Source organism: Tamandua tetradactyla, chromosome 3, assembly GCF_023851605.1.
Source record: "Tamandua tetradactyla isolate mTamTet1 chromosome 3, mTamTet1.pri, whole genome shotgun sequence".
Classification (NCBI taxonomy): Eukaryota; Metazoa; Chordata; class Mammalia; order Pilosa; family Myrmecophagidae; genus Tamandua; species Tamandua tetradactyla.
Genome location: NC_135329.1, coordinates 24300465 through 24372553, shown reverse-complemented (window position 1 = coordinate 24372553; position 72089 = coordinate 24300465). Strand labels below are relative to the sequence as shown.

At 45.7% G+C, this 72089-nt stretch overlaps 1 protein-coding gene across 5 annotated transcripts; it reads right to left on the bottom strand.

The window, feature by feature from the left end:
* Positions 1-18088: 18088 nt before the first annotated feature.
* Positions 18089-59454, bottom strand: SLC25A37 (solute carrier family 25 member 37). 5 transcript variants are annotated; one of them, XM_077152815.1, is made up of 5 exons: positions 58728-59454; positions 23799-24027; positions 23654-23659; positions 21765-21833; positions 18089-19296 (listed from the first exon to the last, which is right to left on the bottom strand). In XM_077152815.1, the coding sequence occupies exons 1-5, from the start codon at positions 58935-58937 to the stop codon at positions 18776-18778; spliced, it is 1035 nt and encodes a 344-aa protein (XP_077008930.1). In that variant the 5' UTR covers positions 58938-59454; the 3' UTR covers positions 18089-18775. The 5 variants fall into 5 exon arrangements, with proteins under 5 accessions (XP_077008930.1, XP_077008927.1, XP_077008926.1 ...); XM_077152812.1 differs by lacking the exon at positions 23654-23659 and having other exon boundaries at positions 18089-19156; positions 19257-19296; positions 21765-21821; XM_077152811.1 differs by lacking the exon at positions 23654-23659 and having other exon boundaries at positions 21765-21821; positions 58728-59453.
* Positions 59455-72089: the final 12635 nt, after the last annotated feature.

Sequence of the window (72089 nt, the reverse complement as noted above, 5' to 3'; positions counted from 1 at the left end):
CACTCTAATCAATAGATAGAATATTTAGCTGGAAGATCAATAAAGAAACAGAAAACTTGAATAATATGATAAATGAATAAGACCTAACAGCAAACACCCCAAAACAGCAGCATACACATTCTTCTCAAATGCTCATAGATGATTTTCCAGGACAGACCATATGTTGGGCCACAAAAAAAAGACTCAATAAATTTAAAAAAAATGAAAGTAAACAAAGCACTTTCTCTGACCATGATGGAATTAAGATTGAAACTAATAATAGGCAAAAAAATTGGAAAATTCCCAAATATATTCAAGTTAAACAACACACTCTCAAGCAATCAATGGGATAAAGAAGAAATTACAAGAGAAATCAATAAATATCTCAAGACTAATGAAAATGAGAATGCAACATATCAAAAACTTTTGGGACACAGTGAAGGAAGTGCTGAAAGAGAAATTTATAGCCCTACCTACCTGTATTAAAAAGAAGAGGGTGCATGTGTGGTTCAGTGGTAAAATGCTCACCTTCCATGTGGGAGACCCGGATTCAATTTCCGGGCCATGCAACGCTCCCCCATCCCCACAAAAAAAAAGAGAAGGAGAAGGAGAAGGAGGAGGAGAAGGAGGAGGAGAAGGAAGAGCAAGAGCTAAAATCAAAGACCTAACAGCATACCTGGAGGAACTGGAAAAAGAACAGCAAACTAACCCCAAAGCAAGCAGACGGGAAGAAACAATAAAGATTGGAGCAGAAATAAATGGAATTAAGAATGAAAAGTAATAGAAAGAATGAACACAAATTGGTTCTTTGAGAAGATCAATAAAATTGGCAAATCTTTAGGAAAACTGGCAAAGAATAAAAGAGAGAATATGCAAATAAGTAAAATAAGATATGAGAGGGGGGATATTACTACTGATCCCCCAGAAATAAAAAGGATCATAAGAGGACACTATGAACAATGGTATGCCAAAAAATTTGAATACTTAGATGAATTGAACAAATACCTAGAAACACATGAACAACCTACACTGACTTTAGAAGAAATGAAGACCTCAACAGCCCAATTGCAATAAAAGAGATCAGATCACTCATCAAAAGACTCCCATTAAAGAACAGCCCAGGACCAGATGGCTTCAGAGGGGATTGTTCTTAATCACTCTAAGAAGAATTAATCACAATCCTGTTCAAATTTTCCAAAAAAAGAAAAAAAATGAAGAGAAGGGAACAGTACCTAACTCATTCTATGAAGCCAACATCACCCTAATACCAAAGCAAGATAAAGAAACTACAAGAAAATTACAGACCAATTTCTCTAAAGAATATAGATGCAAAAATCCTCACAAATACTTTCAAATCAAATCCAGTATCACATTAAAAGAATTATACCCTCTCTCTCTAAGCCAACTCTGCAGGTGAACTCACTGTCCTCCCCTCTACGTGGTACATGACTGTCAGGGGTGTAAATCTCCCTGACAAAGTGGGACAGAACTCCCAGGAATGAGCCAGAGCCTGGCATCATGGGAATGAGAAAGCCTTCTTGACCAAAAGGGGGAAGAGAGAAATTAGACAAAATAAAGTTCCAGAGGCTGAGAGATTTCAAGCAGAGTTGAGAGGTTATCCTGAAAGTTATTATGAGACATTATATAGATATTCCTTTTTAGTTTATGGTATTTTGAATGGCTAGAGTGAAGTACCTGAAACTATTCAGTCATGTTCCAGTAGCCTTGATTCTTGATTCTTGAAGATAATTATCATATCTATGATGATAAAGCTTTTACAATGTGACTGTGTGATTGTGAAAACCTTGTGTCTGATGCTCCTTATATCCAGGGTATCGACAGATGAGTAAAAATACAAGGATAATAAATAAATAATAAGCACATGAAAAGCTGCTCAATATCATTAGCCACTAAGGAAATGCAAATCAAAGCCACAGTGAAGTGCAGCATCACACCCACTAGGATGATTATTATTTTTAAAAAAATGAAAATAACGCATCCTGGGGAGGATGTAGAGAAACAAGAATCCTTGTCCATTGTTGGTGGGGTACAAAATGGTGCAGCCACTTGTGGAAAATAGTTTGGTGGCACTTCAGAAAATTAAATATAGCATTACCATATATGACCCAGAATCCCATTTTTTGTAAATACCCAAAAGAATTGAAAACAGGGACTCAAAGAGATATTTGCACACTGACTTTCCTAGAGGCATTATTCAGAATTGCCAAAACAGGGAAGCAACCCAAGTGTCCATTCATAAATGTTTGGATAAACAAAGTGGCATACACATAAAATGGGCATATTTCTGATACATGCTACAACATGGATGAACCTTGAAGATATCACATTGAGTGAAATATCAGACATAAAAGACAAATATTGTACGATTTCAATTACGTGAAATACATAAAATAATCAAATTCATAGAGATAATAGATTATAGGTTGCCAGGGACTGGGGGTTGTTGGGGTGGGGTGGGAGAATAGTGAAGTATTGCTTAGTGAGTACAGAGTGTCTATTTTTATTTGGTGTGATGAAAAAGTTTTAGTAATGGATGGTGGTGATGATACAAAATTGGGAATGTAATTGATATGACTAAATTGTACACTTAGAAGTGGGGTGAAGGAATAGGGGCCAAGATGGAGGCTTAGCAATGTGCGCATTTTAGTTCGTCCTCCAGAACAACTACTAAATAACCAGAAACAGTACAGAACAGCTCCCGGAGCCACATCAGTGACCAGACACTGTCTGGACCAGCATACCCCAGTCTGGACCAGCTGGACCGGCTGCAAGCCTCCCCAAAACCGTGAGTTTCCCCAAGCTGCCGCCGCCAGCACCCGGTGCCCCTCCCCCACAGGCAGCTTCCCAGAGGGAAAGGAAAGAGACTCTAAACCTGGTCAAGGCAGAGGTCTCTCATTGGGCTCATGGAAAAAGAGGAAAGGGGAGGAAACGGAGGTTTTAGTGGCTGTGTTTCTACAGAGACTTGGCAGCCTCTGGATTCAGCGGTGGGACTTCTCGGGCCGCAACTGCCCCAGGCATAGGAAGAAATGGGCTGCTTTCAGAGCTGTCTCCCATCTGTGCCTTCCCCAGGAGAGGGGTGAAGCCCAACTCAGGTGGAATCCCTCCCACAAGGAATTCAGACCCCAGGGCTTGGCAATTTGAAGCCATTAAAACCAGCCTACAACCTCACCTCCATCTCCACCACGCCCCCAGCAGGGAGAGTCTTCCAAAGTTAAAAGTGCCACAACATCTTTTGCTGGTGCGACCCGCAGGCAGACGCGCCACATACTGGGCAGGATAAGAAAAACAGAGCCCAGAGACTTCACAGGAAAGTCTTTTAACCTGCTGGGTCTCACCCTCAGGGAAAACTGATGCAGGTGACTCCTTCCCCCTGATATGAGGCCAGTTTAGTCCGGGAAAACCCGGATCAAGTCTATAATACCTACGTAGACCCTCCTAAGGGTGGGGAGGGAAAAGACACCAAACAAGCAGGACAAGAAACAAGAAAACAAGAACTGAAAAATTATCCTCTGTTAAACAAAACATAAGCTAGAGGTCCAGAAAAAGCTGAACTGAAGGTCAAAGAACAGATGGACAACAAGTTCATCTAACAAGAAAACCCTAGGTAAAAGAAGTGAAAGTAATCACCAGAATAAACTAATTAAGGTAATTAAATGTCTAGACACCAGCAAAAAATAACAAATCACACCAGGAAAATTAAAGATATGACCCAGTCAAAGGAACAAACCAATAGTTCAAATGAGATACAGGAGCTGAGACAACTAATTCAGAATATACGAACAGACATGGAAAACCTCATCAAAAACCAAATCACTGAATTGAGGGAGGATATGAAGAAGGCAAGGAATGAACAAAAAGAAGAAATGCAAAGTCTGAAAAAACAAATCACGGAACTTATGGGGATGAAAGATACAGTAGAAGAGATGAAATAACAATGGAAACCTACAATGGTAGATTTCAAGAGACAGAGGTTAGGATTAGTGAACTGGAGGGAAATCTGATTAAATGCCCAGACGCCAGCAAAAAATAACGGATCACACCAGGAAAATTGAAGATATGGCCCAGTCAAAGGAACAAAGCAATAGCTCAAATGAGATACAGGAGCTGAGACAACTAATTCTGAATATGCGAACAGAAATGGAAACCCTCTTCAAAAACCAAATCAATAAATTGAGGGAGGACATAAAGAAGACATGGGCTGAACATAAAGAAGAAATAGAAAGTCTGAAAAAACAAATCACAGAACTTATGGGATTGAAGGACAAAGTAGAAAAGATGGAAAAAACAATGGAAACCTACAATGGTAGATTTAAAGAGACAGAGGCTAGAATTAATGAACTGGAGGATGGAACATCTGAATTCCAAAAAGAAACAGAAACTATAGGGGAAAGAATGGAAAAATTTGAGCAGGGGATCAGGGAATTGAATGATAATATGAAGCGCACAAATATACATGTTGTGGGTGTCCCAGAAGGAGAAGAGAAGGGAAAAGGAGGAGAAAAACTAATGGAAGAAATTTTCACTGAAAATTTCCCAACTCTTATGAAAGACCTAAAATTACAGATCCAAGAAGTGCGGCACACCCCAAAGAGAATAGATCCAAATAGGCGTTCTCCAAGACACTTACTAGTTAGAATGTCAGAGGTCAAAGAGAAAGAGAGGATCTTGAAAGCAGCAAGAGAAAAACAATCCATCACATACAAGGGAAACCCAATAAGACTATGTGTAGATTTCTCAGCAGAAACCACGGAGGCGAGAAGACAGTGGGATGATATATTTAAATTACTAAAAGAGAAAAACTGCCAACCAAGAATTCTATACCCAGCAAAATAGTCCTTCAAAAATGAGGGAGAAATTAAAACATTTTCAGACAAAAAATCACTGAGAGAATTTGTGACCAAGAGACCAGCTCTGCAAGAAATACTAAAAGGAGCACTAGAGACAGATATGAAAAGACAGAAGAGAGAGGTGTGGAGAAGAGTGTAGAAAGAAGGAAAATTAGATATGACATATAAAATACAAAAGGCAAAATGGTAGAGGAAAGTACTACCCAAACAATAATAACACTAGATGTTAATGAATTGAACTCCCCAAGCAAAAGACATAGACTGGCAGAATGGATTAAAAAACAGGATCCTTCTATATGCTGTCTTCAGGAAACACATCTTAGACCCAAAGATAAACATAGGTTGAAAGTGAAAGGTTGGGAAAATATACTTCATGTAAATAACAACCAGAAAAGAGCAGGAGTATCTATACTAATATCCAACAAATAAGGCTTCAAATGTAAAACAGTTAAAAGAGACAAAGAAGGATACTATGTACTAATAAAAGGAATAATTCAACATGAAGACATAACAATCATAAATATTTATGCACTGAACCAGAATGCCCCAAAATACATGAGGCAAACACTGCAAACACTGAAAAGGGAAATAGACACATCTACCATGATAGTTGGGGACTTCAATTCCCCACTCTCATCAATGGACAGAACATCTAGACAGAGGATCAATAAAGAAACTGAGAATTTGAATATTACAATAAATGAGCTAGACTTAAAAGACATTTATAGGACATTACACCCCACAACAACAGGATACACATTTTTCTCAAGTGCTCATGGATCATTCTCAAAGATAGACCATATGCTGGGTCACAAAGCAAGTCTCAACAAATTTAAAAAGATTGAAATCATACAAAACACTTTTTCAGATCATAAGGGAATGAAGTTGGAAATCAATAATAGGCAAAGTGCCAGAAAATTCACAAATATGTGGAGGCTCAACAACACACTCTTAAACAACCAGTGGGTCAAGGAAGAAATCACAAGAGAAATCAGTAAATATCTTGAGGCAAATGAAAATGAAAACACAACATATCAAAACTTATGGGATGCAGCAAAGGCAGTGCTAAGAGGGAAATTTTTTGCCCTATGCCTATATCAAAAAAGAAGAAAGGGCAAAAATACAGGAATTAACTGTCCACTTGGAAGAACTGGAGAAAGAACAGCAAGCTAACCCCAAAGCAAGCAAAGGAAAGAAATAACAAAGATTAGAGCAGAAATAAATGAAATTGAGAACATGAAAACAATTGAGAAAATCAATAAAACCAGAAGTTGGTTCTATGAGAAAATGAATAAGATTGATGGGCCCTTAGCAAGATTGACAAAAAGAAGAAGAGAGAGGATGCAAATAAATAAGATCAGAAATGGAAGAGGAGACATAACCACTGACCCCACAGAAATAAAGGAAGTAATAACAGGATACTATGAACAACTTATGCCAATAAATACAACAATGTAGATGAAATGGACAAGTTCCTAGAAAGGCATGAACAACCAACTTTGACTCAAGAACACATAGATGACCTCAACAAACCAATCACAAGTAAAGAAATTGAATCAGTCATTCAAAAGCTTTCCAAAAAGAAAAGTCCAGGACCAGACAGCGTCACATGTGAATTCTACCAAACATTACAGAAAGAATTAGTACCAATCCTGCTCAAACTCTTCAAAAAAATTGAAGTGGAGGGAAAGCTACCTAATTCATTCTATGAAGCCAACATCACCCTCATACCAAAACCAGGCAAAGATATTACAAAAAAAGAAAACTACAGATCAATCTCTCTAATGAATATAGATGCAAAAATCCTCAACAAAATTCTAGCAAATCGAATCCAGCAACACATTAAAAGAATTATACATCAAGACCAAGTAGGATTCATCCCAGGTATGCAAGGATGGTTCAACATAAGAAAATCAATTAATGTAATACACCATATCAACAAATCAAAGCAGAAAAATCACATGATCATCTCAACTGATGCAGAGAAGGCATTTGACAAGATTCAACATCCTTTCCTGTTGAAAACACTTCAAAGGATAGGAATACAAGGAAATTTCCTTAAAATGATAAAGGGAATATATGAAAAACCCACAGCTAATATCGTCCTCAATGGGGAAAAACTGAAAACTTTCCCCCTAAAATCAGGAACAAGACAAGGATGTCCACTATCACCACTGTTATTCAACATTGTATTGGAAGTTCTAGCCAAAGCAATTAGACAAGAAAAAGAAATACAAGGCATCAAAATTGGACTGGAAGAAGTAAAACTATCACTGTTTGCAGATGATATGATACTATATGTTGAAAACCCTGAAAAATCCACAGCAAAACTACTAGAGCTAATAAATGAGTACAGCAAAGTGGTAGGTTACAAGGTCAACATTAAAAAATCTGTAGTGTTTCTATACACTAGTAATGAACAATCTGAGGGGGAAATCAAGAAACGAATCCCATTTACAATTGCAAGTAAAAGAATAAAATACTTAGGAATAAATTTAACTAAAGAGACAAAAGACCTATACAAAGAAAACTACAAGAAACTGTTAAAAGAAATCACAGAAGACCTAAATAGATGGAAGGGCATACCGTGTTCATGGATTGGAATACTAAATATAGTTAAGATGTCAATTCTACCTAAATTGATTTACAGATTCAACACAATACCAATCAAAATCCCAACAACTTACTTTTCAGAAATAGAAAAACCAATGAGCAAATTTATCTGGAAGGGCAGGGTGCCCCGAATTGCTAAAAGTATCTTGAGGAAAAAAAACGAAGCTGGAGGTCTCACGCTGCCTGACTTTAAGGCATATTATGAAGCCATAGTGGTCAAAACAGCATGGTACTGGCATAAAGATAGATATATTGACCAATGGAATAGAATAGAGTGTTCAGATATAGACCCTCTCATCTATGGACATTTGATCTTTAATAAGGCAGTCAAGCCAACTCACCTGGGACAGAACAGTCTCTTCAATAAATGGTGCCTAGAGAACTGGATATCCATATGCAAATGAATGAAAGAGGACCCGTATCTCACACCCTATACAAAAGTTAACTCAAAATGGATCAAAGATCTAAACATCAGGTCTAAGACCATAAACCAGTTAGAGGAAAATGTAGGGAAATATCTTATAAATCTTATAATTGGAGGCGGTTTTATAGACCTTACACTTAAAGCAAGAGCACTGAAGAAAGAAAGAAAGAAATGGGAACTCCTCAAAATTAAACACTTTTGTGCATCAAAAAACTTCATCAAGAAAGTAAAAAGACAGCCTACACAATGGGAGACAATATTTGGAAACGACATATCAGATAAAGGTCTAGTATCTTTATACTAGATACTAGTATATCTAGTATATCTTTATAAATATACTATTATTATACACCATAGGCATTCCTAGATTATACCATCTCAATCCTTAACATCTATCTTTCTTTCTGATTTCAATATGTCCCCAGCCCTCCTCCCTCTAAGATTCTCACATTTTTATAAAGAGATTGTTCAACTCAACAACAAAAAGACAGCCATTCCATATACAAAATGGGAAAAAGACTTGAACAGACACTTCTCAGAAGAGGAAATGCAAATGGCCAAAAGGCACAAGAAGAGATGCTCAATGTCCCTGGCCATTAGAGAAATGCAAATCAAAACCATAATGAGATATCATCTCACACCCACCAGAATGACCATTATCAACAAAACAGAAAATGACAAGTGCTGGGGAGGATGTGGAGAAAGAGGCACACTTATCCACTGTTGGTGGGAATGTCAAATGGTGCAACCACTGTGGAAGGCAGTTTGGCGGTTCCTCAAAAAGCTGAATATAGAATTGCCATATGACCCAGCAATACCATTGCTAGGTATCTACTCAGAGGACATGAGGGCAAAGACACAAACGGACATTTGCACACCAATGTTTATAGCAGCATTATTTACAATTGCAAGGAGATGGAAACAGCCAAAATGTCCATCAACAGACGAGTGGCTAAACAAACTGTGGTATATACATACAATGAATATAATGCAGCTTTAAGACAGAATAAACTTATGGAGTATGTAACAACATGGACTGACCTTGAGAACATTATGCTGAGTGAGACTAGCCAAAAACTAAAGGACAAATACTGTATGGTCTCACTGATGTGAACTGACATTAGTGAATAAACTTGGAATATTTTGTTCATAACAGAGACCATCAGGAGATAGAAATAGGGTAAGATATTGGGTGGCTGGAGCTGAAGGGATACAGACTGTGCAACAGGACTGGATACAAAAACTCAGAAATGGACAGCACAATACTACCTAAGTGTAGTATAGTTGTGTTGAAACAATGAAGCTGCATGTGAGAATGATAGAGGGAGGAGGGCTCGGGACATATTGAAATCGGAAAGAAAGATAGATGTTAAGGATTGAGATGGTATAATCTAGGAATGCCTATGGTGTATAATAATAGTGAAATATACAAGGTACAATTTTAAAAATGTTTTTGCATGAGGAAGAACAAAGGAATTTCGTTATTGCAGGGTACTGAAGGTGGATGGTAATTAATATTTTAAAATGTCACCTTCTGTGTGAGACTAAAGCAAAAAATGTTTATTTGTTACAAAATATAACTTATGTAGATAGTTCGATTGAACACCATAAGTACTTGGAATCTCAGGTAGGACATGAGATTTTGTTGGTTTGTCCAGAGTGATGCCCCAATGAATCCCAGAGTGATTCGATCAGTGAGTGGAAAAGTATCTGCAAAGCCCCCTTCGGGGAGTGGTGAGAACGGGAAGAAATTCAACTTCCCCAAGTTGAATTCTTGATATTCTCACAAACTGTGTGGACAACCAAAGCTATAGGCAGAGCCCCCAGTCTTGGGGTTTGTTCATATGAAACTTCACCCCACAAAGGATAGATCAAGTCTACTTAAAATTTAGGCCTAAGAGTCACCCCCAAGAGAGCCTCTTTTGTTGCTCAGATGTGGCCCCTCTCTCCAGCCAACACAACAAGCAATCTCACCACCCTACCCCTCTCTACGTGGGACATGACTCCCAGGGGTGTGGACCTTCCTGGCAATGTGGGACAGAGATCTTGGAATGAGCAGAGACTCAGCATCAAGGGATTGAGCAAAACCCTAGAATGAGCTGAGATTAGCATTGGGGGATTGAGAGAGCCTTCTCAACGAAAAGGGGGAAGAGGGAAATGAGACAAAGTGTCAATGGCTGAGAGATTCCAAACAGAGTCAAGAGGTTATCCTGGAGGTTATTCTTATGCATCAAGTAGATATCATCTTGTTATTCAAGATGTAATGGAGAAGCTGGAGGGAACTGCCTGAAAATGTAGAGCTGTGTTCCAGTAGCCATGTGTCTTGAGGATGATTGAATAATGATACAGCTGTAACAATGTGTACTGGTTTGAAAGGAAGTATGCCCCCTAAGAAAAGCCATGTTTTGATATAAATCCCATTTCATAAAGGTAGAATAATCTCTATTCAATACTGTATGTTTGAAACTGTAATGAGATCATCTCCCTAGGTGATGTGATTTAGTCAAGAATGGTTGTTAAACTGGATTAAGGGACAACATGTCTCTACCCATTTGGGTGGGTCTTGATTAGATTCTGAAGTCCTATAAAAGAGGAAATATTTTGGAGAATGAGAGATTCAGAGAGAGCAGAGAGTGCTGCAGCACCACGAAGCAGAGAGTCCACCAGCCAGTGACCTTTGGAGATGAAGAAGGAAAACGCCTCCTGGGGAGCTTCATGAAACCGGATGCCAGGAGAGAAAGCTAACAGATGATGCCGTATTCTCCATATGCCCTTCCAGCCGAGAGAGGGGCCCTGACTGTGTTCGCCATGTGCCTTCTCACTTGAGAGAGAAACCCTGAACATCATCGGCCTTCTTGAACCAAGGTATCTTTCCCTGGATGCCTTTGATTGGACATTTCTATAGACTTGTTGTAACTGGGACATTTTCTCGGCCTTAGAACTGTAAACTAGCAACTTATTAAATTCCCCTTGTTAAAAGCCATTCCGTTTCTGGTATATTGCATTCCAGCAGCTAGCAAACTAGAACACAATGTGACTGTGTGATTGTGAAAACCTTATGTCTGATGTGCCTTTTATCTACCTTGTCAACAGACGAGTAGAACATATGGAATAAAAATAAATCATAGGGGGAACAAATGTTAAAATAAATTTAGCTTGAAATGCTAGTGATCAATGAAAGCAAGGGGTAAGGGGTATGATAGGTATAATCTTTTTTTTTTTCTTTCCTGTGTTCGTTTTATTTCTTTTTCTATTGTCTTTTTGTTTCTTTTTCTGAATTAATGTAAAGGTTCTAAGAAATGATGAATATGCGACTAGGTGATGATATTGTGAATTACTGATTATGTATGTTGTTTTATTTTGTTTCTTTTTTTTTTTAATTCATAATAAAAAAAAAAAGTACTTGCCAAGTCCCCTTGTGGGAACAGTGAGAAAGGGGGAAAATTCAACTTCCCTATTGGGAGAATTCCTGATATTCTCACAAACAGTGGGGACAACCAAATCAATAGGCCAAGCCTTCAGTCTTGGGGTTTGTTCATATGACATTTATCCCCGCAAAGGATAGACTTAAAATTAGTCCAAAGAGTCATCCACAGAGAACCTCTTTTGTTGCTCAGATGTGGCCTATCTCTCTCCCAGCCAATACGGCAAGCAAGCTCACCGCCCTCCCCCTCTCTACATGGGACATGACTCCCAGAGGTGTAAATCTCCTTGGCAACATGGAATGGAAATCCTAGAATGAGCTGGGACTCAGCATCAAGGGACTGAATAAACCTTCTTGACCAAAACGGGGAAGAGAGAAATGAGACAAAATAAAGTGTCAGTGGCTCAGAGATTTCAAACAGAGTGGAGAGATTATCCTGGAGGTTATTCTTAGGCATTGCATAGATACCTCCTTTTTAGTTTAAAGTATACTAGCTATAGGGAAGTGCTGAAACTGTAGAGCTGTGTTCCAGTAGCCATATTTCTTGAAGATGATTGTATAATTTAAAGCTTTCATAATGTGACTGTGTGATTGTGAAAATAAGTAAATAGGGAAGAAGAGACAAATCTCTACAACTTTGGCTCAATCTATATTAAAAACAGTAGACTAAATGAAACCATAAACTTGTACAAATTGAAGATTATTATAATCTCCATAGGACATCAGAGCTATATGGAACTTCAGGATCATCTGATAACAGCATTTCCCAATTAGTGATGATCAAGTTCCCAGGGATTCATAAAAGTATACTAAGATACCTGAAAATTATAAGTGAAATTTCAACAGACATTATCACTTTCTAAATATGAATACATAACTATTCTAATGTTCTACTTTAAAATAAAATATTCTGAAGAGTCTTTGAGCCAACAAGATGGAAAGCAATTGAGTAAGTTAATGACATGTGAGTCATGTCACTGTGTGATTTTGACCATTATATAATTTTAAATTGTTTTTATTATCAGTCATATGCATTGGCATGTGGTTTAATTTGTATGCATAAAGATGGGAAGACCAGGGAACTTTGATTATGTTAATGAACCCAAAAATAGAAATTTTACAGATGTGATTAAAGATACTCTTTTCCTATTATGAAAGTTAATTCATGCCTCATTCCCACTCACCAAATTTTGATTATATAAAGTGTACCAATATGTCCTAAAGATTAAAATGTTGTGATATAATCTAAAAAAAAAAAGTGGGGTGAAAATGGGAAAATCTGCATTGTATATATATATATATATATATATATATATATATATTACCACAATAAAAAAAATCTTCTATTAAAAAGCATTGGGGAGTTCAGATTTTAAATAGTATCTGGCTGGGAACCCCTGATGTCTTCCTTCCCACTAAAATACCAGAATATTCCTGTATCCAGATTTTCTATAAATTTCTCAACCTATTAATAAATATCTAATTTGTTTTCAGTTTTTCATTTTTATGAACAAGTCTGGGCTGTGCATTTTCAGTACTTGTCCAATTATCTCCTAGGGTAGCTATTGGGTATTAGGTTAGTAGCGGTGCCGGGTGGAAAAGCAGCTGAATTTGGTGACAGTGGGATTTAGAAGGATACCAGAAAAGGCAAGACTAAGAGGAGGGGAAAACAAACTACAGACAAAGAGGACAAAAGCAAGGAGAAGTCACCTAGAAATTTTTAAAAGGGGCTTTAGATCCTTTTACATCACACCTAAGCATGTAGAACAGATGACTCCTCCTCCTTTCTGAAAACCTCACCTGTTTTCTTCATAATTCTCTGACCTTTCCAGTCTTTCCTGGTTCCCGTCTCTGTCCTCACTATTAAATATAATCACTCCCCAAGGATCCTTTTCTCCCTTGGGGCTCTCATATGTGCCCAGGGTTTAAATCCTTCGTTCCGGATCCAGCCTTTCTCCAGACTTCCCATATTGTATTTCCTTCTGGGTGTCTCCACTTAGAGTCTTCACAGGCATTGCTAACTCAGCAGGATCAGAAGTTTACTAAATTCAGTTAATGACCATTGTTGCTGATATGCAGAATGGAGGAAATACTGGGCTGGGGGTAGGGTTGGGGAAAGGGAGAAAGCAAGAATGAATAAACTGCCGTCTCTGTCTTCATGAGGCATGCGTTCTGGGCAGACGTCAGCAGAAATGCCAAGTATGGTAGGCTACAGCAGGCTGTAGAGAGCTGACAATCACAGCTGACATGGGAATCAGGTGCTTTGCGATGGGGTTGGCAGAGATGTCTGTCCCATTAAGGCTACTCCTGTGGTCTCTCCTGGCAGGAGCGGCTGATTGACGAGAGGGGGGTGGGAACTCAAACAGGAGATTTAAGTCTGGAAGGAGACCACGGCCCAGGAGGAGAGGCAATACTTCCCTTTTATGGCCTTTCTAGGGCTGAAATAGAAGTGTGGACATGTTTGAGAGGGTTCCTGAGTTTTGGAGGATGGTTTCTACCATGAAGAAGCAGGCCAGGAGCGAAGAAAGGCAGCACTAGAAGGGACCCCAGGTTGTAGACAGAAGCTCTATCAGCCTCTCTCTTCTCTTAGCAGACCTTTCCTGAACGCCTCCCACCCACCAAGCACTTTGCTACGTACTGGAAAGAACAAGCCCTGATTTGTAGGGTTTGCCCATTTCTGTGGTGTCAATATTCCCACCGATGCTGATTTCAGACTGTCAACAGGACACCACTGATTGCGGGGTTGGGAAGAGATGTGCACTCAGCCCTAGGAATTACACCTGCGCGTCAAAGGCTGGCGATAAAGCAGTAAGATAAACAAGGCAACTGTCTCTTGGAGCTTAGTCTAATAGACATGATTGTTTTACTTCCTTGGTGCCCTTTGGTATCTTCTTGGAGTGTCTACATTTCACAAAGGAAGGTCCATGTTTTCCCACGTATTCTTCTATGAGGCTGTAAGACCTGCAAGGCAGGGACCGTGTCTTACATTTCTACTCTCTTCCCCAGAGCACTGAGCATAGGGCTGCTTTTGTAGATACTCCAGATTTGTTGGCTGATGGGTTTAGCCAGGCAGGGATGGGAATGCTTGCTGAATGGCTATATCCGCCCGGGAAACAGGCCCTCCCATCCCGGCCGCCCACCACATTGAAGAGGTAAGTGGCCACAATACTCAAGCTGATTTTGAGTAGCATGAGCCGGTCTTCACAAAATTAAAACAGGGATTCTCTCCACCCTCTAACTGGTGCCTCCTTCCCACCTCCGGGAACCCTTGCCCACTCCTGGGTTTCCAGGTCTGCCATCAATCCTAACTCCCCATTCTAAGGGCTTCGCCATTCTGTGGAAAGGAAGGGCTCTGCCCCTGGGGCCTTGGGACTCCAGAATCATCTGTCAAGGGTTGTCCTTTGCTTTTCAAAAGGGCCTGATTCTCAACCTCACTCCCCTCCAGAAAAGGTTAAATTCTCTGGCTTATCTGTGACCTTTTAAGATGAAAGTAGGGATTCTGGTCAACCTCAGGCTGCCCTATGTACAGAGGGACCCGAGTTGACCACAACAAAGGGACCCGTGAGTGTGCGGGAGAGCGAGAGAGAAGAGTGAGCATATGGCACACCAGGGAGCCCTCGAAGCCTGTCACACTCATGCCCCCACCATGAGAGAGGAGCTGCCACCTGCCTGCAAGGTGAGAGAAGTCATCCGGGAGGCCCCCAGCCCCTGCCCTGGCACCATGCTGTGAAAGACTCTGGGGCTGATGACTGGGGAGGCACTCTGCTTCCAAGTGGATAAAAGAATTGAAAGGATATTCCAGCAGACTGGGATAGACATAGGGCGGTGAATTAGGTTCCTTCTGTCCATTTACACTGCTCCAATTTCAATATTCCCAGCACAGAGTCCACAGCACTTCAAAGATCAATGTTTATTTTCTCTAGCTCCAGTGTTACAACTGTAGCAGCATGTCAGAAACAAACGCCACACACATAAACACATATTTTCTCTCCTTCCTCAAAGAGGTGGCAACAATCCAAAGGCAGAAACAATATTTACTATAGGCATTTAGGAAATCACACTTGCTCACCCTTATGTAACATATATTATGCATCTTGCAGATAGGGAGCATTTGTATTTCACAGATACATTCATTCTTCTTTTTTTTGTTTTAATTTTAAAAATTTTTTTAAAAATACCAAAAAACACCAAACAAACGCAAACATTCTTAACTTCTGATCATTCCGTTCTACATATATGATCAGTAATTCACAATATCATCACATAGTTGCATATTCATCACCATGATCATTTCTTGGTCATCATGATCATTTCTTGGACATTCATTCTTAAATAAAGTTAAATAAAACCTTATTGTCATAACAACAATTTTGTTGGAGATGCAGCCCAAGAACTCTGGAGCACAGCACTTGGAATCAGACACCAGCATTTCGAAGGAATGAAAAAAAAAAAAAGGAAAAATAGATACCACTCCTAGGATATAGATGTAGGTCAGTAAATAGCTAAATTAAATTCAAAGTTAAGAAAAAACTGAAGATTTATCTCATACGAAAAAAAAATCAAAATTTTATTCTAAAATGAAAGTAAAACTCTAATCTTTAGTGGTTGACCTCAAATTGTGGTCTGAGAAAAGCTAACACACACATGCCCTCTGTTAAATATGCACTGTACACATGTGGCATTGCCTGGCTACACCTGTCTCTCATAAAGATCTAATGTCCAAGTATGTGCCGTGATTAGATTAAGGTGGGCACTGTCAGGGAAGGGGAGAGGGAAACCATTTTCCTAGTCAGCACCTCACAGTCTCAAAGTCACAATCAAGTGGACTGCAGTCTGTATGGGGCAAGAATACAAACTTTGTAGCTAAGGGCAAAAGTAAAAAATTAATTCCCACCCACATAATTCGTGACCACTTGTTTTGGGCTCCACAACTTTTCGCAGCATTTTCAGATACATTACTCATTCAACCTCAGAACAAACCAATGAGGCAGGCAGGACAGGTGGCGCTACCCATATTTCACAGACGACCTGTCCATCATCACGCAGGGAGAGGAAAGCCAAGGCCAGACTTTCCAACTCCCAGCCCGCCTACCTCTGAAGTCCAGCTCCTGCCTTTCCTTCTTGCATCTCCCTATTTCCCAAAGTAGCTCTCCCAGAGAAATGCACGTCTCATTTTCTAAATACCATCTAAACCAAAATCCTTTGAGAAATAAGGAATGTTCTGCAGCAATGTGACATGTCTTCAAGTGGATTAAAAAATGTAATGGAACAATTTTTTAAAAAAAGAGAGATTTGATCTAGCCTTTTCCTCCATTGCCTAGAACTTAATATTAATTCAAGACATGTTTAGAGGACAGATGTAAGCCACGTTCAACAGCAGCATGGTCTCCGGGGGGTTTTTTGCATCCCCTGGCATGGGACAGAAGCTTGCTACAACTGATTACTTCGGGGGGGGAGGGGCCCTGTGTGGGACGGGTCAGCAGCAGCACCAAGGCCCCGTTTCTGGAGCACGTGTGGAGGCACCCACCGTGACACTTGCCCATCCTTGGTCGAAAGAGGAAGCTAATGTATAGAAAACTCCTCATAGCTATTGGATCAAAAGTTAAAACAAAATTTACCCTGGAGGCACCGCGTGCATGGTCCCAAGATGGACATTCTCCAAGCACTAGACTGAGTTCTTCCCAGGAAGTACCACCATCCACGGGAGCCCTGGCCTGAGCCCCAGGGGGATGCAGTGTCTTGCTGGTGGCTGCACTGGAAGGTGGTGGCCAGTCCGAGCTGTCCTGCTTGGGGTCACCAAAACGAAAATACGCAAATCCTTCCGTCTCATTTCTCAAGATGAGCTCTGGGGAGGGCTCATAAAAGGACACTGTGAAGCCATTCAGTTTTCCCTTGAACAGGGGTCTGGCAGCAAATCAAGTGCCATAGCTAGAGGGAACAGGCTTGTACTTTTCCCTCTGCAACGACCTAACTCAGAGTATACCATTTTAGAAATCAAGGAGGTGAGGCCTTATGTTCTTAGCTGGTGTGGACCAAGGAAGGCTGAAGAACGGCCCTGAAGAGACATCCTCTGACGTCTGCCTGAGGGTCTAAGCCAGGCGGCAGCAGCCAGGCCAGCCTAAAGGCCCTGGCTCTGTCACTGTGTGGGCCAGCGGCTCTGCCATGGGGGAATATAATGGCAGGACAGGGCGGGGAGAAGACAAATGCCACAGATACGCTCTGGGCATAATTCCTAAACTGCACAGGGAAACAAAGGAAGGTACTCAGTCAAAATGCACATGACAAGGGTAGCGGAAGTGCCTTGGTTGAAAAGTTGAAACAGAAATAAATCCTAGCAACAAAAACAGGATTTATCCAAATTACCCAGACCACAAGAAGCCAATGTTCACACTTCAAGGTCTGAGTAAGTGCCGACCCAGGGAGGCAGGCATGCATATCACTCAAAACAAAGGGAAGGAGATGGTCTGTCTCAGTGGGTTTAAAACGGGTAATAATTCCGCTGGAGTCCACTGTTCTAAAGTGTTGGAGAGATTGTGCCATCCAGTGTGTGTGTGTGTGTGTGTGTGTGTGTGTGTGTGTATACAGCACGGTAGAATGTTCCAGGTCTAGATCTTTGGTCCTGGAATTTTTAGGAAAGACAAAGAGAAAAGGCACATGAAGGTGACTGACTGAATAAAAGAAAAAGGGACATCAAGAATTCGCTAGAAGTGAAGTATTGGTATTTTGATAGTTTTTTCAACGTACCTTTTTTTTTCCCCATGAAAAGAGAAATTCAAAATATAAACTTTAATGTTTATTATTTTACATTCAAGTGAAACTTCTATCTGGGAGCTAAACACAATTTTAGGTCACATTCAGCGATTTAATCAGGTTACTTTGGTGCCTTTTTGGACTTAACCTGGTGGAAGAATTCGGGCCTTTATATCTTAAAAACAGCTTTATAGTCCCAGCTGCAATACTACTTATACACGCGCACAGGCACACACACAAATTCAAAAACTTCTACATAGAAAAATAAAGGATAAACATTATCCATCTATTTTATACTGTGTACTGGAACTTTTTATATACATACATTTTTTCTTTAATGTTTTCAATCACTGCACCTTTTCTTCCCTCCCGTGTTATCTAAGCTTTGGGGAGGGGGAGCTTGGGGGGAAGGATGGCTGCTGCAGTGAAGCAGAAAAGCTACATTCCTTTTAGGGGAAGAAAAGAAAACGTGGTTTCTCCCTCCCCTTGTGAAATCTCACCCCCCCCCCCACCAGGGCTTTAGGTCTCCCTGCCAATGCCCTCCTGGTGAGTGGCTGTTGTGTCTTCCCCTCTTTCTAAGGCGTCGGGGAGCCCAAGGCCCACAGTGAACACCCGGCAGAAAGCAATCTGGGTGTGAGGACACGGGATTGGAACCAGGCAGGGGAAGCCTTTCAAAAAACCAGAGATTCTGGAAATCACTTCCCACCGCCTGCTCCTTTAGTACGGAGTTCGGTTCTCCAGCTTGTGCTTCGTGAGGAAGTACTTGAAAAACTCATAGACGGACCAGGAGATGGCAGTGGATGGCATCTGGTAGATGACCCGGGCCTGCACCCCTTTGAAGTAGCCGGGCAGGCCGTTGAGCTGGTACACTGTCCGGAAAGCATTGGCCATGCCCGACAGGCGGCCGCTGATGTTGGCCAGGGACAGCGCCACGTTCTCCTGAGTGTTGAGCAGGGTCTTACAGACGTCCAGGGGGGTGGTGGCTGCTGCGGCGATGGCCCCAGCCAGGCCGCCGGAGATGATGTGGGACTGCGGGTTGTAGCTCCTGTGCGGGTTGACCCACTCCTGCAGGAATTCGTAGGTGATGAAGTGGATGGACTGGAAAGGAATGTTCATGGTCAGCTGCGTGGTGTAACTCCGGTAGAAGGCTCCCAAGCCCTCCGTCCTCCACACTGTCCGGATGCAGCTGAGGGCTGACCGGTAGGGCGAGTTAAACATCTGCATGCGCTGCTTCACAACTGGTGGTGGTGTTGTCAGGCCGCGGGGCAGTCCGAAGAGCAGGGAGCGGTCAGGTGGGTTGGGTATGGCCCCACCCCAGGTCAGGGTGCAAAGAGGAGCCAAGCCATAAAGAGAAACGAGCAAGTTAGACACGCCAAAACGTCACAAAGAGCTAGCACACAGCACACACACACACACACACACACACACACACACACACACACACACACACACACACACACACACACACACACACACGCTGCCCCATCCAGGCCAGCTCCAGGCAACCCCATTTCTTTAAAGATGCGTCTTCAAACCCCAGTGCCAGCGAGTGACTTCTCTTGAGTTTTACCTGCTTGAGTTTTGGTTCCGGTGGCCCCTAAACCACACAGGTGCTTCCAACCAGACGCGCTCGGTCAGATCCTGGCCGGCCCTGGCAGTAACCTTTGGCACCCACCACGAATCGAAGCTCCTCAGGCCCCTCTGCCCTCCTCCATCCCTAATACATCTACTGGACTCTTTCCCCGTCACTTAGTTTGAGTGGTCTGTACCCCTGACAGTGTTGCTTTTTTTCTTTTGGCTTCTTTGTCACACAGTCCTTTCGGAAGAGACACGAGAATTATGTCTGCCCAAGAGTTCAATGACAACCCCAATGAAGACACTGGCTTTAATACAAAACCAACTGGTGGTTCAAAGGACACGAGGAAGTGCGACTAACTGTGGCCCTTGAGGTTTAAGGTTTGAATGATTTCACTACCCACCCCCCTCCCCCAACCACCAGGTTGTCAAATACAGACACTGCGCTTTCCTTTCCTTTTAAAGAAATAAAGACCTTATCAATAACAGTGACAGCAAGGAGGGGGCAGGGAGTTGGGCCTCACTTTCTTCTCCTTTAAACAAAAACTAAACAAAACCCATGGCCTGGTCACTGACCAGGTCCCTGTATGAAATGCCTAAAAAACAAAAAGCCCAAGTTTTGTAACACGTCAGCACTAACAGTGTGACTTCTTTTTTTTGGTGGTGGTGGGGGATTATGTTTTTCTCTGAACTATACTTCACAGTGGCTTTTCCCGCCCCACTTCCCCCTCTCTGCCTACCTAGGAACACCTCTAACTGGTTTATTCTCTTAGGATAATCTTTCCTGGCCCCGAAGTACACTCTATCTTGAACACCTAATTCCACGACAAGCCGTGAGGACAGGTTAAGTTTACTTAAGCCTGTCACATCTCTTTAGAAAGATGATGGGTTCTTTCTGAGTTTTCCTTTTTTCAAAAGAAAAAGGGAAAAGAGTTATCAGTCCCTCCGGCACGTCTCAGTCCCTCCGGCACGTCTCAGCCCGCGCGCAAGAAAACCAGAGTGAAATGGCCACCTTCCTCCCGCCCCGTGCCATGGTAAACCCTCAGCACCACACAGGTAAGGACGCCTCCCCACTCCTCAACCTGACTTGCCACATCCCTGAAGGTCAGAACAAGTCCCTCAACTGCGAGGACGCGGGGAGGCAGCAGAGGGCAAAATATATATATCTAACCTTAAAAGACAAAAAAACTACACACTTAGAACATGAGACTCAAAACGTCGAAAACTGTTGAAACCTTTTATCTCCAAGTCTCCCTTCTGGCAAGGGACCATGTGCAGACGCAGGGGGAAGATGGAAGGAGCTCTGTATATCACCTGAAGTCACTGTTGGATTGAGAATAACCCAGCCCAAAGCCGACCCAGGCCCAGGCCCAAACGTCTCAGACCCTCACTGGTTAAGGACAGATGCTAGCATATATAAAAAGCTGAATACTCAAACATCCACAGCTGGGATTTACTTTATCATACTCCAGAAATTCAACGGCGGGGAGGGGAGGGGAGAGATGTGAGGGGGAAATGTGAGGGGAAATGGTTAAAATATAATGACAAAACGTTCTCTGGAAGCAGAGTGACAGATATATGGGCGTTTATAATACCATTCTCTACATCTGTATATATTTTGAAATTTTCCCTCCAAAGAATTTCAAATTAAAAATTAAAAGCCAAATAAGCACAAGTCCTAATGAAGACCTTTGACAGGCTTCCCCTAAGTTCGTCTTAGGGCTAATAAATGTTAACGTGGGCCAGAACCGTACGTGTGTGTTCACACGTGCACACAGGTTTCAGAGTAGTGCAAAAGCAGGGATAAATGTCAGGTGAGCTTATCAAAACAGATTTCCGCTCCCCAAGCCCAGGCACTTGGATTCTGGAGCTTGGGGCAGGGCCCGAGAGTCTGCACTTCTAACAACTTCCCAGGCGACTGTGATGCTGTGGGTGGTTCTAGAGAACGGCAGTACCGCAAAGCTCAAGTGCTTTGGAACCTTCTGGAGGCCTTTAACCACGTGATAAAGAATCTTGCAGGCTCTGGCTAGGGAGCAGGAGCTCTCTTTCCCCACCTTTTGTCCCGGCCCCCCTTCTGTCCTACCCCTTTGCACATCCCCTAAAGCTCTTCCCTGGGACCATAAAACATTACCTTCTGCTGGATTCATTACCGCATCGTGGAGCAGGGTGGCCATACTCCCAGCTATCCCTGCAAAACAAACTCCATAAAATTACCCTCTGGAATCAAGACATTCTCAGCAAGTTCCGGGAGCCTAACATTGGGCGGGCGCCGGGACCTGGCTTTCTAGGAAGCAACATTCACCACCAACTCCAGCAAGTTGGGAGTTGACTCTGAAAACCCAAAAAACAATCATGGAAAATACTGGATAAAGGCAGGGAAGACTGATAGGCATAATCATTCACATTTTAATCCTGTAGTAGAAACCTTAGTTTCAACCCTGGGAAAGGGCTAGACCTGCTAAAATGGATGGTACCCAGGAAACACTCTGTGGCTTTTTCCACCATCTGGATTTTACTTATCCCTGTCCCTCCCTCATGTCAACAGAGTAACTCACACTCTGCCCTTAAGCTGGGACAATCAAAGGAGTAATATCATGTTTACGGATGAAAGGGGGGAAATCAGAAGGGAACGCTTTAAGAATCTTTAATCAGTAAAATCCCAGCCTTCTTAAGAAGATGGACAGAGGGAAAGGATGTCAGGAAGATCTGCATACGGTGGACTTCCAGGGTCAGTGGGCAAATAAAATGCCTTATCTCAGGAGACGGCAAATCCCATCCAGAGTTCTCAACTGGCCTGGTTTCGAGAACCAGGGATTTTAAAAGTCTAAACCAGGCCTGGAATTTTACTTTCGGCTTTGAGTTTCCTCCCTCTGTGGTGACACTGTCAAGTATTTAAAATTACCACTGGAAGGTGGAAGGAATGAAGGGCACCAGGGCAATTCCTTAAAAGTGCATACCCTACCCTACCCTCATGCATAATTATCTCCAGGAAAGGCACAAATGCAACCACAGCATACCCAGAAGGCCACAGGAACCCGGGGCAGAACTTGGCATAAACTGGGCTCTGTCAAACCCCATGCAAAGGGCCCGGTACTCGAGGCACCAAAACGATGGTCCCAATGACCCAGAGGCGGGGACAGCATTTACTGAGAGGGCATGAAGAGCCACGGCCATCTCAATAAATGCAACTAATGGCCAAATTTTAAACGGGAAAGCAAGTGTGGGGGGAGGGGGAAGCTTTGCTGGCCGCATCTACCTCTGTGATTAAGAGTTTTGTCAAAATAAATATCCCTCGTGCTGCTATCCATATTCCCGTTCCATACCCAAAGAAACAAAAAAAACAAACAAAAGCCAAATCCACCCAAGAGGAAAAAGTAACCGCTCTGCCTGGCCCAGTAAAACATGCCACATGTTTAAGAGCTGCATGCAAACGCCCAACCCTCCCCCCATCCCGCCTCGCTCCCCTCAAAACAACAAAACAAGGCAAAACAATTTCAGCCCTTGCTTGCTTGAAGAGAAGAGGGAGGAGTAAAATTCCCAAATCCCCAGAAGCTTAAGGTGGGAAAAGTCGTCTGCGCTGGAGTAAATCCTTTGTCAGCCATAAAACTTCTTGACCTTTTAAAGCTTAGTTAGATCTTGATGCTGTAGAGACCTGTTGTACCAGTTTTTAAATAGTCTCAAAGAAGCTGTCCAGATAGCTTTTTTTTTTTTTTTTTCTGAATCCAGCGTTCAAATGTTTTGTTTTTGAGGTTTCTAGTCAGGGTTTGTTTTTTTCCTATGTCTGATCATTAATTGCTTTTGTGAATGTTAAAAAAAAACAACAACAGCCAAAACAAACAAACCAACAAAAAAAGCCCGCACAACAATAAAAACCGAAACACCTCTGTCACCAGTTTCCCCAGGCTTCAGAAAATAGAAGAGGGGAACGGAAGAAAAAAAACAACAATAGTGTGTGTGTATGTGTGTGTGCGTGTGTGCGTATGTGTAAGTGTGTTCGGGTGTGGGTACACACACACACACACACGGCTCTGGAGTTCTGCACGCATGAGCGTGCGTGCCGGAGACGAGGGTTGGGCTGCCGGGCCGCAGGGACTCGCACCCTGGGGAAGAAGGGTCTGTTGAAGAAGAGAAGCTTTCTAACTCCGGACAAACGCTTTCAAAATACCATTGGCCAGGTGGCTGTTTCCTCGGTGGTGGAAAGCATCATTTAAAGTCCTTTTCATGTTTTCATAGCAGGCAAAGTACATGGCGTGGGCCGGCCCCGCCCCCATCACCATCACGTTGATGCCGCGCAGGGGCCTCCAGACGCCTTCGGTCCGCACGATCTTCTTGAGGGCTCCGTAGACGCTTGAGTACTGGGCTTTGGGGTCAGGCTGCAGACTCTGCATTCGTGTCTGCGGGAGGAGAGAAAACGGTAGAATGGGGGTTACTGAGGACGGTCTCGGTCTCGAGGAAAAGAAGGCCCAGGGAGTGAGAGAAGGCGAGAAAAAAAATGGTCTTTCATCACCTTCGAGGATTTCTTGGTGAAGAAAACGACATTCATCCCATCTCTCCTGGAGTACTCCACCCACATACATGTACACACATTCATGCAGCTCATGAATTTCAAGGGCAGGGTGCAAAGGATGAGGGCAGATTTGGCCTAGAATGGCCTTGCCCTGCCAAGTGCAAAGCTGTGTGGCCTCTGGTGAATCCCTAACCTCTCTGGGCCGCAGGACCTTCGACTTAAAAAACAGGGTTGTTGCAAGCATCAAATGCAACAGTGCCTGTGAATCCCCCTAATAAAGGGTCCTAGATACACATAAGAATGATTTATTATCCTGTGGCTCCCACTCCAGTTCTAAAGCCTTCTCCATTGTCACCACCTGAAATCTGCCTATGCTGACCGCCCCTTTTCAGCCCTACAGCGGACTCTCCCGGCTGAATCCTCCAGCCCTCGCTTCCTGCTCTCCTCTACTTTTTTACATTTTGTCTTTACAAGTTAGGATTTAAATATAGTTAAATGGGGGTGGCTCAGTGGCAAGAATTCTTGCCTGTCAAGCCAAGAGACGTGGGTTCGAATCCAGGAGACTGCCTGTGCAAACCAACCAACAAACAAACAAAAAAAAAACCACAAAGGTTAAATATAGTCAAATGGTCTTAATTTCTTCTTGTCTCCTCCAGGGCAGGGAGCGGCTTTCCAGAGCTCTGTCATCTCCATCTCACCACCCAGGGGTGACAGGCACTGAAGAAGGAAACAGGAGGCAGGAGAAAGACTGGGCTGGCTCAGCCCTGAAAAGCAGTTGCATTTCTTCCTCCACACACACAGCCTTGAGGAGAGATCTCTGACTTTTGGCAGGGATATCCTTTTCTCTCCAAACAAAATCAGACACAAAACCTAATATATGACAAGGAACAAGACGGGCTTCCCTGAGTGGATAAGAGGTGAAGGGACCAGCGGTCCCGAGGAACAATGTGGAAACCAATGACCTAAATGAGTGGTCCCACGACTTTCAGATTTTCCCAGGCTACTAAAGCCATAAAGAAACTGGGCACATGGGTGCCAACTTTATATTTTACTAAGAAAGGACATTAAAACAACAATAAAACATAAGCAGCAATCACCACCACCCTCTATTATAATCATCATTTCCTAAAAGGGCACTCTAATACTTAAAAGAGAAAGTCAAGAAAGTCTACACTGATAATGAAATGCTTCTTAAAATTAAATTTAGCTTTCTTGAAAACTCCCTTCTTTCCTGCCACAGACTGGTGTAGACCCTTGGGCGGTGATTTGGGGGATTGCCCGGTGGGGATGTTTTCTAACCCTTTGCACAAAGGACTTGTGGTGGCTTTACCACGGAGGATACTTTCTAAGCAAACAAGAATATGGAAGAAGGGGGAGAATGCACCAACAACAGAGGGTCCCTGGATCGCTGTCCTGGAACCTCCCCTGTGCCTGCATGTGCTGCTACCCAGGCCAAAGGAAGACGTGTGTCACAGGCCAAGCATTCGTTTTGGAAAGCAAGAGGCAAGACTGATTCTTCAGGAAAGGCGGAGGTCCTCTAGCACTCAATTCTACAAGAGATTTCAAATTGCTCGAGTTGAGAGCCAATGGAGTTTTGTATTTTACCAGGCTTTTTTCTTATAACTGCCCCGGAGGAAAAGCCAGGGCCTCATCCAGGAGGCAGGACAATGTAGTGGTCAAGAACCGAGAACTGGGGCGGGCCGCGGTGGCTCAGCGGGCAAAGTGCTTGCCTGCTATGCCGGAGGACCTCGGTTCGATTCCCGGCCCCAGCCCATGTAACAAAAACGGAAGAAACAGAATACAATAAAAAACAAGAAAATGTTTAAAAAATGTTTCCCTTTCTTCCTTCCTTCCTTCCTTCTATCCTTCCTTCCTTCTCTCTGTCTTTCCTTTAAAAAAAAAAAAAAAAAAAAAAAAAGAACCGAGAACTGGGATCGAACTCACATTCCATCTTTTATGGCATGATCCTGGGCAGAGGAGTTAACCCCTGGGAGCTTTACTGTCCTCGTTTGGGAAGGTGGTTGAGAAAGTTAAATGAGATAATACAGGTCTGTTACTATTATTATTGTTAATGATAATTCATCAAGTGATTCAAGGGGCTGAATGGAGGCAACTCATTGAGAGGATAAGTACTGTAATGTGGTTTGAAAACAAACCCTCCAGTGGTTGAAGCTCCAGGCAGGCAGGTGTCTGTCTCGTTCACTGCAATCTCCAGTGCCTAGTACCGTGTCTAACTCATAATGGGTGCCCAATAAATATTTGTCAAATGCATGCGCAAACAAACGCCACTTAGAATTCCACCTGAGGTGAAGAGGGCCTATGTATCTTAGTTTATTTCACCAAACATGACACACCTGCTCTCTTGGACTTACCTGTCCTTCTCATTGCTTTTTATCACGCTCTTTATTGATAAAAAGCCCACATTTCACTGCCATCTCACGCCTGGGTTTGAGCTACTGAACCATAAGCAGAGCGAAGCCAGCCTGTTCTCAGGGCCTAACTTAGACCTGTCATCATGGGGTGGCTCGTGACAGTCAGTTCCCAGACAAGAGGACATCAAGCCTCAGGGAAAGGGCTGAAGCAGCATTTCTCCAGGGGTGGGTGAGACCCTGCCTCGCTCCCGGGTCACATCCTCCTTCCCCAGCTTCCAACCTGGGACAAGGTGGGATCTCTGGTCCTGCCAGGGTCTGTAAGACCAGTCTATGGTCCAAGGCCCTCCCTGGAGCCTACTGGGCACTAAATCATGCCCCCCACTAAAGGCGCATTCAGGTCCCAACCCCTGGTGCTGTGAATCCATTTGTATGTAGGACCTTTGAAGATAGTTGTTAAAAGTTGTGCCCAAACTAAATGAGGGTAGGCCTTAATCCAAGAAGCTGCCAGAAGCTGGAAGCCAACAGAACCTGGAAGAGAAAGGAGACATGGCCATGTGTACCGCCATGTGACAGAACAGCCAAGGACGAAGGATCCGCAGTGGCCAGCTCCAGAACGGAAGCGTCTTAGGGAGAAAGCATCGCCTTGCTGATGCCTCAAAATCATGAGCCAATAAATTCCCATCCTTAAGCCAACGTATTGTATGGTATTTGTTTTAGTTGCTAGGAAATTAAAACAGAGCATAACTGGTAGAAACAAAAGACTCATGTGTGGGTGGGAGTGGCAGCATGAGGTAATGTGCAGAATGCCACCCTGGAAGTTGAGAGGCTGGATTCTGGACCTCCCTTGGCCTCCAACGAGAGCAGAGTGGCCTTCACCGAAGCGTCTCATCTCTCTGGTCCTCACTGTCCTCAAATGGAAAATGAAGGGGAGGATCACAGCAGGGGGTCCCTAAAGTTTAACAGTAATACCTGGGAAATGTTTAAAAATAATCTGTAGGTACCACCTCAACAACCGTGGACTCAAAACCTCTTTCTCAATTCCCCAGATGACTCTGATGATGATCTAGGCTGGAGAAACACTGAAGGAGAATAAGCCCCTTTTAGCTCCAATACTTTCTAATAAGGGTCTATCCAGCCTTGGGAGTCAAGGATTCTGCTTTGGTTTTAGGTGAGTAGGGAGGGGTTGGGAGAAGGGCAGTGGGGACGGAGGAGAAGTGGGCAGAAACAGGAAACAGTGGGAAGACGGCACCAAGGCTTTAGAGGCAGCCTAACAGACGTCAACCCCAGTTTCAGCTCTGGGACCACCAGCAGGCACTTTAATCTTGGGGGCTGGTGGTCCTGGCCTGTAACAGTACTGCATAGCACCGTCGGAAGCCGGAGTTAGATAACCAGGTGAAACACCTGGTACGCTGGCAGGCGATCATTACCAAATGCCTCTCTGCCCCCACCCTTTATATATGTGAAGTCATCCGGAGGGTTTCTCCTTTACAAACCTGTTCACATGTGCCAGCTGGAGGCTGGATATCACGATTTGGGATTTTGCTGCCGCCGCCACCACCCCTACCACCACCACTATTTTATATTTGGGGTAGGGCAGTTGGAGGAGTAAATATTATTGAAGCAAAACATACCATCCTGTTATGGAAAAGAAAAGGACTTCTGAATTATCTTTGCACCCTCAGTGGATTTCTCTGACGTCAGGGAGTGGTCTGCTCCAGGGCAGGCCCCGTTTAATGACATGTGTCCATAGTCCAAATCTTGGCTTCCACAGCTGGGGCAAGGGCAAGTGACAGGTGGGCATGGAGGAGTGCCCGGACAAGCCCCTTCTGGGTCCACCACTGCCACATTGGTCAAATTTTGGCCCAGAGCCCCTTTTGTCCCATGGCAACTTTATTCGACCTGCCTCTATGAACACCCACTGGGTAAGGCCCCGGGTCTGGCACGGGGGATATAAAGGAATAAAAACTGGGAAGTAAAAAAGGAAAGTGGGTAATGGGTACAGTAAGAGAAAAATGGCACAGGCCACCTGAGTACAGAAAAGGAATTCAGAGAAGACACCTGGAGTAACTAACCTCACACCAGGGGTCAGGGTAAAAGTCACAGGAGTTTTCTTAGAAGAAAAGGAGAGAGGGACAGAAGTGGCCAAAACCTGGGAGAATGATACCAAATTCTTTTACTGGTGACTGCCTGAAAATGTAAAAATAAGGGCTGGGCATTTTTATCTACCTTATAGATCAGAGAAGGAGATAAAGTCAGGGAGAGAGGGAGAGGAAAAAGAAAATGAATGAATCGAAATGGGCAGAGAGGAAGCAGAGTTTTTTTTAAAAAAAGTCAGGGAGCGAGAGAACGAGTTTCAGTTTTGCCTGATAATTTCCTTTTAATAAATTACCATTTTTTGCATTTTAATTCTTGCCTCTTATAAATGTATAACGCACATTCACCTATTAAAGACCCTGGAAGGACAGAAACCTGTTTAACATTAAGGCACGTCTTAAACTTCTTTAGCAATGGAAGCCTTATTTCATTTCATGGGCAGTTACGCCCTAGGACACACTTTAGAAAGCACAGCTGCAGCCAGTGGCGAGGCCCCGGGGCAGCGAGTGCAGAGATGGGGTCTGGGTGTCGGAAAGATTCCTGGCAGTCGGTACAGAGAGTGGCACTCAGGGGCAGGTCTGGACCCAGGTGGCTGTCCTCAGCCCCAGGAGGAGAACTGGCAAGAGGCGTGAGCGGCAGACGAAGGGGGGCCTCTGCTACATGCCATCAGGGGTTGCTTCACACCTGCTGAGTAGAGGGGCCAGGGGGGACGGAAGGGAGCTGGGCCCCTGGCCTGGACCTGCCACTCCACGACCCTAAGCAAGCTCCCCCTGTCTCTCGAATTACGATCCTGTAGGCGACTCCGTCAAACAAGGACTCGGTGAGGCCAACTCTGGATCTTCATTTAAGCGGCTCTGTAAGCCCCCCAGCGAGGCTAGATTGGAGTGAGGGGCCAGGGCCTTACTGAATTCTCACCTAAGAAAACAGAACAAGGAACGCCTGCTTGTTTACCTGTTCACTTACGAGGGGAGGAGGAAGGAGAGTGGAAAACGCGTGTTCTGGCCCAGGTGAGCTTTTCATTCTTACTCACAAGATCAGGTAACAGGAGCCCCCAGGGCCCTGGGGAGACAGCGCCTAGGCCCTGCCTTTTCAGTAGGAACCTGGATCCAAAGGAGTCACGGGACCTGGGCCTAGATGAGGGCCAGGGAAGGAAAGAGAGCCGAGCATGGCAGGGGGCCTCGTGGACAGCCCAGCCCAGCCCCCACCTCTGCAGCATCCCTCCCAGAGGCAACTGGTGATGCCCAGCCCTCCTTTCCCAATATCTTAAAGATTAAAAACCAGAACAAATGGTAATATAAAAAATTTCCCATATCCGAAGTACATTTGGCACTTCGACAACCAGGACAAGATAATGCAAAAATCCGTTCATTCATCCACCTCCAAGGTGGAGGCTGGGCAGGGACGTGCCCGCCCGGGGTCAGGGTCCAGGTGGGACAAGCAAATATCACGATACAGAAGGCAGGCACAGCTCCAACCTGAGCTCGGTAAGGCTGGCCAAGAATCTCTGTTTCAGACTTTCTCCCAGAGGAAGAAAGGAAGGTTTAGGCACTGAGAAAGTGCTAGGAAAAAAAAAAAAAAGTGCTGAATAACGTCAGCAGCTGTCGTCCATATCTGCTTCAGAATCAGAAATCAAATTGGCAAGTTTAACCCTGTCCTTGCTGCCCGTTGTTCCCAAGGACCACTGAGGTTCACTAAATCAAACCACAGGAAACTGCCTGAGCCAAACCGCCGGCCCACCCCACCTCCCGAGCCCCACGGCTCACTGCAGAGCGAGGTCCTTCAGCCCCCTGGCCGCCAGTCCAGCCAGCCCCACCTTGGGTCACCCTCAGCACTGTGTGCCCCGTGTCCTGGGATCCGCTTGTGGCTCTCAAGACACCCCAGGCCAGCTCTGTCAACGGCCCTCCATGGCAGAGCCTCGGGCCAGGGCGGCTGGTCCTGCCCAGCGGTCTCCCACACCGAAGTACCAGGCCACAGAGCAAGCTCGTGGCCGGGAGGAAGAGCTGCTTTGGCCCAGGGCTCTGAGTCTGCGGAGAGGATGGTCTTCCGGAGGGAAGCCACAAACCTCGCCTCAGTCTTGGAAAGGCCTATCTCACCTTCCAAGATCCTTAGGAGGCACCACTGCACAGGAAGACGCCCAGACCACGTCGAGGAAACAGCACGCTTGGCACAACTCTCTGTGCTCCGTCCCGCTCCCCGTGGCACCCGCGCGGAAGCCACTGCCTCACTGTCCTCCCTGACGGAAGATGGACTCTCAGCGGCGAGTCCTCGCCCTCGGGGACCACGTGCAATCATCAAAACTGGGGACACCAGTCGGCACCTTTACCACCCACACATCAGCCACGAAGGGAGGCACGCAGGAAGTCCTTCCTGGGGGACTATAATATTCAGGGCATTTCAAATATCAATAAGCCCAAAGCACACCTTTTTTACATCTCCCAAATTAGCAAACACACACACACACACACACACACACACACACACACACACAAAGAGAATAATATACTTTATTATATGCACACACACCAGAAGGAAAACTTGGTCCTCTTGGAACAACAAGAGAAAAAGGATTCCTCAAAAGCTGTCACTGCCCCACCCCACCCTCCACAAAAGAGGGGACGGGAGGAAATGATTAGGTTTATCTGCTCTGCTGCTCAGAATCTGATCAGCTGATTCTGGGAGGGGTGGTGCAAGGGGAGTTCCAGGGGGATACATTTTGGAAAAAACCTCCCCAGTCATTCTGAAAAGCCCTTGTTGAGAACCACTGTTTTGGAGCAAGCAAAAGGGTCCTCTAGCTGGAAAATCAGTCAAAAAAAGTTCTACCAAGACAAAACAAAGTGATCACGAGACTCGGTGGCACACTCACCCCCAGCTAAATCTACATCAATTTCCCTACCTCAACCCTAAGAAGCCCCAGGCTTGCGTCAGTGTTCACGTCGCCCAGATTTAGAGGGGCGGGTGGGTAGGAAGTGAGTTCCTACAGGCCGGGGACCAGCCCGAAAGGCTGCTCGGCCTCCTTACTGATAGGTACGTGGCGGTCCCCCCGGGGCAACGCGCGATGACACAGACCCTGTCATTCGCACTCTCCAGGCACACAGTCCTCGCACATATGTGCATATGTGCATTAGTGTGCATATGGGGCACACTTGGGGGCCACTGTCATTTCTGGGGACAAAATGACCGCATGACGAGCTTCCAGCATGCATTCGACATAAAATAAGAACTCCACCAAGACAACCTCAGCCAAGTTCCCCACCCTCTTAGAAAAAGAGCCTCTGGCACAAAACACCACTTCTTGGGATGGGCCCTGGGAGGGTGTTACAGTGTAAAGATCCGGACCTCAAACCAGGAAAGGGGGCTCAGAAGAGGGGCCGCTTGAGGGGCAGTGTTTTGATCAGTAAGAAATGGAGCTATCACTATAATCCCCTCTATTCCATTCGGCTTTTTAGCTACATACATATATTATCACACTTTATTTATTTATTTTTTAAAGCAAACAGGGCAGGGAGAGGAAGAGAACAGAATAATCCTGGCTGAGGGGAGAAGGTGAAGGTGCTGGCATTATTTGAAAACTGAGGACACTGTGGCTGGTGGGTAAGGTCTGCCGTAGGCATGCAACAGTAAGGTACGGTGGGAAGGCCAGCCCAGGGTCGAGGGGAGCAGCTGGTGCATGAGGGGGATCCATAAAGGTCTGCTGGAAGAGAGGCAGGTTGGGGCTAGACTCTGGGAGGCTCGGAGTCCTTTGCTAAGGAGTTTGGAATTTATAGTCGAATGTTTCCCACAGTTACCTGCTGCGCAGGCCAGCAGTGGGGTGGGAGCTATGAGGAGCACATGGCAAGCGTCACCGAGGGAAACCCCCGCACCCGGGGGAGAAGGGAGCTGCCAAGGTCCTCCCGCCTGGGTTACCCTGCAGGCTGCCACCTGCAAGGCCCCTATGGCGTGGCACACCACTTAGGCCTCCCTCCCTTCCCACGGGCAGCAGCTCACGGCTTTACCGATGGGTCAAAGGAAGAGCCATTCGCACATCGCTTGACTCCAGAAACCAGATCTGCTCCCCTTCCCCACTTCCAAAAATACTGTGGCGGGAGAATCGGTGCCTGGCCCAGGCCCACTGTCCCAGGGACAGGCTCAGAACACCCAGAGTGTGGCCTTCCCAAAGGATCAAATTACCCAGGCCCTCCAGGTGAGACACATTCCCAGATTCCAGGTCAGAGGGCTGGGATTTCATGCATGGGACTGGTGACCTCACTGGGAAAAGGTGAGGGAAGGGATGCACTGAGGTGGAGGGTGAAGTCTGAACCAGCAGTCCCCTCTGCCCACCTTGCCCTGCCCTAGTAAGGGAGCAGGGGGCTGGGTGTAACAGGTTCTGGTCCCACATCCGGCACTAATTTGACTATGTGGCCCAAAGTGAATCCATTTGCTTCTCTGAGCCGCAATGTCCTTATTCACAAAATAAGTACAATAATAAAACAACAGCAATATTAGCAGCTAGCTATCCCCACTGCACACATGAGGAAACCGAGGCACAGAAGGGCTAAATGACTTGCCCCAAGGTCACAAAGCTAGTAAGGACAGGAACAGGATTGGAAGCCAGGCAGTCTGACTACACCAGCTCTCAGGAAGGGGTGGACTCTGAGGGGTCACAGTTGAGTTCTGAGCACAGTTCCGTCCCCAATGGTCTATGCTGCTAAAACCGCGCTCCATCACATGGGCACCACCTCCCTTGCACCTGACTTTGACTTTTTTGTCATCCTAAATCCCCACTGAGTAATGTCCACGCAGCTCCTGAGGGGGTGCAGTCCTTCTAGGCCTTGGTGCAAAGTGCACTCACAGGCCAAGGCGCGAGCCCAGGCCCATGGGGTCACTCGGCTCCGCCAGGTTCCACAGCCCTGACCACAGAGCTGGGTAACGGTGACCGGCTGAAGACAAACCCATGCTCCCTCCTGGAAAAGTGCTCTGACTATTTGCCCCACAGAGACTATGGGCAGGAAGGTCACTGTGATGGAAAAAACCTGATACTCAAAAAATATTCCAGTGGTGGGACTGCTTTAAAAATAATAATAATAATTTAATTCACTGCTAGTAACCTGAACCAACTAACTAGGTTCTCCCACTGGCTCTGCCGACCCGTGTCTACACCGCTGGCTTATGAACACCCCACTTACAAGAAAGGACAAGATGTCAGATGCAGAACTGGAGAAATGCCTCATCCATGAAAGGTTTTTATTTTATTTTATTTTTTCCTGGAATACAGGTAAACTTGCTAAAGCATCGTAACAGCATATTGAAGAATAAAATTTAATCCTGAGCGTCCACAATGAAGCGTCCTAGAAGCACCTGAGCCCACCATAAAGCGCGGGGTACTAACTGCGTGTGGGCAGAGAAGACAGCTCAGACACTGAAGCCAGTGGTGTCAACAGCTCTGCCATCATCAGTTTTGCACGTTGGGGCGCCTCAGAGCTTTTATTTGATTATAGAGATCTGCCACCCACCTAGCCACTCCCCACTCGGCTTTGCACGTGAGGAGACGGGTACGTGACCTGCCCCAGGTCCCAGAGCTGCTGCCACTGTGCCAGAACTGGCCCTGTGCCCGGCTCCCAGATTGCAGTCTCACCGTCCTTTCACTGAGACCCCCCATCACGGAGTCTCGGAGCCTAGCCCAACCCCCCCACCCCCACCCCACCCCACCCAGTACTCAGGGACAGTCTCTGCAATGAAGGAACGCGTATTCTAGCTGGGGTAATGAGGCTAATAAGAGGTCCAAGTGCAACCAGAATGGGGGGTAGAATGCAGCGAGGAGGAAAAAGACAAGGGCAGCAGAGACCTCAGATGCAAGGCTGGGAGAATGGGGTCTAACGTTCATTCATTTACTCAACAGTTACATGAGCGTATACTCCATGCCAGACACCATTATTAAGACCCAAGGAGACAATGGCCCCTGTCATTAAAAACCTCACAGAATCCTCTTCTATTTCCTAGTTGTATGAACTTGGGAACTTACCCAACTTGCCCTTCAGCTCTTCATTTGTAAAAACCCCTATCTCATGTTTCCTGAAGGGGACAGAAGAGAAGACTTAAATCTGTCAATCACTGAGTACATTACAGAAGGTGCTCAATCAACGTTTCTCATCATGATGAATATTTTTAAGAAAAGCTCCAGTATCTTCTCTACCTGATCAGGGAGGACAACCACCACCTACGTTAATATAAATGGCTTGAAATCTTATTAAGAACCACCACCCAAACTCGCTTAATCTTGCCTAGAAAGTATGGGTGTTCCCCACCCCCCCTTGCTGACAAATGACTGGCACAGGCTTTCCGTATAAAGGGATCTCATTAAGAGTCTGGATTGACACAAGGCTTTCCATATAAAAGCCTTTCTGGTCTATCCTATTCTATAGACTTAATGTGACTTGAATTGACTCATATTAAGTCTATAGAAAAGGATAGACCAGAAACCACACAACAGACCCCAGGGGGCCAGAAGGAAGTTAACTACTGCACAACTGGCCTTGTGGAGTCCAGGATCCTTATAATGCAGGAACAGGGATGCAACCCTACCCCACACTCCCCCCCCCCACCCCCAGAGCAGCAAGATGCTGGACCCAGGCAGCTTTCCCTGACTCCCATGGCTGGCAGGACAGCACAGTGGTGAGCAGCCCAGGCTCTGGAGCCCCAAAAGCATCTAAGTCCCAGCTCCACCACTTCCTTGCTGTGTGACCTTCAGCAAGTTACTTCAAGTCTCTGAGCGGGTTGTGTCTCACAATAGTACCTACCTCCTAAGGTTTCTTTGAGGATTAAAGGAGATCATGAATGAAAAGCCCTTTGCATGGCGTCTGGGATACAGATGTTGCCACTTTTATTTATGCTGTTTTGGATAAACGGCAAATTCCTAAGATGTTATTTTTACTCTAATTCCTTCATAAAAGTCTCATTCCCTAGGAGGATACCCTCCAGTCCGCTCTGGTTAGAAGCAAGCCCACTCATAACTGCTGAACACTGACACTAAAAGACACCTGAGCGACCGTTCAGTTCTGCTACCTCTCTTAAGAGGGGAAAGAGTAGGTCCGGAACAGTGAGAGGAAGTGCTCATGGCAGCCCCATAACGGGTCCTGTCCACTCCCCCACCCCCATCCACCTTTCTTCATCGTCATTTCTGGCTGAAAGAGCCAGCCTGCTTAAATTAATCCTGATTATGTAACAAAGGAAACTCAGACACCTAAAAGGTAGGGAAAAAAAATCACAGTGCCAGTTGACACAGGCGTGAAGGGTCCCGGATGAAAGCGCTACAGGCAGCTCCCTCACCTGGCCTGGCTAACGTGCTCAGAGTCCCTGGCTGCTCTGGAAACCTTTAACCAGGGATAAAGTCCGGGGCTTGAGTCTGGGTGGGGACCTTGAAGACCAAGGTTCTATGCTGTTTGGCACCCATTTCAGCCTGGGTTTGTGGGCCAGGCTCACGGCCACCCCAGGGATTGCCAACCCTCTGACCTGGTGGGGCAACAGCCAGTCTGTGGCCAAGCTCAGAGCAGGGCAGGGTGCAGGTGCCCTCCGTGGGTGCTGCAGCCTTTCAGTAGCCCAGAGGACATGGGCGTGCACAGCCTGGCATGTGGGCAGGCTCTCGGGCCTCTCAGAGTCTTCCCGAGGCACTCAATGTTTCCATCTAGCAGGCCCCACTCTGCCCAACACTGCCCAACAGGGAACCCCGAAAATACGCACCTAAGTGTGATCAGGATAAGAGGGCCCTACCTCTCTCTCTCTCTCCCTAAGCTCACCTCTGCAAGTGAAATCATTGCCCTCCCCAATATGTGGGACAGGACACCCAGGGATGAAAGTCTCCCTGGCAACATGGGAGATGACCCCCAGGGATGAGTCTGGCCCTGGCACCGTGGGATCAACAATTCCATCCTAACCACAAGGGGGAAAAGAAGTGTAATTAATAAAGTATCAGTGGCAGAGAGAGTTCAAGTAGAGTCTAGAGGCTGCTCTGGAGGTCACTCTTACACAAGCTTCAGTTAGACATTCCTATCATAACTTGCCAAACCCCAATCAAAACCACTCCTGCCAATCCTAAAGAACACCTAGGGCATTACATAAGATTCTAAAAGGTTCCATGCACTAGGGTAACTTTCCAGAAACTTACAACCTCCAGATGGGTCCCTGGACCAGGTAAGTCCTGAAACCTAGAGGTCCCAGCCTCTCCAAAACATCAGATAGTTCCATCTCCCTACCCCCATATTAGTGACAGACCCTTCCAACATGAAAAAGTTAGACTGGTCATAGGCCAAACACCACTAAAGAGGGGGACAGAAAGATCAAAGGTGATGGAATTATCAGAGAAGGTCGGGTTTAACAATTGAGTATCAGTGGTAAATCAGAATACTGATATTTCTTTTAGCCTTCAGTACCTTAGAACAGCCAGAAATAAAACCCTAAAACTGGAATTGTAACCCATATCAAACTCTGTTGTACAACTAATTGCTGCAATGTACTTTGAAATTTATTGCTATTTCGTACATATGTTATTTTTCACAAAAATAGAGAAGGAACAGTATAATAGAGAAGATAGGATTTAACAAATGAATATGACTGCTGAATCAATACACTGATATTTCTTTTAGTCTCCAGTATCTTGGAACAGCTAGAAGAAAAAATGAAAAATTGTTACACTGTAACCCATACCAAACTTTAAAATCTGTTAAGTACTTGTTAAAATGTACTTGGAAATTCATTGCTCTTTTGTATATATGTTATTTTTCACAATTAAAAAAAAGAGAGAGAGAGCCCTATTCCAAGAATGTGAAGGCCTAAATTTCCACTCAGCTTTGCCACTAACTCACTGAGGAACTCCGAGCCATCACTTTGCTTCTCTGAGCCTCAACTGCCACGTGGGGACACAGGAAACATGGGCTCTCCACCACCATGGGTTCACTGACCTGTTACAACCACGAATATTTGCTGAATGAATAAATGGGAGTTAATGGCTGTCTCTAGAGGGCACCTTTGCAGCCTTTCACATTTCATATTTATCAAATCTGTAAAGAATGCTTTGAAAAACAAGCGTGCGTTTTTATGTGGAGGGAGGTAAATCGACATTATTAAACATCAGGCTGGACTGACACTTAAAAAACACCTGTATTTAAAAAAAAAAATGTCTGTCTAATCAATAGCTCATTCCACATAAGATTTCATAATGGGAAATCTCAACACAATCAAATAACTCCCTGGGGTCTCCCCAAACGCCTGGAATAACAACGTTCCTGTTTGTGTGTGTGTTTTGGGTTAAGGCGGCCAGATCTCAAATGCCCAGCACAGTCCCCTGGACGTCAGCAATGGACAGGAAGGTAAAGCTTTGAGGGAAGGCAACTTGCTTAAGGTTCCGAGCGTAAGTCCTCCACCTTTCCCACGTGCTGGTCCCTGCCCCAGTGATGCTGCATTTCCTTCTCCAGGGAAAGATCTGATCCAGGAATCAGCCACCCAACTGCTCAGGCATGGAGGTGGTGGACAAAGAGCCAGCCACGGTTTGTGTGTGTGAGCAGGTGGCTGTCCATGCCGGCGGCTCCAAGCCCTGCCCGTGGCGTCAGAACCACGGAGCGCACGGCCCCGCGGGGTGCCCACCTTGGCTGGGCCCTGGGAGCTGGGCACCTAAAAGGCCCCGTGTTGCTTCTCTCCAGTCAGGTCTGGTCCTGCCAGCTTCTACAATACAAGCATTCCACACCCTCCAAGCACCACACCTTCTAAAGCATGCCCCACCATTAGCCTATTATCCACGGGGGAAAAAAAAAAAGATTTTTAAAAGCACCCCAGTCGCCAGCCTTCTCTTGTTCATTCCTCTACTTATAATTATACCAGGTGACGTGTCTGCATGTCTCGCTGCTATTAAAGTCTGAGAGAAACTCGAGGGAGGGGATAGCGTCGTTCATGTTTGTGATCTCGGCACCCTGCACTGTGCCTCTCCCAAAGCAGACGCCCAGTAAAGAACTGATGGAGATTCAGGGAAAAACTGAATTTCATGCACAGGCACAAGCAAGGCAGACAACTTAAGTCCTGCACTCACACCCACCCTCACACTGCTGTCTGCTTGAGCAAATCTGTGTACCGAAGCACGATGCGCTCAGGAAGAGCAGAGGCACGGCACAGCTTTTTCTGGGGCCTGGCACCTCAGGATTACGGCAGGCTATAGCACCCTACAAAAGCCAGGTGCCAGCATTCAGGAATGCTAGAGACCTAAGTAAATTTCCCAGATGCTACCAAAGTCAGATTTCCCACAAATGCTATAAAACGGTCTCCATGATGCAGGAAGATTTACACGTGTGTTGGGGGGCCGAAAGAACTGTCTTCTGCTTTCTTCTTATACCTTTCACACCAGACAATAAAAAAGAGGACAAAATACCCCAAACACCAGGTGTGATAATCTAAGGGTCCCTGGGGAAAAACACCAAAGGAAACATCTTCAAAACTCCAGGGACTAACTGGCTAAAACTAAAATAAGTTAGACGATATGTAAAACTTATCTCATAAGCTTTTAGGGGGATAATTTTAAGTTTTATGGGATGCCCAAGGGAATGGCAGAAACCATCAATGACAGGGTGAGAGACCACGCCGGCTAAAACCCTTGTTCCGGCAACAAAGAGCTCGGGGGGTGCATTTTAAAAGGGCAGGATTTCCAGATGCAAGCAAAAGAAGAGTGGATCCCCAAACAACTACAGTCTCGCTGGTGAAGTGAATGGTCACCAATTTAACTTGCCAGTCTGCCCTCTACAAAAGCTAGATGGACCGTGGCAGATGTCGGTCCAAAAGTAGCCAAATAGGAGCCCCGAAGCCTCAAGGTCAAATGTGGCAGGTGATCACAGCTTGTCCTACTGATGCTTCTCTTGCAAGTTCCCCAGCAAACAGGAATAACCAGAATCCTGGAGAGGCTGAAGGTGGAAGTGGTGATTGATTGCAAACAGGCTTAAGGAAATGTGGTGGTGGGTGGGGAGGTGGGGCCGACAGAAATATTCGAAAAGTAGATTGTGGTGATTTTTATACAACTCTGGAAATTGCACCAAATTCACTGTACATTCACAACAGGCGAATTTTAAGGCATATAAATTATACCTCAATAAGGCTATTTTTAAAAAGGCAAAAATATTGACATGGTCATTTTATCACCAAAGCAACAACAACAAAACAAGCACACGCAAAAAAATGACTGAGCATCTGCTAAATAAAAATCAGTGATGCTAGGGATGCTGAGGATAATCTGGTGGTAAGCAAAGCAGGCAAAGTCCTTGCCTTCTAAGAGTTTACAGTCTAGTAGGGGAGAGCAATATCAAACAAAAAACCAAATAAAAATTTACAAACTCTGAAAGTCATGAAGACAAAGTAGAAAGTGCTGTGAGAACAAATACAGGGGACGTAATTCAAATTTCAGAGAAAACCTGCAGGTGACTTTTCTAAAGAGCAACCTCAAGCCCAGGTAGAATTTGGCAGGAGAAACATGGGAGAAGGGGCTTTGGGGTGCTGGCAGTGGCAGGTGGGAAGTCCTAAGACACCTGCTCTAACTGGAAGCCTGGTGACCAGTGGGAGGTAAGCCTTGGATACAGAGCTCATGCTGGCTTTAAAACTGTGGCATAAGCACTATGGGAGACAGTTTGGCAGTGCCTCAGAAAAAGAAGTACAGAATTACTATATGGCCTGGCAATCCCATTTCCAGGTATATACCCAAAAGAATCGAAAGCAAGAAACTCTAACAGATATTTGCACACCGATGTTCACAGCAGCATTATTCACAATTGCCATAAGATGGAAGCGACCCAAGTGTCCAGGAACTGATGAACAGATAAACAAAATGTGGTCTATATATACGATGGAATATAATTCAGCCATAAAAAAGGAATGAAGTCTTGATAAATGCAACAACATGGATGAACCTGGAAGACACCATGTTGAATGGCGAAATAAAAAAGGACAAAGAGTATATGGATCTCACTGATTTGAAATAATTAGAATAAGCAAATTCATAGAATCAGAATATAGAATATGGGTGATGGGGGGAGCAGGGTGGGAACAGGGGTTCTCACAATGTTAGTGTTCCTATTTAGACAGTAGAAATGTTTAGGTAATGGATGGTGGTGATGGTAGCATGACGCTGTGAACATAATTAACTGCCCTGAAATATATATCGGAATGTGGTTACAAGGGGAAATATTAGGTTTTATTTATCATAATAGAATAAATCTTTTTAAAAATCTGTTACTGCACAATACAATGAACCTTGAGTTAAACTGTAGACTACAGTTAATAGCACAATTATAAAAATGGGCTTTCATCCATTGTAACAAATGTCGCACACCAATGCAACGTGCTAATAATAGGGTGGCATACGGGAGTCCTGTATTTTATGCATGATTGTTCTGTAAACTCATAACTTCTCTAGTGAAAAAAATAATAATCCTGGTACACATTAGGGTCAATTTTATGGTTCAGACTATGGAAGCCATTAAGAAGTTTGAAGTAGCAAAGTGACATGATTCAATTTACTTTTTTAAAACACCCAGGCTATTACAGGGAAACAAATCAGGCCGTGCATTTGCGTGCGCGTGTGCCCATGTGTGTGCACAGAAGCCGGAGCAGACCGGAGGAAGTCTGGATGAGCACGGATGTCGGCCTAGACCAGGGTGAGGCAAGAGAGTTGCAAAGAAGGAGGAAGTCAGGGATGTATTATGGAAGTAGCATCAACAGGATCTGGGGAAAGATGAACTAGTATATAACATACACCAAGGATGATTCCTGGATTCTTGGCTAGATGGGGGCTCCACTTACTGAGATGGGGAAAACCCCTGCAAGAGGGGCAGATTTGGAATGAAAGGATGGGTAAGAAAAGGATTTCACCTTTGGATATATTGATCTGACAGGATGAAGCTGTATCTAGTAGAATTATCCAGCAGGCAATTAGATACGCGAATCTGAAAAAGCCCGAGTTTGGAAACAAACGTCGGGAACCACCAGCCCACAACTGCTAGGATGACATTATCCCAGGTGAGAGCACAGAGTGGAAAGAAAAGAACACGCAGAACTGGGCTCTGGATAACTGACAGTTGGAGGAAGAACTAATAAAGGAATCTGAAAAGAAGCAACTGAGAAATGACTTCTCCCAACTCTGAACCCCTATTGCCCTCTCTCTCTCTCTCATATTCCTATGTTGTACACGCATAAATCCCTATCTCACATTTACATGTTCTCCTACCACACTCTAAGCTCTTTGAGGGCAGAGACCGAGTTTCGTAGGCCCTTCCATAAAGGAGTAATTCAATGATAAAGGAAAGGCGAAAACACCAAAAAGTAACCCAATACGCCTGCCATTTCACTGTCTGCCCTGCAGCCTGAGGGTATCTGCCCTAAACCCTGTGCTTGCTCTACCTTCCTATCAGCAGCAAGAAAAACTTCAGAAACAGGGAGGGATCTGGGCACTAAAGCACAACCTGCTCACACCACACATGGATACACACGCACACACCCACTTCCTCCTGGCTAGGTTTTCTCCCTTCTCCACCTTCCTTTACTCTTCTTTCATTTCGAACACCCACAGAGAAGTTAAGAAAACGGAAGCAGAGTCTTTAGCACGCTCTGCGCCCCTTGAACTGACGTGTGCACCAGGCCCTCGTATCACTCTCATCACCCAGGTTACAAGGGGCGGCGGGGGGGTCCCCCTCTGCGTCCCACCAGCCCAGGCACCAGCCCTCTCTGGAACATGATGGTCTCTGGTCCTGGTGAGGCCTTGGATCAGGAATCCCCTAAGCTCCTGAGGGTGATATAGCCTCAGATGAAAGCATGGGCTCCATTCGCTCTTCCACTGACCTAATTCAGGCCTCGCCTGTTGTAGTTTGGGCTCCAGGGGACTGTCCTGCCTCCGAGAGGTCCCCTCCTTTAATGCACCCTCCCTGTGGCCAGCTGCTTCCCCCCCAAATACTCAGACTGCCTGGGCTAACCTCATCTGGGCTGCCGGCAACACTGAGAGGCCTTGGCCATGCCAGCTGACCCCTCGATGACTCAGCTTCCTAGTAGTGAACTTGTGAAAGGTTTCTGGCAGGAAGAAGCCAGAGAGCTATAAAAAGGGCCTTCCAGAAGCATCTGTTACGTTTCTCCCCTTGATTTCAAGGCAGGGTTGTGGCCATTCAGCATTTCTGGAATCATGTGAATGAATGGTTTGAAATCTTTTTAAGTGTTGGAGGTTTAAAACAGATTAAACAAACTATCATTTCCAGGCAGGTACTCAGGGATGCAGGGACAGGCAGGTCCCCAAAACTGGTATCAGCAGCTGGCTCCTTTCCCGGCTCCTTCAGCCCCTCCAGAATTTCCCTGCAGGGATCTCGTTTCCTCTCCAAAACAGAAGTGCTTGGAAGTTTATATTTACCTCAAAGTCAAAGCAGGGAGCCCCAAAGTTATACTGCCCCACGGAAATAAGGAATGAGAATTTCAGAACTGGAAATTTCCTAAGAGTCCCTTTAGTTTCGGTTCAGTCTTGCCATTTTACAAATGAAGAAATTGAGGCTCAGAAGCTAGGCGCTTTTCATACGGTCACTCAGCCAGTGGACCTCTGGCCATCTTAAGGTAATTAACAATTTATGCTAAAAAGAAAATATCAACATTATGTGTCTGTTGAGAGAGGATCTGTTTGTACCTAGTTCTCTTTAGTTCATTCCCTGCCCTCCAGGTTCAAGAGACATTACGAAAGGCAGATTCGGGGTTTACAGATTTCCCGTGGGTTTCCCTGCCCTTTCAACTCCAGCTGCTCAGAGCAGAGGATCAGAAATCTCTTTAAAACTTAAAGCATCTTTTAAAAGTAAAGCCCCAGCTTTGTAGGAGCTTTTGGATTTTAGAGTCAAAAAGGGAACTTGAGAAGTTTCCTTGTGATTAAATTATTTGAAAATACAAAAAAACCTTTGGAAGGACACTCAAGGGGCATCTATAACAAGAATTCTTACCCAAAGTCAAGCAAAGCCACTCAACAGGTCTATCCTCGGAAGCCTGCGTGGATGAACAAAGTTGAGTCCAAGGTTAAACGGAATCTGCCGCGCACCTACATTTTCATTGATACATATCCGACGGTGATGAATTTCAGTTTCTACTCCTTTGCCTTCTTCGCAACCTTGGAAGTTTTCTCTCCAAGGCACAGAAGCAGTTAAAAGTCGTTCCAACTTGTCAATATATTCCTTGTTGTTATTATATTGTTTTACAAAGTCATTTCTGAAGCTGATGGTCTTGAAGCTCTAAGGACTAAATATAAATCTTCATTAATTTTCAAAGTAGGCTGATTTAACACTTCACCCTTCCAGGCCAGCATAAATACGTTTATGTTAACTCAGTTATTGCCTTAGAAGCCAAGATTCAAGGAAAAAAAGTGTTTTTGAACACTATATAACATCAAAAGAGCTCTTCAGTCTCACTCCACGGTAGGTTATCTCGACTGGGTCACTGACAACCCTTCCCTGCTCCCCAGGGCAGCTTCCATGCCTCCTCTTCATCCCCATCACAGACCCTTTCTTCTGGGTAACAGCTCAGCATTGTCTAAGGATACTGACCGCAGCACCCAAAAAGGTCAATACATCTGCCCCTTCAAAACAGCCAGCAAACAGATTCAGTGACAAAGACCTCCTGTGCAGGGGAACCCGTGGACACAGAAACAGAGGGGTGGATTGGCGCGAGCGGGTCCATGCCCGTGTCACAGGGCCAGTCTCTCAGACAAACACAGCTCAGTTCTCCGAAGCTGTGAGATCTAGAAGCTTCTACCTAAACGCTGGCCTAAAAGACACTTAAAATCCTCCAGAGCTCAGGCTCAGGCCCTTTATCAAAATCAGCTGGAGGCAAATGATCACCTCCCCCCGCCCCCAGGTAACTGAACCATCTGCAGTTTATAGGAGGCTCCAATGTTGAGACAGAAAGGCTTAGAGGAAAGAGAAGGGGAAATGTCCAGCTATAGAACCACCATGGAAAAGAGAAGACATGATAAGGGAGTTCAGACGACTCTTGAGTGTCAGGAAGAGGCCCTGGTGCTGTGTAGCTCTAGATGACTCCTGTCCTTTTGAAAGCATGGTTGACAGCTAAGCGGACCACCATCCTACTCTCTACCAAGTCTCTCTCTCTCCTTTGGCCTCACCAACTGCGACCTGGTCACAAGAGGCCAGTAAAGGTCACTCAGGTAAACCCGACACCTCCGCATAACAGGACCACAGTTAATTTTGACCCCATGGATCTGGCCTCTGGTCCCGCTGACATTAACCGTGAACCAACTGGGAGCAGAAATACCTTTGATATTACAACTTTCCTCCCTTCCTCCTTTTGTTTTCACCCTCCTCTGGTCTTTAGGCCCAGCAGTGAACATTCCCACACAGGGAGGGGGCCGGGCTTCCGGAAAGCCATGAGGCAGGCACTTGGCAGCTGAGCAGGGCACCGAAACTTCAGAACAGGGAGAAGGGGAGCAGCAGCTGCTGGTCCAGCCTGGAAGCCCAGCATAGTTACCCCAAACCATAAAAACTTCCCCAGCTGATTCTGGATGCGAAGGCTTAGAGCAAAGTCCCAAAAGCAGAGTCCTAGTGGGGTACAGGGTCTTGGCAACAGACAGGCATGACTAGGCTGAGTAATGACATTCTCAGGGACAGAAAGAATCTCAGGTATGGCTTTGTTCTAACTTCTGCATCTCTTTCAGGTCTAGGAATTGGATATTTGACCAATTGCCTGGGGTCTGGCCCTGAGGACCTGTCTACTGTCCCTTATAGGAATCACCACTGGATACAGCTGTCCCTTCCCCCCCACCCCCCCACCACTAGACGGTGGGTGCTGGGAAAAGCTACTCAGGTGGGCCCAGCCTCTGTCTCCCAGCACCCATGGTCATGCCCAATATGCCCCCACTGCTTAATTAATGTGGTCATTCAATGAAGTGGCAGGGAATGAAATGACATTCCTGTAAATGCCTTTCAACTTTACTATGAATAAGGCCAGCATTGAGCAAACCATCGAGACAGTGACTAAGGAAAGCAACGTTCTTGGCTCTTCAGTTAAAGACACACCCTAGGCTCACCCTTTCTACCCTCATATATATACGTAATGGCAGCTTCCTCTCTTTTAAGAGGCTTCTCGTTCTCTCCCACCTGACTTCTTGGATCTGACCATCAGCAGGCTACCTGGCTCCTCTAATCAAGGCTTTCACCCTTCTCCTCTCTGCCACCCAAAGGCGGAAAGAGCAGGGGCGTGGATGCACCTTGAACCGAGGACAGACCGTTTAGGGCTTTGCCCCGTGTGCTCCGTTTTCCAGCACGCCTGGCTGGCAGGCTTCCTGCCTGCTGCAAGCGCCCACTCCTCTGCTTTCCGTTCCCAAAGCCAGGCCTAGGGTAAGGAGAGCGGCAAAGTCCTCAACCTGGATGCCAGGAAGAAAGAAGGGCCAGGGGACCCCAAAACAAAGGCATCTGTGTCCTGTGTCCTTCTGTCACTTTCTTATGCCAGTGGGGAGGTGAGCAAACAATACAATAAAGATGGGAGAGGCCAAGGGGAAAAAGCCCAAGTATCAGAAAACACAGAGACACACACTTTGGGACAATCAGCCCACTTTCCTGGTCTGGGGAACTCCCTCCTCCTCAACGTCTTCAGACTCCTCTGCCTGGCACTCAAAGGGGCAGACTCTCTTTGAAAATAAAAGTGAGCATTATACACTTAAAATTCCACAGAGACCTGCCCAGGCCCTAGCAGCTCTGGGGCACACAGCTGTCCTCCCTGAGGGTGGTTTTGTAACTTCCCTCACCTGCCATTTGCTGCTGTGTGCAGTATCATCATTGACGAGCCTACTCGATCTATTTAAAATGTATTTCATGGCACATTCTGAGTACAATTAGCTCATCCTCCTTACTCAGGTAAGGAGGTGGAGGTGGACAGCCGCCCTGCTTTTACTCAGCTAATGGGAGACACTGAGTGCCCAAAGCCCCCCAGAGAATCCTACCAGACAGCTGGAAGGAGAGCCTGTATTTTCCATTCCAATCAGCTAACTTTGCTCCTTTAACAGGATCCTGCTTTGATAACAAATACCATCACCTAGCACTTGCATAAAGCTTTATACTTTTTAAACTGTGCCCACTGCAAACCTGGCTATATTTTATTATCTTTTATTAGATGCAATAGCCTGTAAGGTAGATAACATGGGCCTCGTGATTACTATTCTATACTGAAGATCAGACAACTGCTGTCCGAGCTGACCAATGAACTAGGATGCTGTACTCTTTCCAAGAAGTCTTTTTTATACTGTGATCTGGAAAGGAGTCCTCAGACCTGTCCAAAATAAAATTGCCATATTTCACCATCCTAATGAAATGAGAAGGTGCTACAGCAGCTGTAACATGCTCCAGAGAAAGAAGCCAGCCAGGGTCAAAACTATCCAACAGCAATTAGCATTTGTTATCATCCCTTTGCCCTCCTTACTGGAGTATTTTGACATAAAGGAACTCCTACCTATACGTTAGAGCCCTGCATTCTGAACCATACTTCCAAGGTGCCGTGATTTCTTATTGGCTGTTCTCTTGACTCTGAACTCTCTCTTCTAAGAATGCAGGTGAGGCCCCGTCATCCATCTCAGCCTTTCCTCTCTCACCTCCCAGAACCCAGCTCAAGAGCTGTGCTGTCATTAACATTTAAGTCTGCACTCCAGCTCTGCCACGCGTGCTCCTATCAGATCCACTCCTTCCCATCTCCCCCTTCAGCCCTGGTGTAGCAGAAACAGGAGCTGAGGGCAAAGGCCCATATTCCAGGGCATGTTATTTATTTGAAGCTCAATTTTCTCATCTATGAGATAAGAGACAGCACAACACCTGCCTCTCCCACCTTTAAGGGAAGAGACCTAAGAGAATCACATTACATAATAGACCATGAAACAACACAAAATATTGCAATACACAATTGCACAAGCAATGTACAAGGCTACCCAGGCATTCAAGTACTAATACTTTTGGAAATAATAAAAAGGGCTAAAACTGAGTGGTCGTTTACCACGTGCCAGGCATCCTTCTTAACCCTCAAGTGCATCATCTCAATTAATTCTCATAAGGACACTCAGAGGTGGTTATTACTTCTATCTCCATTTTACATAGGAGAAAATGAAGCCACAGAGCAGCTTCGGTACATTGGCTGGACACCGCCGCAGGCAGTTTGGCCCCAAAGCCCGTGCTGCTAACCTGAGCAGCTCTACCCTCAATCATCAAGCACTCTGTTGATGATTGCTTAATGAACAGGCTGACTCGGGCACAACTGTTATTAGCTCAGCATAGAGAGGCTCCCTGAGCCATTCCCAAATCTGATCCCAGCTAAGTATCTCAACAGCCATGTCAAGTGGGTAAAGCAGATGATAAATCTCGTTTCGTGAGGGGACATCAGCCCAGAGAAATGACTTGCCCAAGGTTTCAAAGTCAGTGAATGGCCAGACCAGGACTTAATTTATGTGACCTGACCCCCTAGTCCAATGTCCTTTCTAGAAGCCCCAGCACCGGCCTAAATCTCCCAAGCCACCACATACACAGCAGCAAATTAAGTATGCAATCGATGACTGTGCCAGGGAACCAAGGCTGCTAACACAGTAAGAGATCGGGTCAGTAGAAACGAGACCAAATGAAGTTTCCGTGGCTGAGAGATTTCAAACAGAGCCAAGAGGTCATTCTGGAGGGTATTCTTATGCATTATATGGATATCCCTTTTTAGTTTTTAGTGGATTAGAATAGCTAGAAGAAAATACCTGGAACTGCTGAACAGCGTTCCAGTAGCCTTGATTCTTGAAGAGGACTGTATAACAATACAGCTTTTACAGTGTGACCTTGTGATTGTGAAAACCTTGTGGCCGACACTCCCTTTATCCAGAGTATGGACAGATGAGTAAAAAAATAAGGACCAAAACAATAAGCAAATAACAGGGGGGGATAAGGGGTAAAAAAAAAATTGGGCAGATTGCAATATTAGCGGTCAATGAGAAGGAGGGGTAAGGGGTATGGGATGTATGAGTTTTTTCTTTTTTCTTTTTATTCTTTTTCTGGAGTGGTACAAATATTCTAAAAATGATCACGGCAATGAATACGCAACAATGTGATGATACTGTGAGCCACCAAGTGTATACTTTAGATGGACTGTGTGCGTGACAATATCGTAACAAAAATATTTTTTAAAAAAAAGAGAGAAGGCAGGTCAGTGCTTTGACCCAGCAGCAAGCACCACGGACTGCGCGGCTGGCCAGACCTGAGGGCACAGGAGCTTTCTGAGTCTCTTGGCCGCATGTGTTTAATGGATCCAGAGGTTCGGGGACCCCAGAAGAAGCCCTCTCAGTTACACAAAGTTGCAGCCCCTCCACCTGGCCCACACTAGCCAGACGGTTTCCTAAACCTGTTATGCAACTCTTGCTTCAACCAGGCTACTGCTGGGATTTCTCCCTATTTCAACATTTTTTGTTGTTTCTTCACAGAGGAAAGCATGAATGTGAAACCATAACATCTCACAGTGGCCAAACAACGGCCCTTCCGGACTGTCTGTGATTACTAGTGGGGTGGGGGACGTTTTCAAAGGCACCTTCTGTTAGCCAGCTTGAGCACCCAGGATGACTGACAGCTGCCGAGCAAGGAAGAGGATGGGGGGTGACACAACCACAGTCTCCTCCAGCCCTACAAAGAAACTCGGAACAATGCTCCCTAACAGGCTCCAGACCTTCAAGAGACTCCCAAGTCCACTGCCCAGGCCTCTTCCTTTTGGACCACTTGAAAGTAAATAGCAAGACAGGAGAGTCTTCTCTTCAGAGGGAGCCAGGCCCGACATGAGCTCAGGGTCTAATTATAGGGCGCATGCCGTGGGGCCAGGGGCTGTGAATCCTTATTTTTGAATCCCGGTGTCCAGCACTGTCCCTGGCATAGAGGGGCACTCGGAAGGTGTGGAATGAATGAAGTGACTGACCAAATGAATAAATCACCTCATCAGGGTACAACTGCTGCTTGCTGGGTTCTACCACAAAACAAACAAAAAATAGCAAACAAAAAGGCTGGCAAAGTGGCCAAGACGTGCTATGGATTAAAACAAAACAGGACAAACGAAAAGCTAGCATTTACTTAACTGCAGCTTTTAAAGCATTCGCTCCACCCCCACACCCACACATCTCTTTAAAACAACCATGGCTTCATTCATTCATTCAGTATTCACCAGTTTATCTTTTATGTGTCACACACCACAGCGGACAAGTTGGAGGAAGCTTGGAGGGATGGCCTCTGAGCTTGCTAGGCTAAGGAGGGCAGCCAAAAGATTTTAAGGTAGGGAGGGAAACTCCCAGTTCCGAATTAGAGAGAGATGTGGCTGCTCCTTGGTCTCCTCTGCAGGCTCTGCTGCATCACAGACAAAGGTCTGGAGGGCTCTAAGGTTAGGGGGAGGGGGCAACACCCGCTAAGATAATTCATTCACCAAATACTTCCTGGGCACCTATGATGTGCTGGGGTCCATTTTTGGCAATGGGAATACACGAGAGGAGAGTAAAAATATCCTGGAGCATGCATTCCAGTGAAGGAGATGGATCATAAACGATAAGTCTACCATATTGTACATTAGAAGGTAATCAAGGCTGTGTGCAGGAAACGGAGAGTGTGGGGTGGGGTCGGGGAGGAATATTGAAGTTTAGGTCAGCTGGTCAATGAAAAGCAGCCCATCCAAGTCCTCTGAAGAAGACAGTAGCAGTGGGAGGAGAGGAGTCAAGTCAATGGCACCGTTAAGAGACACAAAAACAGACAGGACTTGGAGGCACAGGAGGGGAAGGGGTGGGAGGGGGTGCGCAGGGAGATAAGCTGAAGATGGCAACCAAGTTTCTGAGGGAGGAACCCAGGCAGAAGGGCAGGTTGGAAGGCAAGGTCAGATGTCCATTCCGAACATGCTCAGTCTGGGGAGGCTGCGAGGCTGCCAAGTGGACATATCTGCAAAGCAACTGGAAATTCAGCTCCCAGGGGTCCAGACCAGAGATACAGATCTGGGAGTTATCAGAGCAGAGGTGAAAATTGAGACAAGTGTCCTGTGGGAAGAAAAGAGGGTGGACAGCAGAAGTTTGAGGAAGAACAGCATTTCAGGGACATGAGGAGCCTGCAAAGGGAGCTGAGGAGCGGCCAGGCCTGAATGAGGAAACAAGAGAGAGCTGTGGAGTCACCAGGGTTGAGGGATGAGCCCCGAGCGAAGGTGCACCTAGCGGGGTCAAAGGCAGCAGGGGAGCCAGGAAAATGATGCCTGAGCTCGGCCACAAGAGCTGCAGCAGCCTCAGTGCAGTTTCAGCGGGGCAGTGGGTTCAGCAGCCAGATGGCTATGGGATGACGAGGGGAGGAAGCAGTGACCAAAAGTCAACAATTATTTCATAGCACTTGTTATTTTAAGGAGAACTTTTAAAAAGCAACAAGAGTGTCTTTCACGGCAAGAGTTAGGGTGGTACTTGGTGGGGCACAAGGGGTCAAGGTGAGCTGTGTGGGGTTTGTTTGCTTGTTTAAGACGTGACAGGCATGGACTTGTATGCCAACAGAGAGGGGAAGGCGAAAGATACTGGAACTGTGTTGCTCAAGAGAATGATAAAAATAACTGCTACCATCGCAGCAAGGGCTCTCTATATATTATTTAATTCTTTCACTGACCCCATAAGACGCACATATTGGTTTCCTAGGGCTGCCATAACAAATGACCATACCGGGGTGGCTTAAAATGACAGAAATTTATTCTCTCTCATTTCTGGAGGCCATATGTCCAAAATCAAGATGTTGGTGGGGCTGAGCTCCCTCCGGAGGCTCCCTCCTCCGTCTTTCAGCTCCCTGTGGTTGCTTGCAGTCCTAGGTGGCTCTTGGCTTGTAGCTGCATCACACCATCCTCTGCCTCTGCTGTCACAGCGTCTTCTTCCCTCTGGGTCTCCCCCTAAGGACACCAGTCCTTGGATGTGGGGCCCACACTAATCCAGCACAATCTCATCTTAAATTGTTGACATCGGCAAAGACCCTATTTCCAAATAAAGTCACATTCACAGATACCAGCAGGTAGGAACACAATTCAACTCAATTAAATGTTATTAGTTCCCCCAATTTGCAGAGAAGGAAACTGAGCTCGGAGCTATCAAGTGATGTGGCCAAGGCAAAGAGCCAGGATTTAAATCCAGTTCTGTCCAGGTGGTTCATCAGCATCACCAGAGACCTGAGATGTGATTCATCTTAGAGGAACAAAGGGCATCCCTTATCTTATGAGAAGAGGGGAAGTGAGGTGAAGGCAGGCTGAGCTTGAAGGGACAGAGACAGGAAGGAGGAGGTTGGCTGGGGTCCTAGCCTCACTAAGAACCAGAGAGCAAGATGCCAGTCTAAGCCTGAAAAAAAGCTGCGGGGGGAAGTCTGAGAAGTAAGAGGATGAGCTGAAGCAGCTGCCATGGAGAATGGAGGCAGACCAACCAAGGAAACAGGGCTGGAGGAGGCAGTCGGGGTGAGGGCCAGCGGGCGTGAACACACAGGGGCGCCTACCAAACGACACGTGATTTTCTCCATAAAGGCCCAAGTGTTGAACAGACAGATGGATTATCCAGGATCAGGGTTTGGAAAGGCTGGTGTTGGAAAAACCAAAGGCAGAGAAATTGAGGAACTGAGAGTAGTTAAAAGTGATGGACCCTGGGGTCCAGGCCAGATAAGGGAGACAGGAACAGGCTGAAGGATGGGGAGCAAGCAGAGTGCGACAGTGAGGGTGCTGAATTTAAGATGTCAGCGGTGGAAAGGTTCTAGGTTACGACCGGCTCAGTGGGGATAAAGGCCACTGACCCAAGGGGTGTGAGGAACAGAGATTTGGATGTTAGCTGGCTAGTGACGAGATGGGGCATTCTCAGCAATGATCAGACCTGTGGTAGAGCAGCAGGCTGTGAGCACGTACCAAGTTCTCAGGGAGGGCAGGAAAGCGATTACAATGCTGCTGCTACTGCTGATGATGGGAGCTGGCACCAGGGGTGTTCTTGGGTATCCGGCATTGCTCTCAGCCCTTGGGGCACTTAATCCTCATAACCACTCTATGAGATCAGTACCATTTTCCCCTATTTTACAGATGGGGCACACGGAAGTTGAGAGGTTTGTTCAAGATCACAGCCTAATGGGAACGGGAGCCCAGGCCTTGCAATCTAGCTGGAGAATCCAGGTTCCAAACCATTATGCATCCTGCCTCCCAGCATGAATCAGGGTGGAGCTGGAGGTAAGTAGGTGACAGACATAAAAGGGACTGAGGCCAGCAGGAGTGGATGACCAGAGTCTTGGAGGTTTCTAAGAGAGTGGACGAGTAGTAGTACCAGAGTGGCAGCCCAACGCGCTTTGGCTTGTTATGATGGGAATCATCTCTACTTAGGAGCCTTCAGGGAAGTGATGTCCCAAGGAGAAAAGCTGCATTTCAATCAGGACAGGGAGATGGAAGGAAAGAAGAAGTAGAATGTAGGGAAGCCTGTGAACAAGGTTACTTCCCTGGTGGAAAAATATGCAAAGTAGGAAGCAATGGAAAGGTGGATCAGGAGAGAGAAAGCAAGAAGAAAATCATCCCCATTGTACAGATAAGGAAATAAAAGCTCAGAAAAAGTTAAGTGTCCTGCCCCAAAGTATCCAGCCAGTAAATCAAACATGGGAATGTTTGAATCTCTCCAAGGTACTTCTTCGAAGGTGAAAAATCCCCACTCAGTAGGAGCTCTAGGGAAAGTTTATTGATAGACAAAGAGAAAGTGATCAGCTATATTCCTCCTATGAAAAAATGTCAGTCATGAGCACACAGGTTTTGGGGAATTTAGAGATGACCTAAAGCCTAATTACATAAGGCCCCCTTAAAGCCAAGCAGACACGGAAACTGCAGACAGGGCCTGGGGCCAGTATTAGGGGGGCCACAAGATTAGAAACAAACAAACAAAAACTCTTGAGAAGAAAAAGTTGAGTATTAGGAGAGAAGGGAAAAGAGCCAGGAAGTTCCAGGGTACAAGACAGACTGCCAGCAAGTCAGTTCATCCCAGGGGTCAAGGAAAAGCAATCCTCCTGAAGTCAGAAAGAGGAACCAAGAACCAGAGTCTGTAAAAAAACGGAAAGTGAAATTAAAGCCCTGAGCAGGTGGGAAAAAAGTTCTCATGAATGAGAAGGCCACAGATGGCCTGAACGGCCGAAATGGGAACCCAGAGAAGGCAGTGGGGAGCACAACCCACGGAGCAATGCCTCCCTTCCATGTGACGCACACATTGCCCAAACTCCCCCCCCCCACACACACAGAGCGCTTGGTGGTACAGCCCATGCAGCAAATCCAATTTCACCATTAAACCCCGATGCTTTTCCCCACTAAAAAGCCGTGCCTCGGGACCATACTCCACTGCCCGCCCTAGCTCTCCCCTCTCCAACTCCAGGGCTGGGGAGGCAGTGGCAGGCAGGAAAGGAGTATGTGGGTGATCAAATGCTGAAGTTGGGATCACGGTTATGAGTATCAGCTCACAGCCTGGGAATTCATGAAACAGAGGGAGAGGACCAAAATTCCAAATACCCCTTTGTGTGGCCATTATGCCTCCCTCAATTTACCTTTAAAAAAAAAAAAAGCACCTCTCTTTGAAGAAGGACCAAAAAAAGAAGGGAGACGGGGGGGGGGGAGGATTTGGAGAAGACAGGAGACGGAAAAATCATTATAATTTTGTTCCAGGAACTACAGCAATTTGGAATTTCACGCCTTTTTGAAGCTGAATGGCATCTACTGTACTTTGTTTCTAATGCTGAAGGACTTCTGAAAGCAGTGAAGTGGGTAGGAGCAGACTCTGGCAACCACCCTCACCCCTGAGCACCCTTCCTATAAGTCCACATCGCTGAAACCCGAAGAAAACTCAGAGTGAAGGAATGTTGAGCTGCCCTGGCCACCTGCCTTGCCAAGCGCTGCTCGGAGCTCAGCAGGGCTAAGGAAGCCCAGAAGGTCAATGCAAGGATTCCAACTTGCTTTTGCTTAGCACTCACCAACCCCGAGACAGAACAACAAGCCTTCCAGCACTTAGCTCAGCTGTTGGCTCTCTCATTCCTTCTGAACCCCAGCAAGGAAGAAGGGCTTATCCTAGGAGAGCTAAGGGTCTGGGTTTCCCGGAGAAGCAAAGCAAAAGAAAGGGCTGTGGAAGGGTCAGCGGAAGTTCCCCCACTCCAAATCTTTCCTGTTTCCTTTTGCCCCTGCTTTCACCACGGCAGGACTGAGCATGGTCCACAAGCAGTGTGCCTAATCTGGTTGGAATTTCCTCCTCCACCCACCTGGCATTCTCCCCACACTCTCCAACACTCTCCGACCAGGGGTTCTCACAACCACCCCAAGTGTTGGTCTAGGCTACCACTGCGTCATCTTGGAGCACCAGGAAGAGGCTCATGCAGAATCTGTCGCAAAGGTCCAGTTGGAAAGGCACAAGTAATTGCCACCACTTGGTGAAAGCCCTGGAGAGACCCTATGCTCTCTCCTTTGGTACCTGCTGTGGGACACAGAACTAACTTGAGAAAACCAACAGCCAAAGGCCCCAGGAGCCTGGCCCTGCAGAAGTCAATGAGCACTCATGTCCCACCCCGGTGGAGCTCAGTGAAAGAGGAATACACAGGATGGGGCAGAAAAGTTGGCGAAAGTCTTCCAGATAACCATTTAATAATCACAGGCAGTTAACTGCTGGAGCTTGAGAGAGATGAGTCAGCGTTTTACATACCTTTTCGACCATAATCCCCTGTAAGTACATTTTACACTGTTACCCAGAGAAAACACACATGTATAAACCCTAAGCATAAGTTTAAGAAATAACATCTTTCCTTACAGCATGTCACTCAAGCTCAAATTCTGTACTCTCACCAATCTGTCTTTTTAAATGGCCAATCCCACTAACAGGTTGAAAACCACTAAATGTCACATGGGAGAAGGGACCCCTGAAGAAGCCTATCTAATATAATTCTAAGCATTTGCAAGGCTGTTTTTCTGCACCCGGGACTACAAAACCAGGCAGTTCACCAGGCTCAGTGTTGAACCTGACCAACACAGGGCTCCACTGTCCTTACTACCTAGGAGAGAAAAACTGGACAAAGCAGGCAGACTCAACACTCTCACTTAACTTTCTAAGATCAAAGGTCAAAATGTGTACCTTTCAACATCCGAGTAATTTTTTTTTCAAGATGCAACTACAGCAATACGGTTTCAGTGGTAACAATTATTCTGAAACCTCAAACAACATAAAAGAGTAGAATGGGTACTTTTTTCGGTTAATCAAAAGAGGGCACAGGACCCTCTTACTTAACATATGATTTTTCTGTAAACCCATAACTTCTCTAATAAAAAAGAGGAGGCAGGATGCTGCTGTCCCCTTCTCACTTCGCACCCTAGGCCAGTCCAATGTCAGCTTATGATGATCTGTGCAGAAATCCACCATGGGCTGTCACATCCAAACCAACCTTGGCATTGCTTGGGTGCAAATAAAAAGGTTGTCTAACACACACACACACATAAAGGAGGGGGGGGCAGTTTAAAAATGTTGAGAAATACTGAACTGGTGTGCTGCCCAGTTTTAGGAGTGGCAAAACTAAGACACAGAAAAGTGCCTAAGGCATGAAGCAAGGTAGGGGGCAGTCCCCTGACTGAACTACTGGCAGTCTCCATCATCCAAAATATTTAATAGGAAGAGTGAAGCATTTCCATGACTGAGCATGGTTGTGTCCCTGGGATCTCACGCTGGGCACAGACAACTTTGCTGATATTGGCAGAGCTTGGCTGGCACTCTAGGGTCACACACCTTAACTCTCTCTGTGCCTTCTGCCTCATTCTGAAAACTGAAGATAATCCTTGATACCCCTCCAAGAAAGCTGTAGGGAAAAATGAGAGGTGCTTTAAAACCAAAACTGCAGGCTTAACAAGAGTAGAACCCCTAACAGCCCTTCTTTGGGGTCAGGATTAGAATTTCAGAACCCAGAAGACCTTACCGATTAGCTAACCAAAGCCTTCAATTTACAAAGGTGACTTGTTTAGGACAGCCAGATCAGCTCCTCCTGCCACACACACACACACACGTTGTCATGTCCAGAGCTGAAAACGGCCAGAGAAGGTAATACTAAGTACACAGGTGACACCAGGATCACAGCATACCGATATCCACAGGACAGAAAGGAAACTAAACACAGATCACACAATTTAAACATGTGACACAAATGCTTCTTGGAGTACCAAAGGGAACTCAAAAGACAGGATTGAAGATTTTTAATCTTAAAAATAAGCCAAAATTATGCTCTGAACCTAATTCACAGCAAAGAGGCCCAGGGCTTTGGAGGAAGTTAAGGTTCCTTGATGGAACTGCCAGCTCCAGCACACTGCTGGGTCTGCAGCCTGCTCAAACATCTTCCTGCTCCTAGCTCTTCCCAAACTCTGTCCACCACCCTTGAGACAACAGTTTCAAATACGGGGACTTGTATTACATTTGAGGGATTCTTTCCTATACAAAGGCCACCTGGCATCAGTCCAAGGTCTTTCTTGGAGGAGCTTTAAAAACCTAAGAGACAAGATCTCTTCCATCCCCTTGGTAACCCTGGCAGGCAAGGACAATTCCTCTAATTCCCTGTTGGGACACTGGAGGGACAGAAAAGGTAATGGCTTAGGCACAGCAGGAGAATGAAAGACTCAGGCCTCGCCTTACTAGGAATGGACATTCGTTTTCTCACTGTCCAGCCATCAACTGCCAGCTCTGGGAGGGCTGCCCAGGGCCGGGAAAACCCTCCGACTTAAGATATCCTGGCCTTCTTGCCTGCTCACTTGCCGCCAGCATCAGCAATAAGATACAGCAGCTGGCAGGGGAGGCTCTGTGAGCCCTGACTTGCAAGATAACTGTCACCTAGAGAAGCCCCCCAACTTCCCCATAGCACACTTGGGCCGAAGTCTGAGGATAGAGAAGTAGGAGCCACCTCTCTGCGCCTGTTTCTTCATCTCGTCACCCCCCTCCCCCGAGGTGCTGTGTGAATGAGGTGAGCTATGCCTATGAGAGTGCAACGTGCAACAGTCAATTCTAGTATTACTTCCTGCACTACTCTACCCCCTGCCCATTCAGTCTGTGAACAGGCTGAAAGAGAGACGCTCTTAACTCTAACAGGTAAAATTCGCCAGCAAGAGGCTGCCTGCTCACAGAATGGTACTTAAAACTACCTGGGGGGATGACCCGAAAGGTTTTTCTCAGACAAACGGGGTGCTCTCCCTCCCCATCGCCTCCCCGCAAGCAAAACGAGAAGGCGAATGTCACAGCGAGTCTCACCGCCACGCAGCTGCTCTGCTGCCCGATCTCCGACGACGTGCAGCGACCCTGAGAAAAGGGGAACACACGCAGGGCGCAGCTGAACCTGTACCCCGATGAGCGCTGCCAAGAGCCGAGAAGCCCTGCCACCCCCAGCCCTCTCCCCTCCCTCCAAAACACCCGCGAGGAGAAGCAAATCCCCAGGGCCGGAGGGCGCGTGGCCAGGCTGGGGCCAAGTTTCTCAGCGCGAGCGCCCTCGGAGACTCCGCACGTGGAGGCAGCCTCGGCCACCCCACGCAGGCCTGCGGCCGCCTCTCACCGCAGCTCGGGCCCGGAACGCGCCCAGATGAGTCCCGGACCCCAAAACCCGCAGACCGCGGAAGCAGCGATGGTGAAACCGTACAAAGCTGCCCCGATTCCCTCCCGCGGGCTGCCCGCCGCCACGACCCTCGCCGGTGCCGCTCGGCCATCCTCCTCTCCGGCCGCAGCGGCCGCCACCAGCCGGAGCCGGGAGAGCGGGGAGAGAGCTGGGTTGTTGGGGCGCCGGCGACGGCCACGGCGCGCGGGGTCAGGAGGCGCCCCAGCCCGGCCAGCGCACAGCGGAAGGCGCGGAGCGGCGCCCAGGCTGTGCGCGCCAGAACCCGGGAGACCCCCGCCCCGCCCCTCCCGCCCCTCCCGGCGGGGCGGAGACCGAGGGCCGAGCGCCCGCGGCCCGCTGCGCTCCACGCCCCGCACCGCCCCGTGGAAAGCGTGCTCGCCCCGCGCTGCCCCAGTCTAGGCTTGCGCGGGCTGCAAACGTGCGCGCGTTTTCGCTCGCTCTGCTTCGCCGCGCCTCTCCCTAGCCGCGTGCCGCCTCACCTTCACGGAGTCTACCGGGTACATGACCGAGTGCTCTAGGATCCCGGCCATCGCTCCGGCTGTCATGTGGGTGGATACGGAGGCGCTGGTCGGCAGGTTCTCATAGTCCTCCGACCCGGCGTCCTTGCTGCCGCCGCCGCCATCTCGAGTGTCCCCATCCATCCCCCGCCCCACAGCCTGGCTCCCTACGCCGCTGCAGCGGAGCTCCATCCGCCAGCTCTGCGGGGAACGGGAGGCTGCAGGAGGTGGGCAGGGAGGGGGAGGGGGGTAAAAACTTCACTTCTTAAAGTGGGCACCACCTCCCTGGTGCTGCGGCGCCTGACGCCATGGCGGGGTGGGGTGGAGCAGAGGGGCCGGAGACACCAATCACTGGAAAAGAAGAGGCCAGCCGCGGCCGCGCCATTGGTGTGCGGGACAGCGGGGTCCCACCTCCCTGTGTGACGTCAGCTGTCCAGTGCAAATTTCCAAGCCGCCGGATGGGGGCGAGAGGAGACGTTGGGGTGTCCCGGGAAGTTGAACTACCTCGAGGGTGGTGCTGGCCCGCAAGGGGCAGAGTGGCCATAATTGGGGAGTGTCAGCCAGGCCCCATGGGGGGACGTGCCCAGAGCTGGAAGGAGATCAAGAAAAGCGGCTCAGGGGAAATCCGCCCCCTGAGCCAGTGGTTTTGCAAACAGTATTGCTCAGCAAGCTTTGGCATTCCTAAGGCCTGAAGGGAGGGAAGCGGCCGTGATGTCAGTTGTGGAGCGGTTATGGTGGTTGGGGTGAGGGGCGGGTGGAGTTCTAGAATTGAGAACCCACTGCACGGTTTCATTTGAGCAGCTTCTTTTGTGCAGCATGAGGGCGTATACCGTGGAGGGGGCAAGGTTAAAACTCAAGGTCCAGCTCTGGGCTGTTATGTAGTGGAGAACACCCATTTGTTTGAAATAAATTTCTCTCACTGAAAGCATAGGGCTAAATTTAACTCCTGTTTTTCTCACGAAGAGGTTAAATCCATAACTAGACCCAAAATGGAGGCCTTTTGTGAAGTCACCAGTGACTTCTTTAGGTTTTTATAGGCCTGGGCTCACAGCAAGAAGGGAAAGTGGTTGAGGAGAAAATTTTGTAGCACTGAGTCTCCTAGGCTGAGGTCATCCCAAGCTTCTTAAAGCAAAACGCGGGCTGCTTTCTTCTAACCTAAATAATACTGTATTGCTCCATTTAAGGGAAGAAGAAGGAATCAAAAAGTAGGGGAGTGATCTGTCTGCTTCATGTGGAGATGGAAGTCTCTGTGAAAGGATGGGATCTGTCCATCTAACATGCTTACTATTGACTGCGTGATCAGCTTCCAACACACCAGGACCTCCCCACCTCCCCCAGAGAAGGTTTCTGATCAGGAAAGCTGGGCCTTGAGATAGGAAGGATGGATGAGACACCCAAGATACTGCTCCTGCCCTTCGCCCTTGCTCTGGTCCTAAGCTTCAGGTCACAGCGTCCAAGGCAACAGCTCTGGGTGTGAAATCCAGTGCTGGGGGCATTGTCAATAGAGGCCCCGAGGCCAAAGGCACCATTTCCCCTGGTGTGGTAGCTGCCAATAGCAGCTCCCAAGATGAGTGCTAAAGAAGAGGTAGGTGCCCTTTATCAGGAGACAAGCACTGTGTTTACTGTTTACTGGAGGAAAAACTGCCCCGCTCTTGTAAAAGTTGATTTTTAAGAAACGTTGATCAAAAGCTGTTGATAATCATTTAAAAGTGTATACCCTTTAACCAGTATTTAACACCTTGTCCCACTTCTGGGAAAGTGACATAAGGGCTTGAATATGTAAGAAGCTCTTCTTCAAAGCACCATTTATAGTAGCACATAACTGGAAACAACCTAAATGTTTCAAGGGGAATGGTAAACTATGACACACGTGCTTAGTGAAATATGCACCCATTAAAAATTATGCTGTTGTGCAACAAGATGGGACGTAATGTTAGGCAAAACAACAAAACAAAATTCTATAAACATTACATTCGAAAGATGTAAAATATGCACATAAAAAGAATACAATGATTACTGTGTGGGACTAGAGGTAAAATAATTTAACTCTAGTTTTCAGACTCATATCACTTCTACAATTTTAAAAATAAAGATTGCTGGGATACTTTTAAAGATTATATATTAATCATGTGTGTATGTGTTCATGCACACATCACTCACACAAATCCTAATATATAGTATCTCTTAATGAACGAGAAACCCTCTGAAGTTTGCAATGGTGGAATTTGTGGAAGGACATCATCTTTTGGTTAAGAGGGTTCTTGGCAAATGTGAACAATGCCCATAATCTCCAGAGACGTAAGGTGTTTACTAATTTCATTAAATAATACACATTAAGTCAGAATATTAGATAACCTCTTTGGAAAATTTTTGTAAGTACTCTGTTTTTCTTCCCATATATTGTAGATATGATGGTTTACACTCAGCATCCATCTTGAACTCCTTTTTGTAAGGCAGTATCTTACTATTTTAAAACACATTTCCCTGCCTCCCTTGCAGCTAGAGGTCTTGATGTGAGTTATATTCTGCCTATTAGATGAACTAGGGAGATCCAGAAGGAGAAAGTGAGATGGAGACCATCTTCCTGCTGCCTGGTGTTTTCTGCTACCTAGTAAGGTTGTAGACACTTGGGTTAGGGGCAGATTGGGTGGGCAGTGGGTTCCCTATTGCACTGTCTGCTCACCAACTTCATGGGTATTGAGAGGCACTCTTAGTGGTGGGGATGCCCCAGAGATGGTGGCAGTCACTTGTTCCCTACCCTGAGGCCTCAGCAGGTGACCTTCTGATTCCTCATCCTTGTAGACGTGATAGGTAGTTAGTCTCTTGAAAAGCCAGTTTAGCATGTGGATCAGAGAGTTTTCCTAGATCCTGCCCCTCCACCCCTTCCAAAGATACTGTGTATAGTAACAAAAATGGTTGATAATGAAGAAGTCTCTCCTGGATGCCAGGAAACATGGTGGCCAGCCCTTGTCATCTCAGAGGCTCCATAACCCAGTGTTCAGTCTCGCTGACAGCAGGGAGGGAGCAGCTCTTTCTTACAAAGGCAAGAGCATGTTCACTCAGGAGCAGAGGAGTGGCTGCTAATATCATCTTCTCTGGGGTGGGCCAGGAGACTTAGAATGACTTGCTGGTTCTACCAAAGTTCCTGAATGTTGAAGTTCTGAAGATAACACCATACTGCCCTAACCTAATAGGAGCCAAGCTCTTCTTAGGAAGGGGAAGCTATTGAAGGTACAAGGGGAAGACAGTGAGTTGACTTGGAGTCAGAGGCTCTGTTCAAGCCCTGGTTCCACTATTTACTAGCTGTGTGACTCTGGCCAGTGTGGTTGTTCCTCTGCAGGGCTTGGGTACAGGGACTGACCACATGGAGGTGTGAGATGTGAGCGAAATACAGAACATGAAAGCTTGTGGTGAGGTTATCTAACTTGGGGGTGTTGGGAGGAAAGGACAAAAAGTCAAGGGTACAAAGGGAAGAGGTCCAGGCTTTATCCAAAATCCTACTTTTTTCAGAATAATTGCTGTAGCCCTGAGGTCCATGCAAACACAGAGATACAGCCACTCCCTACTGGGAATTTAACCAATAATTCACCTCCACCAGTGCCCCAGCATGCCTCTGCCATTGGCCAGAATGCAGACCTTTGCTATGCAGGTGGTGCTATGTCTCCAAGAGTGCCAGAGTGTGTGAGGCCAGGTGGTGGGGTGTGAGGCAGGTGGTGGGGTGTGAGGCCAGGTGGTGGGGTGGGCATTCAGTGTCTATTACAATGTGCACTCACCCGACTCCTGGTAAATAGTAAACCAAGTTTATACATTGAGAGGGCCGTAAGGGCCTCCAAACACAAAGGTCTCTCACTCATATGCATACCTGGCCCTGTAATCCTAGAATCCTTTGTTGTGCTTCAAAAAGCACTATCTGTGATTCATACATAGGGATGAGTGTCCCCAGAAGAAAGCAGAAGAAATGGAGAAAAGAAGTTGGGGAACGTCAAGTTACAGAAAAAAAGAGGAGAGAGCCATCAGGTTCAAGGAATGTAGACATACATTCCTTTTGTGGATTTCACCAGGCTTCCTTTTACAAAGGGTGGTGACAGGCAAGGATCAGAATTGGAGGTTTAATCAGGTTTAGGTGGAAGTGTTGACATGCTCTGCCTTCCAAGAAACTACCCATGCTCTCACTTCCTCAGACTCCACCAAGTCCACTAATAGTCCTTCCATGTGATGTTGGCTGGGCCATTGGCTGGGCTTCCAGCGGCTGTGAGGAGACCCCATTACTCCTCCTGGGGATTCCGATGCCATCCTCAGCAGCTGTCCTTCTGCACTTTCACCGAAAATATCCAACAACTCCAGTCTCCCCACTCCCATGTCAGGGGCCATTGTGTCTGCACTGCTCTCCTGTCCCTGCCCCCAGCTGGCTTGAAAGAGACAGTGCCTGCTCTCCCTGAAGAGTCCACCCTGATCAGGGACCTCCAGCCCACCACCGCTGTCCATCCCTGGGGCTTTGAGTCATCTCTTAGTCACCCACTACAATAGCTTACATCTGAAACTTTTTCCACAAATATACTTGGGTGTCTCCATATCCTAATAAAATCCCCCTCCCCTGCGACTTCCCTTAAGTTAGTAACTATTGCCCTGTTTCCCTCCTGCGTCTTGAAGACCTTGAAAGAACAACCTATCCTTACTTTCTCCTTACTCCCAATGCATTCATTCCTTAGAGTTTCCACAGTGGTTTCTAATCCCCTGCATTTCAGAGGAGGTCTTGTAAAGGTCGCCAGTGACCTAAATGCCAAATCAGCCTGTCCCTCACAGAGTGAACCTCGTGACCTCTGCTTCCTCTGGAATTCTTCCCTCACTTCTGCCTCTCTTCCTACCCTCTGACAATGCCTCCTGCCTCCTCTTCTACCTCTCCTTCCTCTCATCAGCCACAAAACATTGACCCTCTCCACATCCTGTCCTCAGAGCTCTTTTCTTCTCTTCCCTATGGTAATCTCTTCCATTTCCAAATCCCAGTTACCAACTCTGTCTGCTTTAAGTCCTGACAGCTCCTCTGAACCATTTTCATGTGCCTACTAGACAGTGCCCTGAATATTCTGTCTCACTCCAAAGTTCAGTGAGGTAAAGAAGCAAGACCCCCAAATTGGAGTCAGCGGGGAATATAGGGGTGACAGGGTGATTTGTGCAGGCGGCCTGGGCTACAGTCCCGACTCTGGTAGGGAGAATGGGGCAAGTTATTTAAGATCTCTTGCCCCAGTTTCTTCATCTATGGAATGAGGGGTTAAACTCAAGATCCATCTTTTTGGTCTAAAACTAAATTCATAATCTTTCCTTCCCATCAGCTACTCCTTCTATGACATTTTTTCCCTGTATTTTACCTCCATTTTTCAGCCAACCAGTTGAAATTTTAGAGTCAGGCGGACCCCTCTCTTTTCTACCTCTCAGATCCTATTAACAGTGGTGCAGATTCTTCCTCTTAAACAGCCTTCTTTGGAGGTTTCCAACCGTTGAGATGCTACTCATCTGTCAATTCTTAGCTCGGATGGCCCCCTTTCTATGAAGTCTCTTCTGTCCCACAGCAATTACCTGAACCCTACAGCTCTTGAATGCCTCGTTCAGTCTCTCACTACCTTCCACTCATATGTTATAGTTTTTGTAGCCATGTCTATGGCTCCAGTTGCATGGTAAGTTCTGAGGAGCCTAAATTGAGTGAATACTCAATATATATTAAATGGTTACATGTTTTTTGGAAGAGAGCTCCATAATCCTACTTAGTAGCATTAAAATATTACAGATATCCATGACATCCAAAAACTTGAAATGTTACACCTCAGATCTGGAGGCTGAGCACAGGCAGTTTATAGAAAAGAGGGAGAAAAGTGACCTTTTCTTTCTAAATGCTTATCACAAATGATAAATTAGGATGTTACATTTGCTGGGACAACATGGAGTTACAAAGCCAAGGTGTTGGATCGTAAATATGATACAATTTTAGGCTCCCACCTTACAGGTAAACAAAAGAGATCTAAGAAGTGAAGTAACTTGTCCAAGGACACAAAAGTTATAGGTGGGAGTGCTGGAATTAACCCCCAGGTGTTTCATTAAGTACTCTTTCATTCAACCACCTTTGAAATAAACTGTGAGGCTGATAAGACTCCTTTATTACTGTCATTAGTCATATCTTAGGTGCCTACTCTGTAAAAATCGATAGTCATCAATTCTCCCCTCTGACCAGATTGCCCTGACACAGCACGTTAGCACACTGTGACAGTTGTCAGGTTCCACAGGTGGCTTTTACCACTGTACTGTACACATCATTATAAGAGTTAATTGATCGCAATCTTCCAGACAGCAGAGTTGCCATATTTTCCAGAAATAAACTACCGAAGAGGAGCTCTTAAGATAACAGAGATGGTATCCTGTAAAAATTAAAAGCCCCAGCTTTGGAATCAGGGCAGGATTAAATAAATAAACACCTGCTTCTTCCTAGAGTTGCCCTTGTGAGAAGCAGCTTATTCGCAATTTGGAGCACCAACCATTGGCATCTGCCATTTAGGTTTCATACCTGTTTTCTATGTGCATGACATCCCATTATCCGTTGCATCCTGTTGGCCATGGCACATCTCTCCTGGCCTTTAGTCACATGAGCTTCTTGAGCATGTACCTTGGATTCAGCTGCTGCTAGAGGACAATTGTTGAGCAATTGTCAGTTTACAGGTGAAAGAGTCACAGAAGTACCCACCTAACAAAGCCAACAGCAGGGACTGAGTTAGCACAAAGAGTCTCTCAGGCAAGGGAGAAAATAGGTTAACCAAGAATAACCGCTTGGTTATCCATCTCTACAATTCCCTTTGGAAGCTGAGGGCAGTGGGGAAGGCCCTATTAGTGGTCTCAGAGTACACCTGTTCCCCTTTCTCTCAGGTTCCCATACGGAAGCTATCAGTGACTTTGGTAGAAGGAGCACTGTTATCTGGGATGGATGGTACCTTTTCCTTTAATGAAAGCTCAGTCTCTGGGGAAATGCAGGCTACACACAAACCCAGAAGCCCTTTATACTGTTTTGTTAATTAGCAGATTCCCACTTGATATGATTAATATATTCTTCTCAATTTAGTCCAAATGTGGACATTCACAAAGTTTGTCTACAGCTACTTATTGTGCAGTTTTTTCCCAAGAAATTTATCTTCCCGAGATTAGGTTCCCAAAAACCAAAACTAAAACTATACTGGCAATACCAGAGCATTTGGTCAACATAATTGGAGTGTTTATGGCCGATTTTGCACTGATACAACCTATTTAGAAGACTGGCAGTGTGTTCCAAAGCTGAGCATACACATAGCCAGCAATTCTAACCCTAATATACAGCCAACAGAAGCACCCACTTGTATGCACAAAAAGACATGTGTGTTTGCTCATGGCATCATAATTCACAACAGTCCCAAACTTGAAAACAAACCCAAATGTCCATCAGCAGCAGAACAGATAAATTTCAGTATATTCACACAGTGGAATATCACATGGCCACAAGAATAAATGATCTCCAGCCTTGATTCTTGAAGATGACTGTATAACATACAGCTTTTACAATGTGACTGTGTGGTTATGAAAACCTTGTGTTTGATGCTCCCTTTATCTAGGATATGGACAGACGAGTAGAAAAATATGGATAAAGATATAACAGTGGGGACAAAGGGTAAATTAAATTGGGTAGATGGAAATACTAATGGTCAATGAGAGGGAGGGGTAAGGTAAATGGTATGTATGAGATTGTTCTTTTATCTTTCTATTTCTTTTTCTTTTTCATGATCTAAAAAATGATCACGGTGATGAATGTACAGATATGTGATGATATTGTGAGCCACTGATTGTACACCATGTATGGAATGTTTATGTGTTAAGATTTATCAATAAAAATATTTTTTTTTAAAAAAGAGTAAATGATCCTCAATTTCAGGCAGCAGCTTGGATGACCCCACAAATATGATGTTGAGCGAAAGAAGCCATGTACAAAATACTAGATAGTATAATAATTTTTATATAAAGTTCAAAGACAAAACTAATTGATGCCCTTTGTGGCAGTGAGTAGTAAGTGGAAGGAGGCATGAGAACCTTCTGGGATTCTGTGTTCTGTTTCTTTAGCTGGGTGCTGATTACAGAGATGTATTTACCTTGTAGGACTTTGTTGAACTGTACCCTTATGATCTCTACACTTTTCCACGTGTTTAAGTCAATATATAAACAGACAAAATATTTATATATTCTGGAGGAAAAATATCTCCTCATGCATGGGTACTTCTGAATGATAGATCTAGAACTTAAATCACTTATTCACCATCTTTTCCTCCCTCCTTGTGGAACAAGGGTGAGGGGCGAAAGGAAACAATGACATGGAAAATTCCTCCAGCACTTTAGAACTGAATATAGGGTGACCACTGCTCCCATCCCTCCAACAGCATCCTCTAGTTAAGAATAGAGGAACCCCCAAGTCCTGCCTTAAATGTATACTCCTTCCTGATAATCCAAAATCTACACTTTCTTCAAGGCACCTGCAGCCCCCAAGACTTCTCATTGCACTTAGAACCAAATCCACACTGCTGGCCAATCTTTCCAATGTCCTGTCCATCTTGTTCTATCTCATCTTCTCTGCTCTACCTTGTTCTCTCTCATCTTCTCTGCTCGCCAAGACTCTGGCATACCAGGATCCAGCCACATTGTTCTGTCTGGTTCCTTTTTTGGGACTCTGTACTTTCTGTCCCCCCCCAACCCCCACCCCCCTTACAGAACACCCAACCATCGGCAGTTCCATGGGTGGCTTCTTCTTTCAAGTATCAACTCTCATGTCACTTCCTCAGAAACAAAAGTCTAAATCAGACCCAATCACCCTTAACACCTCACTTTTTAAACAATTTATCACACTCATCGCTTTCGTAAATTATCTTGTTTAAACAATTTATCACACTCATCGCTTTCTTAAATTATCTTGTTTGTTTATTGTCACACACTTACACAATGTAAGCTCCAGGACAGCAGGCACCAGGAGTCACACCCTAACAGCTGTGTTCCCCAGGAAACATGCCTAGCTATGGTAGCTACCACAAAATATATATGAATAAAAAACTAAAATATCACCTCCTCACCCTGCAACCCACACAGACCTCCTACCACTGGACTCCTCTAGTATTTATGTGCTACATCATATACATGACATTTATCATTTACTATCTTCTACTGTTTTAATTTCAGCACATCGGTCCCCATTCTAGATTCTTAAGTCCTTGGAAAAAAAGAATTCCTGCTTTATACTTATTTATATCCCAGGAACCTAGCACAAGGCTCTGCATACAACAGGAGAGCAATGCGCATTTGTTTAATCAATTGAGGAGGAAGCAGGGCATAGTAGAAAAAATAAACTTTGAAGTCAGCAGTTCTGACTCACTACTTACTACCTGGCTATATGACCTTGGGAAATTACTTGTCGTCTTTGAGTCTCATTTCTCAAATATAAAATGGGCACAGAAATTCATACACTACGTAATTGAAAGAATTTTATATAAAGTATCTGACATATATTAGTGTTCAAAAACATATCAATTCTCCTTTAGTGTTTGGCAAATGTTCGTGATCCCATACTATAGCAATGAACATTTTTATAGCATGCTTATGTTCACCAAAGGATTTCTAGTTCTTAATCAGCAGTTGATATTGCTTTTTCAGTGCCTTCTTTTCTCCCCCAAATCAAAACATTTCTAAAAATGCAAGTAAAAATCCAGGGCATGAATATGACTGCCAAAATAATCAGACTGCTATTCAATATTATAATTAAAGGGATCAATTTAAATTTTCAGCATTTGTTTCACATCCAGTAAAGTCACTTCAAGAGCAATAATGATCTCTCAAAACTGATCAGTTTTTGTCAGATACAAAGGGACAGCTGTTGTATGGTTGTAGTTTTATTAATTAACCAGAATGTGCAAATTCATAGAACTACAGGTTACCAAGGACAGGTAATGGAGAGCCAATGCATAATAGGTGCAGGCCTCTGGTGGGAGAAACGGGAAAGTTCTGGTAATAGATGGGGTGAGTGTAGGACAACATCATGAGTGTGATCAATCCCACTGAAATGTGTACTTGGGAGTAGCTGAGACAGGAAAGTTTAAGCTCCAAGAGAGCAGACACCGGGAGTGAAGCACCAGGAGGGTATATATGTTTCCACAATTTAAAAAAGAAAGAGACTGAAAAGACAATGACAATTAAATTCAATACTTTATCCTGGACTGGATCTAAGAATTAAGGGAAAAAAACACACAAAAAGACATCATTAGGAATATGAAAAAAAAATGGAATATAGACTGTAAGCTTTATATCAAGGTTACATTTCCTGAACTTGAGGTACTTAAGGTAATTACACTTAAGGTAATTACATAAGTGAAGATCCTTAGTCTAAAGAAATATAAATGGAAATATTAAGAGTTCAAGGAGCGTGATAAATACAACCTATTCTCAAATGTTCTTAAGATGGACAGATAGTGATAGACAGATAGAGATAGGCAAATGGATAGAGAGAACGATGTGGCGTATGTGGCAAAATGTTAAAAGTTCATGGATCTGGGTATCAGGGTAGGGGGTATGTTGGAATTCTGTGATTAGGTTTATTACAATTTTTGTAATTATCCTGTAGATTTCAAATTATTTCAAAATAAAAAGTTTAATTAAAAAAAAAAAACCTGATCACTTTTGTGTAAGTAAACCATGTTACCCTTAAAAGACTTGCTCAGTTCCCCACTGCAAAAGGATATTAAAATCTAACACAGGTACAGAGGTAGAAATAAAGAGTGCCGTCCTTCATCACCAAGAAAAGTTTTGCTGTGTGTCCCTCCATGCTTTAGTCACCTGGTCCACGACAGAGGCATGCTCACTTAGTCCCTGTGCCGCGCTTTTCAAAAGTTAGTGGCTAAGCCGTACTAAATAATGGCAACTTGTGTAACTCTTGATTACTTTCTAGCACTTTCACATATCTTATCTCATTTTGTCCTTTGGGCTGTTGTTATGGAGTCAGATGGAGAAATGCAGCCCACAGAGAATTATATTATGGCTGGGTAAATTTTTAATTGTACCCCAAGAAGGTTGATTAATGGAGCCAATATCAGCAAGAAGGACAGGGGTGTGACACAGAACTCTGTCCTTGACCAGGTTCAGTTCAACCATTTTTTATCAACTACTGGCAAGAGTCATGAAATACAGGCTTATCAACGTGGTAGAAGACACAATGCTAGAAGGAATAGCTTCTTAGAATGCTAAAAGCCGAGGTTGTTTAAAAAATCTTGTAAATGTAAAAATTTTACCTTTAAAGGCCAAAAATAATGGATATACTGGACAGGATGAAGCACTCCTGAATTGCTGAGAATTCACATGAGACTGTGGTTTTGGTTTGCTAAAGCTGCGGAATGCAATATACCAGAAACGTATATTTTACAGAGGGGATTTATTAGGTTGCAAATTTACATTCTAAAGCCATGTAAATTTCCAAATTAAGATATCAAGAGGAAGATACCTTGACTCTGAATAAAGGCCACTGGCACCCGGGGTTTCTCTGTTCCGTGGGAAGTGGGAAGGCACGTGGCAAAATCTGCCGGGCCCCTGCTCCTGGGCTCTGTTGCTCTCAGCCTCTGCTTCCAGTGGCTTTCTCTCTGAGCATCTGTGGGTCCTGGCTTGCTCCTCTGGGGTCACCTTTCTCAGCTCTCTGTGTCCTGAGTCTCCTCTCTACATCTCCGGGGCATCTCTCTCCCTCTGTGTCCTTCACTTGGTTTCATATCTCTGCTCTCTGTATCAGCTCTGAGCTCTCTCTCTCTTTTCTGTCGTTTATTCTCTTCATAGAGGACCCCAGTAAAAGGATTAAGACCTACCTTGAATTGGGTGGGTCACATCTCCATGGAAACATCCTAATCAAAAGGCCCCACCCAACAATACGTGTGCACCCACAAGAATGGATTCAAAGAATCTGGCTTTTCTGGGGTACACAACAGTTACAAACTAGCATACTGTGATCGTCTGTAATCTTGATCCAAGTCACATTTTTCCCGGCTCTCTTCACCTGGATAGCCACTACATGCCCTTCCAGTCCCCATTTAGATGTCACCTATTCTAGAAGATGTCCCTGATCTCATAAATGTGCTTCCAGTTGCTCAAGACAAAAACCCAGGAGTTATCCATAATTTCTCATAATCTTTCACATAGAATATCTGATTTAGCAAGTACTGTGCCAGCTCTGTCTCCAAAGCATACATCCAGAATGTGCCCATTCCTCACCACCTCCGCCATCATCTCCCACCTGGGTTACTGCAGTACCCCTGGGGCCTGCTGCTGGCCCTCGTTCTGTGCATTCTCAACATAGCATCCAGACTGACCGCATCACTCCTCCGATGCTTTTCATCCTCACCAGAGTAAAACTCAACATCCTTACTGTGTCTTCAAGGCCCTACGGCCTTGATGTGACCTTGTCTCAGATCCTCTCCGACCTTGCCTCCAGCACTCCCCCTCTCACTCACTGCACCCTAGTCACTCTTGCTCCTTGTGTCAGACACAAGTCTGCCTCAGGGTCTTTGCTGTGCTTCTCACTGTCCCATGGAACTTTGCACCAGGATGGACATGCTCCATTTCACAAGAAATGGAATTTTTAAATTTTATTTGATTTTTTTTAACTTAAATTTAAATAATCAGTTGTGGCTATGTATTGAAGGCTGTGTCTCTAACTGTTCTCTCCCGTCTGGAGTCCTTTTCCCTCAAATGGACTCTTGGTCAAACCCCTTAACCCCTGCAAGCCTGTGTTCAGATCTCATGTTCTCAAAAAGGAATTGCCTGATGCTCCTGCAGAATGCTGAAACCTGCCCTGCCATTATCTTCCTTTCCCTATTCTGTATCCCCTATTTTGTAATCATAGCACACACCATTCTAATATACAGTACAATTTACTTAGTATTTATTAATATACAATAGTTTTATTTATTATTCATAGCTTTATTTATTAAGCTTATTTGTTGATGTTTATTGCTTATTGTCCATCTCTGCTATTCCCTCCACAACCACCACCCCCGCCCCGCAACAGAATGTAAGTTTCTCAGGGGAAGTTTCTTTGCTTCACTAATACCATTCCAGAATCAACATCAGTACCTAACACATGATAGGACTCTAATAAGAATATATTTTTAATGAATGAGTGAGTGAATAAATAAATGTGTGAGTTAGGGCCCCACTTTTGTGCTCCCGTATTACCCTGTAATTCTCTCATCATAAGACACTGTGGTGCAATTGACTGGAGTTTATTTCTACAATAAAAATTTATTTTTTTAATTACTTGTT

Bases quoted from the DNA above. Each gene is read 5' to 3' on its own strand.
- SLC25A37 (XM_077152815.1), bottom strand. From the start codon at position 58,937: ATGGAGCTCCGCTGCAGCGGCGTAGGGAGCCAGGCTGTGGGGCGGGGG. The intron at 24,028-58,727 runs GTGAGGCGGCAC...CTCCTCCCGCAG, and splicing joins ACCCGGTAGACTCCGTGAAG to ACACGAATGCAGAGTCTGCA. The intron at 19,297-21,764 runs GTAATGTTTTAT...CACCACCACCAG, and splicing joins GGTAATGAATCCAGCAGAAG to TTGTGAAGCAGCGCATGCAG.